This window comes from Spermophilus citellus, assembly GCF_964194105.1.
Source record: "Spermophilus citellus genome assembly, chromosome: 2".
In the NCBI taxonomy this organism is placed as follows: Eukaryota; Metazoa; Chordata; class Mammalia; order Rodentia; family Sciuridae; genus Spermophilus; species Spermophilus citellus.
The window spans coordinates 240633372-240705460 of NC_138183.1; the positions used below are offsets into that span (position 1 = coordinate 240633372).

A 72089-nucleotide genomic window follows, 5' to 3' on the forward strand; every position below is an offset into this window, starting at 1 on the left:
ATTATAATTTAGTTAAATTTCTATTTTGTGCTCACTTGTTTAAATGGAGATTTTTCCAGCCATAAAACATTAGAAAATCACAGGACCCAATTCATAAAACTAGGATTGCTTTTTCAACCTCAATTATTTAGTTTGGAACTTAATTTCTTCAATCCTTTGTGTTTTACATTTTTAACAATGGCCAATTCACAGCATTTATTGAGATGAGATATTTAATATTTTTAGTTGTAAATGAACTGTTAATTTTATTTATTTATTTATATTTGGTGTTGAGAATTGAACCCACTGTCTCACACATGCTAGGCAAGCACTCTACCACTGAGCCACCACCCCAGCACCTGTTAAGATTAAATTTTAATGACATTTATTCAGTAATGATAACATGCTCACTGAAGTTTGTTAATTGCTAATTTGAAATTACAATAATTTCTTTACTATTAATTGTAAGATCTAGTCTATCATAGAGATTTTATAACACATGAAACTGTATTAAAATAGATTAACTATCATAGGAATTCAAATATCAGAGTTCTTATAAAATCCTTTAAGGAGAAAGAGCACAACTTGAGGTTCATATCATCACCCACTTAATATTGAATTTTCATATTTCACCCAGGAATTTCTAGTTCACAACTCTTATATCCTTATACTGAAAACCTAAGATCAATATAGGGTAAGCAAAACTAAAAAGAGTAGAACATAAGATTTGTGATCCAGAATGGCTTTGGCAGTTAATAACTGTACTTTAACTCTGGGGAAATTCTTATTCCTAATAAGGCAGAGATCTGAGTGGGAGCAAATATTCCAGATGAAGGAAATAAAAACAAGTGTTCTGTTTGATACTTTCCTATATGAGTGTCCATTCTTGAGAGGGCATGGGGATATGTGAGGAGGGCAACAGATGCAGAGGAAACACTTTCTGATCACCAGAAACCCACCTTTTGGTTGGAGATAAAAGCATGTCCATGTATATACAAATAATAAAGTTTCACTGAAGTGGGAGCATCAATGAAATAAGAGCTAATTCATAGAAATTGTGACTATTATAGAAGAATAAACATGGTCTGGAAGAATCTGAAAATGTTGCATGGAAGGTCCCCCTTGTATATCTTTCTTTATTTTTTCTTATTATGGTCTACATTCCACATACCCGGACGAGACAGGTCCTAACACTAGATCTCAGTCTCTTCTCTGCTCCACACAGTCACATATTTGGGAAAAAAAAAAAACAGGAAGAAGTTGCCTTTTCCATCAAGTCTCTTTGCTTTATTCAAACTAGAACTTATTATGCCTCCATCACATCACCTCCTTAGTAAGTAATGCGTAAAAACAAAATTTTATCTTCATTTGGTGTTAATATTACATGAGCTAACACTTAGATATGATTTAGAGCTAGGTGCAGTATTCTACTCATCTAATCCCACCTTAGGCTCTAGAGTCTAAGGCAGGTGGATGGAGAGTTCAAAGCCAGACTCAGCAACTTAGGAAGGTCTTAAGATATTTAGTGAGATCCTGTCTCAAAAAAACAAACAAACAAACAAAAAAAAAAAACACCAAAAAACAGAAATTGGGCTAGAGATTGAGTTACATAGTAAAGCACTCTTGGGCTCAATAATCACCCCCCCCCAAAAAAAAAAAGATTTAGATAGATTCTAACACAAATCATGCTCCAATAAGTGAGTCCTATGATTAGAGCTATCTGGCCAGAAGACCCATCACCTTTACTGTATTTGAAGAAACTCCAGTGCGGCTCTACATGGTCTGCTCTCTTGGAAGCTAAAGATATTTTGTAATCTTATGAAAAAAGGAAAGTTCATCAGAAATATTCATAATAATTCCAAATGGCAATACAAGCTGTGCCTCACATATTGGATACTAGGGTACAGAATTCCAATCACCCATGAAGTCTGGAAAAAAGAAGATTTGGTTTCAAATTATTGTTTCTTAATTTAGTATTTTTTTCCTTTTAAATTGACACATAATAATAGTACAAATTTGTAGGGTACAGTGTGCTATTTCTATGCATACGTACATGATGAAATGATCAAATGAGTGCAATTGTATATCTGTCAGCTCAAACACTTGTCACTTTTTTGTGGTGAAAACATTGAAAACTGTTTCTTCTGGTCATTTAAAGTGTACAGTATATTATTGTTAACTATGTCCATCCTACTCTGCAATAGAACACCAAGTTATGGTGGTTTAAAAACAGATTTTCTGATCACAACCCACAGAGATTAATTATTTTTGAACATCTTATGAAATTAATTTTTACTTCAGGTTTTTATTTATTTTCTTATGCCATTGAGATCGGTAATTGTTTTAGGTAATGGGTCAATTTCCCAGGAGCATAATTTATAGTATAAAATATTTTATTGCATTCTATCCACATCTAACACCTTCAGTTCCAGGAAAGAAACATCTATATTATAGGTTTGCTCACTAACACTAGACTCTAGGTACTTGAAAATAAAAAGACATATGTTTTCTGAGCAAACAATAATAATCAAGGATATGTGTGACTCATATGTCTTTGATATAAAAAAGTTAATGAGAACATTTATCTCATGCCCTTACTTTTTAGATTTTTTTTCTTTTATTTAAGAGTCAGGAGAGAAACTAGAACCATTTCTTCTGCAACATGAAACATTAATGCATATAAAAATGCAAATTAAAAATGCTAGACTTTCTCTTTTTCTCTTTTTCCCCAACTTTTGCCTTAGCAGCATCCTGCATCAGATCTTTAAGCCAAAGATGAGCTCATGATTGCCACTGCCGTGCTAATTTTAAAGGTTGTGTTTATTGTTCCTGCTATCTGGTCATGAACTTCTTCTATTCAGGAGAAGATACTTCTGGATTTTCTAAGGATTTATCATAGATTAGTTTTCTATTACAAGAGAACATTGAGAATATAATTTTCAAAGAGGAATTTTAATTTAATTCAGGCCAATAGCTTCTTTTTTCTCTTTTTCTTTTTTTTTATTTTTTGTTAATAGTTAAGAAATAAGAAAACCATTACTTCGGGAGAATAATTTGTTTTCATTTCATCAAAATTGATTCCATACCCAGAGAAATCATCAAGCTACTTCTGGTCCAGACTGCCATTGCTCAATTTTGATTAAAATGGTTTAATGAAGTAAGTATCTATTCCTATAAGGTAAGAAGGAAGGCAGAGAATAAGATCATTCAACTTTCATAGGCCTCTTCATTAAGGGAAAGATCTGGATAGGAGTTTTCACTTAAATGAAATATATAATTTTCCCCCTTTATCCAAATAAGGGACCGAAGAAAGTTTTCACTTTTTTAATGTGGTTAAAATATTTTTATATTAGGATTATATCCAAATTAAGCTGAAGACACGTGGTGTATCTATGTGTATTCATAATTTTACACATATATTATTTACAACTAAAACTTCTCACCCTATATATTATTACTGGTGTCTGTTCTTTAAAATCAATCAGTTTAAAACATAATTTGAAAGTACATTTCTACCATAGATATGATGAATCATAGTTTAACAACTTCATTTTTTTTTTGGGGGGGGGGGGATAGGGCATACTAGGGATTGAATCTATGGACACTCGACCACTGAGACGTATCCCCAGCCCTATTTTTTATTTTATTTAGAGACAGGGTCTCACTGAGTTGCTTGGCACCTTGCTTTTGCTGAAGCTGGCCTTGATCTTTAGATGATCCTGTCTCAGCCCCCCTAGCTGCTGGGCTTATATGTGTGCACCACTGAATTTAGCAAACAACTCCATTTTTGAAGATTTTTTTTCCTTTATTTTATTTTTTATTGGTGCTGAGGATGGAAACGAGTGCCCCACATGAGCTAGGTGAGCACTCTACCTCTGAGCCACAGCCCCAGCCCAAGCCTCAAATCCATTTTTTACTATTGACAAAACAGTCACAAACAATAATGTACCATTGATCATAACTTTTCATCATTTTTCAGCATAATCATTTCTGAAAGTTTCACTAAAAATATCTAATTAAAAATCATTGACTTTTTATTGTTCAAAATGTTAGTATTTTCAATAAATGTTGACAATTTGTTAAAAATAAGTATACCAGCATTTCTTTTTTTCTGAGACATTATACGACTTCCTAATTATCATTACAACAAATTCAGAATTTTACTAGTTTGATAAATTAAAAACTCTTGAGTATGTGTATTAAGTGTGTGTATTAAGTGTATATATTAAGTCATGAACTACAAGTTTCAGAGAAAATGTTCACACACCACAATAGAATTTTATATAACTTGTATGGGCAAATTTACGTTACTGAAATATTTAACATGATTTAACATGAACATAACAAGAATTTTTGTACTCATTTTATAATTATTCACCATAATCTCTTAGAGAATCCTTGTAGTGTGAAAGCATATGTTTGAATCTATTTCAAAGTCTGCCAAACCACCAACTTCAGTGGATCATCTGAACTGCAATGGGTAGTTATTGACTGAGAATCATACAAGATTGTTGCTGATGCTTAAATTAGTTTTTACTAGTGAGATTTAGAGTGATGCATATTCCAGGTTATTCTTAAAATTATTGAACATTTTGAAAACATGAAAGTTATGCTTGTCTTGCAATCCATGATTATGTGTTTAATATTAATATGATATTCTCTTTTTGATCTCTTCCCCAAACTAGCTCAAAATTTTTCATGTTTTCCTTAGCTTGACTTTTGACAAATGACTGAGACAAACTGCACCGCTGTGACAGAATTCATTCTGCTGGGATTTTCAGATGTCCCCGAGCTGAGAGTCCTCCTCTTCCTGGTGTTCCTTCTCATCTATGGAGTCACAGTTTTGGCCAACCTGGGCATGGTGGCACTGATCCAGGTCAGCTCTCAGCTGCACACTCCCATGTACTTTTTCCTCAGCCACTTGTCCCTTGTGGACTTCTGCTACTCCTCAGTCATAGTGCCCAAAATGCTGGCCAACATCTTTACCAAGGACAAAGCCATTTCCTCCCGGGGCTGCATGGCGCAACTCTTTTTATTTTGTACTTATGCAATTACAGAGGTCTTCCTGCTGGCAGTGATGGCCTATGACCGCTTCGTGGCCATCTGCAACCCACTGCTGTATATGGTCATCATGTCCCAGAAGCTCTGTGCAGGGCTGGTCTCTGGCTGTTATCTGTTAGCATCAGTGTGTGCTCTGATTCACTTGTGCTTAACCCTTGAGATACCACTCTACAGTTCAAATGTGATCAATCACTTCTTCTGTGATCTACCTCCCCTCTTAAATCTTGCTTGTTCTGATGTCACTGTAAATGAGTTGCTGTTATTCATTTTGGTCAATTTCAATGAGGTCTTTACCATCACAATCATCCTCACCTCCTACGTGTTCATTCTCATCACCATCCTGAAGATGCGCTCTGCAGAGGGGAGGCGCAAAGCTTTTTCCACCTGTGCCTCCCACCTCACAGCCATTGTTGTCTTCCATGGAACAATCCTGTTCATTTATTGCCAGCCCAGTTCTGGCACTAGTCTGGATATTGACAAAGTGACCACAGTATTCTACACTGTGGTGATCCCCATGCTGAACCCGCTGATCTATAGCCTGAGGAACAAGGATGTGAAAGAAGCTCTCAGAAAAGTTGTGGATTCTAAAATATTATCATTTATATTAACATAATTTGGGTTAAAGGATGAAAATATGTACCATGATCATAATAATTTCACATGAATCTTAGGAGAAATGTTATATGTCATGTGCAAACACTATTTATAACCACTTATTTATAATTCATTCTATCTCTGTCCCTATGTGTTCTGTATCCTTTCTTATTCATCACTGTTAATCAGTTAATAATCACTATTACGGGTAGCTACATTTATGACATATTTCTACATTTATCATGTCTGAACTTCTTACATTCATGTACATATATAATGCACTAAGGATAAAATACTTTCACTTGTATGTAGATTCCTATGTGTTGTGATCTATGCATGTATATTTGGTCTTCATAAAATAATCTTTGTCATTTTTTGTATATCTAAGCAATATTTCTTGATTCTGCTTTTTCTCATGTAGAGCACTTCTTGTATTTATGAAATGTTAGAAAATCAGTAGACCGAGTTCTTAAAAGCTAGGATTGATGGTTCAACCCTGATTTTTTTTTAATTAGGAAAGTCTAACTTCACTTCTTCAATCCTTGGTTCTCTACATTTCAACAACCACTCATTGTTCTAACATCAAGGGATTTTACTGAACTTAAATTTTGAAAATATATATTCAGTGATATTAATATGCTCACAAGAAATAAACTTTGCTGGTCAGTAATTTGAAATAAAAATGTTTTTACTATTAATTATAAGATATATTCAACAACAGAGATTTTATAAGAGATGAAACTCCCTTAGAATAGATAAAATGTGGTACGGATTCAAATATCAAGGAGCTTATATAGATTTCTGTCAGGAGAAACAATAATTTGAGTCCATATTGATTCCATATTTTCATTAACTGTATACTGAATTTTCATATTTCACCCAAGACTTTCCAGTTCATGGCTATTATACCATAATACCAAGGGCAATATTGGTTAAGAAAAACCTAGAAGAATAGAAGATAAGCTTTGTGATTCAGAGTGGCTTTGGCAATTAATACATGTTCTTTAACTCTGGGCATATTCTTATTCCTAACAAGGCAGAGATCAGAGTGAGAGCAAATATTACAGATGAAGAGAATAAAGACAAGTGTTCCGCTTGATACTTTCCTATATACTGTCCATTCTTGAGAGAGCGTGGGATTATATGAGGAGGGCAGATGCAGGGGAAACCCTTTCTGGTCACCAGAAATCCACATTTTAATTGGAGAGAAAATTATGCCAATGTATATATGGATAACTAAATCTCACCAAGGTCCGAGTCATGGTTAAGTATGGACTAATTCACAGCAATTGTGACAATATGTGAATAAAGAATGTAGTCTTGAGGAATAATAAAATGTTGACTAATAAAACTTCTAGTTTTCCCACCTCTGTGATATTTTGACATATAAATAAAATAAATGGTACCCTAAAGACAGGTGAGATGTTGCATTAATGGTAGGTTCATGGATAGTTACTGATAATTACAGGAACTGAAATTTGTAAAGAAAATTCAGATGTACTAAGTTCACTAGAGCAGACATGGGGAGCCAGTATTAGGATCTTAAACATGCACTCAGATTCACAAACGGGAGAATAACTTCATCATGCATTCACTGATTTGTTTTGATTTAGTAGAAACATAATTACTTTTGGAACAAGTGATATAATCACATTGTCCATTTTCTCTTCTCAGCCATGTTTAAAAGAAGTATATACATCCAATGATTTTTATGTGTATCTATTAGTATATTGTAAAGAGTGATTTTAGTAACATCATCATAGGCATATAAGAAAATGAATGTATAAAGATAAAGGTAATAAAAGCAGAATCTAAATAAATACCATTGAAGATGGAGAAATGAATCAAGAATTTTGAATTTTGTAGATATGTGAGATTCAGGATGAATTGCTGAAAATAGTGTGCTAAATCAGAAGCAAAGAATAAATCATTATATGAATAATGAACAGCACATATTTTTATAGGATATTGGGATATTGTAATAACATTTAGACATCATGAAATACTTGTTCTAGCTAGATGTATCTCCTCCTGTGGAAAGAGATAAGTGAATTTCAAGCACTAGTAGTCTTATCCTCAATATATATGAAAAAGTTATGCATATGATATCTCTGGCAAGAACATAACAAAGTAAGTAATCATTAGGGACATAATAGTAGAATCTACCTGCTTCTCTTATGTGATTAGAGTAATAAAAGGGCATTTCAACTTTGCAAATAACAGGAACATAGCAGAAATTTAAGAGACAATTGTTGAACAAATAAAAAAACTATAATTTTTGCTATTCTTTGACACTTTAAAAAAAGTTGTGAGCTATGATAATAATCTTGAGCAGAGGGAGATGTCATTCAACTGAGTTAACTTTCATATAAAATGTTTCTAAAGCTGCTGTTGACTTCACTTACATTTCCCATAAAATAAGAATTACATCAGAAATGAGTATTTAATTTTAATTGCTGTTTTGAAGCCCCCAGAGAATAAGGCAACTGATTTTCTCTAGGACAAGATGCCAAAGGGAGATGGAGTAGAAATAAGGGTGCTGTGTCTCCCCAAATGAGCTCTCTGGAGGCCAGAGGGGCTGGTTTGCCACCAGCAGACATGTCTGCAGATCTGGGGAAGTGCAGATAATATTTTTCATGAAAGATTTCTAGCAGATGACCCAGGTTTGTCAGGTGTTCATGGGAAAAATAACTTTGAGGAAATTTTGTGCCGCTGCACATTTTATGCATGTGGATACTGAGGTAATAGGAAGTATGCTCTTTCTACAGAGCTTTGTTTAGAGGAACCTGCTTAGAAGTATCCTGGGAGAAGGAGAAGTTAGGGCCCTGCAAGTTTTCAGGAATATATATCTTCTTCTGTGTGGGATAATTTAAAGGAGTTTGCATGGGAAATAGGTATTTAAATAAAATTTATTTGAAAGGACTAAATGAATTTATAGAGAAATATGACAAAGACAACTTGATCTAAATAAGTTTGTAGAGCATGGACATAAAGTTGGTTCATGAGAGACAAAACAATAATAATAAAAAAAATATGAGAATGATTTTTAAATACCACATTACCCATATTTAAAGAAAATGCAAACTGTTTCATATGTAAAATAATATTATTTTATGGAAGAGGAATTGTGATATAGAAATTGTATATTAGTCTTAAGTAGCAATCAGAAGAAACACTAAAATCTATCCAAATCAAAAAAATAAAATAGTAGGTTTTTTTTTTTTTTTTAAACACAGGAGATTATGAATCCTCCCCCTACAAGTAGGTCTGGAGATATTTTTAATTTCCACAACTGGGTGGAGTCAGTGAGACCCTTCTAGTGAATGGAGGCCAGAGATTCTGCTGTACCTGGTACAATTCAAAAGGTAGCTTTCCATAATACAGAATAATCCAGCACAGAAGATAAATCCTGTTGAGGTTTAGAAACACTGAGATGAAGCAATCAGAAATACCTTCAAAAAGAATTGACTATACGAGCTCAGACATTTAGAGCTGAAGTATTTGGAACCCATTTCTTGATAGAAGAACCAAAGAAGTTCTTACCAGAAATGATAGTATGGGAATGGGTCTTTATTATAAGGAATTGAGGGTTACTAAAAGAAAGGTCTCAGATGAACTGGTTGTGTTAGTTGTCATAAAATTCTAAGTTGTTCTAAATATAGAATTGGTAGATTTAGCAGACAAAAATACAGTATGACAAATTGAATTTGAAATTCAGATAAACAAATATTTTCTTTAGTGTGCATATATACCATGCAATATTTGGGATGTTCAGAAAAAATTAATTATTTATCTTAGACTCAAATATAACTAGGGTTCTCTAATTTATCTGACAACAGTATCTGGGCATCAATGAGATAAATCCCTACAATCTCTCTGTATTAATAACCTCTTGTTCCTCTTCTCAATTCAGTGACAACATCTTAACATATTCTTCGATTTTTTGGGGGGGTGGCCAGGTAATAGAGGTACAGAATGAGTGTTTTAGATGACTTAATGGGATGAAGATGAGAGGAGCCTAGAAAAAGGAAATGTCTGTGCGTGTTTATGGGTTTTCATCATGCTTACTTCTAAATGGGAACTTTTCTGTGACTTCCATTCTGTATGTTTCACCTTAGCATCAACATTCAGAACATCTCTGAGACTCTTACAACTTTCATTCCAATTTTACATTCTGAAGATTCTCTAAAAGGTAATCAAAATAATTAGAGCAGGGGCTGGGGTTGTGGCTAAGTGATATAGAGTGCTTCCCTTGCATAAAAGACTGGGTTCAGTCCTCAGCACCACATAAAATAAATAAATAAAGGCATTGTGTTTATCTACAACTAAAAAAAAAAACTATTTTAAAAATAATTAGAGCAGCTTGGGAGGCTGAGACAGGAGGATCACAGGTTCAAAGCCAGCCTCAGCAAAAGCAAGGCTCTAAGCAACTCAGTGAAACCCTGACTCTATTAAAATAAAAAATAGGGCTGAGGATGTGGCTCAATGGTTGAGTGCCCCTGAGTTCAATCCCTGGTACCAAAAATAAAATTTAGAAAAGTGTGAAAATGTGATATTCAAAACTTAAAATGTTAAATTTTCTATCTCCGATGCAAAACAAAACTGTAGTGAAGACATTATTACTATTTGACAGGGAATTAAGAAAACTGGATTTTACTGGTGATCTAATATTGTTGAGCTTTTGGTCAAGTCATAGTGGTATTTGTATGTGGTGAGGGTGGGGTTAGTGTTAGGAATAAAAACCATGGCTTTGGGCATGCAAGGTTAGTGCTCTACCACTGAGTTACATCCCCGGCCCTTTATTTATTTATTTATGTATTTATGTATTTATGTATTTATTTATTTATTTATTTATTTATTTATTTATTTATTTATTATTGAGAAAGTGTCTATAAGTTACCAGAGCTAGGCTCAAAAGTCCATACTCCTATATCAATTAATTTGGCGTCTTCAAGCTTCCCTGTGCTTATCCTGGGAACAGAGCAGTTTAATAAATAATCTTTGATTTTTTTAAAAAAGGAAATTACTGACTCCTATGTCTCACATATTTAGTTAAGGGAGAATAATGATTAAAATGTTAAATTAATAATTAAAGCATGAATATAAATGGTAATTAGATGGACTATTCTTTTGGTGTATAATAAGCTAAGCAAAAATCATTATTAGATAAATTAGTTATAGAAGTTATTTTAAATACTTGCACTTTTCATTAGTAATCATAGGACCAACATATCAAATTATTCCATTTTGATATACATTGTTCTTGCAGAATTAATGAAGCTCAGCGATCTGAATATTGTAAATGCGGAATTGATCACATGTTTCTGTCCAAACTGCTTGAGTTAATAATGATTATCTTTGCATATTTTCAAATTCATTCTTAGTTATATATTATATGAGAATAATTAGTAGTACAGTTTTTAAGAAAGTAAAATTTACTCAAATCCCATTTCTGAAACTGCAGTTCTTTTTGTCTTGATACTGGATACTTTTAGGGGTCATAAAATATATTTATTTTGTTTCACCTTATATGCTGCTGAGGGGATGGTTAAGCATAATTTTGGTGTCAATCACTTTCCTTATTTTATTTCCAAGATGATTTTCAGATCTCAACAAAAGGAAACATGTTTCTGAAAGAGAGAAATCTAACCTCTGAGGCTACCTTCACGCTCTTGGGCTTCTCAGATTACCCGGAACTGCAGGTGCCCCTCTTCTTGGTATTTCTGGCGATCTGCACCTTCAGTGTGGTATGAAACCTTGGGATGATTGTGATCATCAGAATTAACCCCAAATTGCACACTCCCATGTATTTTCTCCTCAGCCACCTCTCATTTTCGGATTTCTGCTATTCTTCCATTATTGCTCCCAAGATGCTGGTGAATCTATTTGTACAAGACCGAACTATTTCATTTTCAGGCTGCATGGCACAGTTCTTTTTCTTTTGCACCTTTGTTGTTACTGAATTAATTCTATTTGCTGTGATGGCCTATGACCGCTTTGTGGCCATTTGTAACCCCCTGCTGTATACTGTGGTCATGTCCCAGAGACTCTGTGCCATGCTGGAGTTTGGATCCTATGCATGGGGAGTAGCATGTTCCTTGACCCTTATATGTTCTGCTTTAAAATTATATTTTCAGGGTTTCAACACAATCAATCACTTCTTCTGTGAGTTATCCTCCCTGATATCCCTCTCCTGCTCTGATTCTTACCTCAGTCAGTTGCTTCTTTTCACTGTTGCCACTTTTAATGAGATAAGCACACTTCTCATAATTCTTACCTCGTATCTGTTCATTATTGCCACTGCCCTGAAGATGTGATCAGCCAGTGGACATCCCAAAGTCTTCTCCATCTGTGCCTCTCACCTGACCGCCATCTCCATCTTCCATATCACCATCCTGTTCCTCTACTGTGTGCCCAACTCCAAGAACTCCAGGCACACGGTCAAAGTGGCCTCTGTGTTCTACACAGTGGTGATCCCCATGTTGAACCCCCTCATCTACAGTCTGAGAAATAAGGATGTCAAGGACACAGTCAATAAACTAATGCACACCAAACTTTCTCATATTGACTGTATGCATTAATATGCTTTTATATGGTTACTGCACAATAATTTTTGAATGAATTCTGTGTCAAGGTTTCTTTGTTTTGTTTTTTTTTTACTTAAAATCACTTTAGATTTCAAAAGGAAAAAAAGAAAACATTTACAATGGAAAACATTTTAATATGAACTTCAGATGAGAGAGAATATAATTGGATCAGCTTGTATAAGCCAGACAGAACTAATTGATCTTGACTCCTGTCTTTGTCTACAAAATTATATGGTGTAATTTAGTTCACAAGTTGATTATGTGTAGCAAAAGAAAATGTATGTGATGTATCTCCCATATTATTTATGTGTAGCACAGTATAATGTTGACATCCTTTCATCTCTGATAACTCATAGAGTTTAAGTGCTAAACTACTAATTGTTTTTGTAAGATTAGTGAAATAAAGAACAGGGAAAGATTGTTTAACCTTCCAAGGAAGTCAAAATCTAATCATGCTGATAAATATCATAAGGGGGTTTATGGTGATATCCTCTTCAAATCCACCTGCAAAAAGATGAGATTGTTTCATAGATTAATGTTTTTTACATTGGTCTTGAAAGATGGTCATTTTTTTAAGAGAAACAAAAACAGCAAGACAGAAATTTGATTCTGGAGTCAAGACTTATTCATCCACTGCTTTGGGAAGGAATAGTGTCTCATTCAGAAACAAGAAAAAATGTTTAGAAGGTGATTATAATTATGACATTGAAATAATATTTTAAGCTATTATTTTATGCCATATGTATACAAGATATATTATAAAGTACTCCAAGAAAGATAAAATTAAATAAGATGTGGGTGTTATTCTAAATTATTTCAGAAAAGGGTTTCACTGTGAAGGATAAAAAAACTCATAAGAGGTGTGTAAGTATTGCTGCTTAGAATGTGGGCCAACAGAAATGATGTGCTTGCTTTCAGTGTTTACACTTCTGTTCCATTACCAACTAATCAGGTTAAATATTCACAGGAAACCTTGAACAAAGGCATTTGATAACTGTCTTCATCAGCATTCTTTGGGCAGTCTACAAAAATGCTTCGGTGTAATTGTAAATATTGAAAGCCTTGGTTGGAGTTGGACTGTTCCATTAAGTTTGACTGCCACTTCTAATTATAGCCAAACAAAGAAATGAAGACCAAGCCTATTGTGTGTATCTGTGAATTTTACTTGTCTTATATAAAACATTCTCTTCTTCTGTTTTATATACTTTTTGTTTGGATGAAATTGTAAATAGGTCAGAAAATTAACAGAAAAAATTCTGGTTATTTTTAGGTCTCTAAAGTGAAAAATGAGCTTATATCCACCAAATGAAATAGAAATAATTTGCAATGGCTGTATAATTGTAGACATGATAAATTAAAAATCACATTTCTCTTAGTTAATATTGGATTATTAATGATATGCAGTAATTTTTATCTGTAAACAAGTGAACTGTTCTCCAGAATACATTGCTACTTTTATTTTTATTTATGTGTTTATTTTTGCAATGCTGCGGATCAATCCCAAAGTCTTGCATGCGGTAGGCAAGCACTCTATCACTGAGCTACACCTCTAACTCCACGGCAGATTTTCTGTTCATTATCTTCTCTGAAACAATGGTGGAAAAGTTTTAGAAATATTATGTTAGTTTTTCTTGAAACCAGTGAAGAATAATCCATTTCCAAAACCTTGTGTTTTTTTTTTTTTCCTTATATGACAAGGGGCAATTACGTTCTTTTGTGGTAAGATATACTATATCCTCAATCTTTATTATGAGGAAGTGGAAGTAAATATTGCTTAATGCTCTAATCAGTGATTTAAAATACTAGAGTCACAAAATCAAGACAAAATGGTGACTCAAAACAGAGGCAAAATACATTCAATTAATACTGAAGTAAAATTTGTGTTTGTTATTGTCTTTAAACTTAGGATTTCAATGTGTCTCTGGTAGCTCTGATATCTGTTACAAGAAGCCTGATTAACATGGACGTTATGTAATTTTGTACTCATTTGCCTCTTGAAATATTGGATTTTGAAAATATATATAATTGTTAGAATTTTTATTGAAGTTTTAAAATAAGTCATTATAAATTTAAATTGAAAACAAAGGATTAATAATTTATAGTGTATACCATAATTATCATATTACCATCATAATTAATCTGAAATGCTCAGATCATCAAATTTGTATTGTCCTGGAACTCACATTTAAATTGTACAACTTTTTTCAGAACTGTATCTCTTATCTATGAATATATTACTTTGCAACCTAAAATTGTCTATTAATTGACTTTTATTTCCTGAGGTAATAAAATTCCTTGACATTTACCTATGAATAATCAATATGTAAAATTACACTACTTGTAGACATAACTTATATTGCACATTTTTGTAAAGTATTCAGAGAAACTCTACAATGTTACTCAAATTACATCATTTAATTACATTTATTTAGAAGAATTATATTCTAAATTACTTTAACTAGTACAAGTATCCATAGTTGTTATTTTCATTGTTAAAACAACTGGGCTCTCAAAATTCTTAAATTACAACAAATATGAAAAGAGAAGTGTGTTTTTAATTTTTTTGAATAGCAATGTTTATGTTTTTTTAACATTACCTATGGAATGTGCCGAAATCCTGATGAGTGTCATCAATAGTTATTTTAATAATTGACTATGATTATATTCTTCTATCTTTGATGAAAATACATCTGAAAATTTTCATATTTTCAAATAGAATTATAGACAATTACTAGAAGAATTCAATTTCTCCATTTCTGAGTTTATTTTAGTATTCTATAGGATGATTTATTAATGAAAAACTGTGTTTAATTTTATTTAGTTGAATCTTTTTTTAACTCACGTTATCATAATTCTGTCTTCAGTTTAAGACTTAGCAGCTCAGATTTGTGTCAGTACTATGGCAAAAAAAAAATCTATTGTTCTTGAATTAGATATACTAAAAAAATAGGGCTGGAGATATAGGTCAGTTTGTAGAGTGCTTGCCTTGCATGTACAAGGCTCTGGGTTCAATCTCCAAAACCACACACACAAAAATAGATATACTAAAAAAATATAACTTTTTTACAATTTATCAGGCAGCTAAGGTCACCGAGAAGTCATATAACAAAGCTTTAATTAATAAGTAACAGCATTTCACAGCTGGTAGGGGACAATCCAGAGAGATCTTTTCTAAGAAAAGATACAAAGGAAAAAACCTAAACTTAAATTAGATGAGCCACCAAAATTGTTGGCAACAAAACCCCACCATAAATACAAAGAAAGACAAGAATAATTTGTAGCACATTGACATATGAGAAAAACTGAAGATGCAGAGAGACTAAAGAGGCAAACAAATGCAGGACATCATGGAGTGCAATTTATTAGGGGCTTAGAGAGAGAAGCAACATGTCTTTGGCAACAGAAAGACAGTAGTATCCCAGTAACTGTGCAGGAGAAAAGGGGTTAATATGCTAAAGTAAACAAGGAGACCTGAGGCCAATTGGAGTATATTTAAGCTCCCACCCAACAAAAAGCTATTAATAAATCAAGTATCAACTAAGAAATAGTCCAATAATCTGCCTCAGTAGCTAACATGAAATACTAGCTATCCTATAGGAATCTATTGGATCACCAAATAGGTAAGATACCACTTATCAAGATGGCTATTGTCATATGGGTGAGGATCCTTACATTCCACTTCTTATAATTTCTCTTAAAATCCTACAGTCCTCCTGGATACAATGTGCCCTGAGCCCCTAACATTTTGTTGGTGGTATTCTACAAAACCGTCCATCTATTCTGTTGACAGATTCAAAAGCAGCAGTTGAGGCACTTGCAGGAAAAGAAAGAACATTAAACAAATGAGGGTAACAATCAAAGTTTTTCTACCAAGAGATCCAGGATCAGACCAAGAAATCAGTCCTAAAGAAGATGCAGAGACAGAAATGGTGGTAATTTGGGCCTTTATGTCATATGAAGTTGGCATATTGTTGCTATAAGGGACTTATACACAACATTTTGTTTTGATAATAGCACTCCTTCCCCAAATTCTGTTAGTAAATCAAGGGTACTGTGATTTTGGAACACTGTTTCTTTATTTAAAAACCAGGATAAACAGTAAATGTATGTAGACATAGGTAAAAAAAAAAAAAAAAAAAAGAAAAAGAAAAATTAATGTAGACTAGCAATGGCTAATCTGCATCATCCAGCAACACAATAAATATAGTGGCATCATGATTAATAGAGAAAACTGCAAATGTTGATCAATGGGACAGTGTCCATTAACAATTCCTAAAACTAGGAATAAAACAGCATGCTACATTAAGAAGCTGACAACAGCACCCCAAACTTGCTTAGACCACTCAGGTATAAGCCTTGACCAGGGATGCAGAATCCAACAGATGAACATGGACTAATTCAGATGGGCCAGAAACACCTCACACTGGGACAAGTAATATCTAATCCATTGTGGAAGAACAGACTATTTGAGTTCTCACCTAACAGTCTCCTCCCCTGGGCTTAGCATAAAATTATCACTCTATGTATCTATCATCTTGGGAAGAATCTGGATGAATAGACTGGACACCTGTAGTATTTGTGGCAGGTACCAATGCCCCCCAGATACTCATGGTGGTGGAGGGGGGCATACCTGCCTTATGTATGTTAAAATTTTCTTTTTTGCTTTTTTTTTTTTTTTGGAGGAAAGGGAGGTTGGTACTGAGGATTCTTTACTGAGCCACATCCCCAACCTTTTTAAATTATTATTATTATTATTATTATTATTATTATTATTATTATTATTATTATTTTATTTTGATAGAGGGTCTCACTGAGTTGCTTAGGTCCTTGCTAAGTTGCTCAGACTGGTTTCAAATTTGTGATCTTCCTGACTCAGCCTCGTGAGTCACTGGGAATACAGCTATGTGCTACTATGTCTGGATGGGAAGGCAAAATTATCTGAGAACTTCAGACAACCAAGGTGCGTACCTACTAAGGCCCATATATGTAGCTAAGGCATATATTCTCCTGACTAATCTTGTTGTATGGAATTTATATTTCAAATATAAGTAATGTAATCATCATTCATTTGAGCCCAAACATGAACAACACATCTTGTAAAATGGGTGCCTCAGTTGTTATCCATGGGATGAGTATACACATGTATCACATTTAAATTCAAGACTTTGATTGTGGCAGTTTGGTTACCTTTCTATCTAGGAAAGGGTTTTATGAGGCCAGTACACACACACACACACACACACACACACACACACATACAAGTTATAGTGTACTGATGTCCTTTAATGTGAAACACCAGTGTAATATATCTGGAGTCCTATGCAGGTTGAACAGCTCTGTTTATTTTTTCTTGCATGTGGGTCAAGTGGTGGGGTGGTGGGATGAACACATCTAACATAAGGTCTCAATTGCCACTAAGTCACTATATTTCAGTTGTGGTGCTGCCTTCTCAGCTATGTTCCACTCTACATAAGTCACTCTTTCTTTGTGCCCACAAGGCCAGTTCAGTTACCTGGGTTACACCAGGACCTACACCTAGTGAAAATATTTGGCTCCATATTTCCAAGGGTAGAACACTTAACATGATGGGAACCAGATATGCTGTCAATTATGTCTCCCTGGTTCATGCAGCCATCCCACATATGTTGCCACACCATGACTCTACAGCGATATTTTCCCAGTATAAATCATTGTTCCATCTGTGATTGTGCCATGTACATTTTAAGGATTGGCACACCCCAAACAATCAAGGTTCATGGCTCTGAGTTTCTGTCAGTCATACTGCCCATAGGTCTGCCCATTCATTTCTCTGACTTTTCTCTGTCTGAAACCAGAAAGAATCTTGGTTGGGTTCTAATTCTGCTGCAATACAGACTCATGGGATCCACCTACTACACCCATCTGTATACCAAGCCCTTTTCAGTATGGGAGCTAACCCCTTCAGCACTTGTCACATCACAGGCATTGGTGCAATAGCCTGGGGGATGAGTTGATTGTTATAATTAACCAGACTCAACAAAGTCTGCCACTTGGAGGTTCATAAGTTGTTTAAATGCTTAGCTGTTGTAAACATGTGTCCTGTTGATTCAAGGTAGACGTCAGGGTTATGGAGGACTGAGGTGGTTAAAATAGATCATCTACCTGCCTTTGTAGAAGGGAGGCCAAGGTGCACTGTGGCTACCAGTGTCAGGGTCAGTGTTTTCACCAATATTAGGGCATTGTGCACTGCAAGGACTGTCACTCTAAAGGGGTTTCATATCAGCTTCCTTTCATAAGTGCAACAAAATGCATACATATAACTTTTGTCCTTGTGGCTCTTGTAAGACATTTGGCTTCAGATCACCTTTTATATTGGCATCTAGTTGCATTGGCATACCTGGTACACGGGTTCCTTAGGTTTATACTTTTGTTTTCAAGATTTTTTTTTTTTGCCTTTTTAAATTCTGGACAACAATCCAGGCCTATAAAACCCCCTATACTGAACTAATATATTGTATACAGTCATTGAGATAAATAGGGAATGAAAGTGTGCCAGTAATACAGAGCCCTAGGGATCCTTTGTTGCACGACTTACAGGAAAAAAAATCTGATTTTTTTAACAGTATCTCAGGCATTAAATTAGCTTTATCTGCCCAGATTACCCAAATAACATTACAATGGCATAACATCCTGAAATTTGAAAGGATAATGGTTCAACCTCTTCCCTCGACCTTGGTACAAATATGGTCTACTCTCTTCAGTAAGAGAGAATGATCTCAGAAAAATATCATCAATATAATGAAAGTAGACAAGATCAGTAGAAAACAACAGTGAGGGCAAGACTGTGGATTGAATTGAGGGACACTAACACAAAGCTGCATTCTCAACTCTTTTTATTTTGAGACAGTCTCTCTATGTCACCAAGCCTGGACTTGAACTTGCAATTCTCCTCCTTGAGTCTCCCAAATACAATTACAGACAGAGACCACTGAACCTGGCATTCAAAGTGAGGTCTTGAGCCAAGATACAATGTTATTCTCCATAGAAACAGAAAAAAAAATCATGAATTTATTTGGAAAAACAAGAGGTCTTGAATAGCCAAAGCAATCGTTAGTGAGAAAAGTGAAGCAGGAGGCATCTAAATACCAGGCCATAAGTTGTTCTAAAGAACTATAATAACAAAAGCATCATGGTATTGGTATCAAAGCAGACTTAAAGAACAATGGAATATAATAAAAATCACAGAGACAAACCCAAATAAATATAGTTATCTCATACTAGAAAAGAGCAGCACAAACATACATTGGACAAAAGATAGCCTCTTCAATAAATGGATCTGGGAAAACTGGAAATCCATATGTCGCAAATGAAATTTAATTTTGTTGTATTCTCTGGACAGTTTGGACTACCTAGTACACACTTCCCAACTAGGGCAAGGCATTGATAGGACCCCACTTTCCTTCTATCTTTAACACAACCTGTATCACTCTGATTTAAACCCAAATCTCCCACATATTTTTTTTTTCGATGTCTTTCCAAGCAAGATATCAATCCCAGGGATATTTTCTAGGATTTCCTAGGATTAACATATGAAAACATGATATGGTGACAAGGGTGCTTAATGCAGTGATATTTGCTTCAAAGTCAAGTATAGGGACAAAGCAAAGAAAAACTTCCTGGAGGAACTGATGGGAATCTGATTGTTGACAATTTTAGCACACATGTGCTTTTACTTATAAAGCAGTTTATACTTGTTTTTTTTTTTTAAACATCCCAACCTGTTTGGATTCTCCAATGATATAGACTCACATACCTCAAAACTTCTCTATAGTCAAACCCTTCATTAGAAAACTGTCCACTCCCCAACATGTTTTTGATCTAAGACTTCTTCCTGCACCCTGAATTTACCTATTCCCCTGTGGATTATATCTCATTGTATTTTTATATAATGTCTTGAGGTCATTGGGAATTTTTTTTCTGTTCTTATTTAATTAATGTCTGTTACTTCCACTAGAATATAAGAGTCACCTGTAAATAAACTAATGCATTTGCAGTAGAATGCAAAGTGCTTAAGTGTAAAAAAAGGCAATTATCAATAGCATTTTCTATATCTTTGTAAAATTGAATGAAAAATTGAATATATGAAATGTTGGAATGTAAAAGGCTCAGAAACATTGTCTACAAACATGGGACACCATTTAGTCATTCAAGAGAAATAATGAAACATGACACATGGACATCAGATACATGTTCTTATAATAATTCCTTAATACAAATGCACATTTTATTAAATTAAATGATGTAATATAATTTTGTTTCTTGCATATCATGAAATGAAATTTTGGAAAAACAATCACTCTAAATAAATATGCATATGTATAAATAGTAAATTTATTTAAAACCACCTTTTGCTTTTAAGTTTTTGCAGGGCCTCTTTCACATCCTTGTTGCATAAACTATAAATGATAGGGTTCAACATGGGAATGACAAGCGTGTAGAACAGTGAGCTCATTTTATCTTGATCTAAAGAGTAGGAAGAAATTGGCCAGAAATACATAAAGAGCATGGTGCCCTGGAAAACTGCAACTGCAGTTAAGTGGGAGGTGCAGGTGGAGAAAGCTTTGAGCCTCCCCTCAGCAGAGCGAATCTTTAAGACTGATGAGATGATGTAGCCATAAGATACCAGGACTCCAGAAATGGTACTCAGTTCAATGAATCCAAAAATTGTGAATAATACCAGCTCATTGACTTGTATATCAGAACAGGAAAGGAGGCAAAGTGGAGGTAAATCACAGAAGAAATGATTAATCTCCTTAGTCCCACAGAAACATAAGCGGAATGTTAATGTTGTGTGTATCAAAGCATCTGCCAGGCCTATGAGGTAAACCCCAGCCATGAACAGTGAACACACATTAGTGGACATGTCTACTGCATAGTGCAAGGGCCTGCTGATGGCTTTGTACCTATCAAAGGCCATCACTGCCAGCAGCAGACACTCAGAATATGCAAAAATACATAAGGTCAAGAACTGCACAGCACATGCAAAGAACGGAATTGATTTGTTCTTGGCAAATATGTCCACCAGCATCTTGGGCCCAACTGCTGTGGAATAGCAGAAGTCACAGAAAGAGAGGTGCCTGAGAAAAAAGTACATTGGTGTATGAAGCTGGGGGTCCACTCTTATTAAGAAGATTATCCCAAGGTTTGCCAGAAGATTAATGAGGTAAACCACGAGAAACATGATGAAAAAAAGGGCCACTTTGAGGTCAGCATTACTAGTAATTCCCAAGAAAATGAAGTCATTCAAGGATGAACAGTTTTTCTTGTCCATTCTTCTCTCTTGTCTAGACATTCAAAACATGATAAATATTTATTCACTTATTTTTTACCAGCACTATACAAATAGGAGAGAACACAATTTGTATCTGTAAACTTTTATCCTAAGGAAAAAAAAAAAAGACCTTTGTTCTACTCTACAAAAAGATATTGCATGCTTTTGACAGTAAGACATAAATAGATAGCAGAAGAGAAATTTTGTAATTCATTATGTATATGGCTTTCTACATCTTTAATATCTTTGAATCTTATTTTTATTTTTTTGTGAAATAAATTTGATACACTCAAATTTCAGTAAATCTTTAAAATAATACTTCATAAACATAATCTTAGATTTTCTATGAAGATTAGACATTGGTACAAAGAATTAAATATTTGTTATCTAGATGTAAAAGAAGTTGTAATTTTTACAAGATCAAATCTAGTGATTGGTTTTAAAGACCACTGTGTGAGTTGCAGAAACAATGAGTACTGCGCTTGGTCTATGTGCTCTTTAGTATTTGATGAGACACAATATAAGTGTTCTTTACTTTGATTTCCTAGGATTGACATAGGCTCACTACCCAATTTTAGATATGATTAAAAGAGAAAGGGGAATTCCTCTTGATCACTGGAAACATAATGCTCAAACAGAAATGATGGATGCCTCATAATTTAAAATGTAAACCTGCATTATGTCAGATTATAAAACACAAATTTATGTAAAAATTGAAAACAGGATGAGGGATGATTAATAGTTTGTATATACATAGAATTCTTAAAAATATATGTGCATTGATGAATATGTAATCTTTGTGCATTTGGGTATGATTCTTAATTGTACTAAGATAAGTGGACAGTGAAGAATGGATATATGTATATTTTGTATTTATATGCTTTCTTTCTACTGTAGGGCTTCTATGATCAATTAATTAAGTGATCAAACAGATTTTTAATAACCTTACACTCCTAAATGTTCCTACCCATTGATAAAATAAAGGTTTGCTTATCACCCTATGTACAAATAAAATAAATGTAATATTATTTTGTCAATGTTGTCAAGTTCACTTAGAGTTATCTAGTTCTAAGAATAGATTATTTTTAATCATTAGACTTCAGAATTCATGAAACTACATAAGTCATAAAGTGATTAATTTACAAAACTCTCATTTTTTTTCCAAAGAGGTCAAATTTTTAACCTACGGTTTTAAGTTTAGAAACTCAGGAGCTTACCTCAGATGAGCTGTTCTTTGATAATTGAGTATTGAGCAGATACCATTGTATTATAACAGGCAGCATTTAGGATTTAAAAACTCTGAAGCTATTTCCCTCGGGTTTTGAAAATATGCAACCATGTGATTACGTTTTTGGTTCTGTGTTGTCCCCTGTGAATACATGAACATCTTTAGTAAATGTTGAAATGAAATTTGAAAATAGTCACAGAAGGGTTTATGTCAGATGATAACTGCAAATGAATTTGTCCTTTGGAATATATAGAATGTGCATATTTTACATTATAAAATATAATCTGCATTATCCTTGTTCAGCTGAAGCAAGATCAGTAAAACTAATATCACTTTTTTTAATAATTTCCAGTTTCTTTCTGTTGTTCATCTTTTCTTTCATTTTTGCAGCACTGTCCTTTACCATCTGAATGCTTTTTATTGAGATATAATTCATATACTATACCATTCACACTTTAAAGCAAGCACATCTGTGAATTTAGCTATATTTGTAAGGCTGTGTACTCTTTACCTTCCACATGCAGAACATTTTTTTGTATCCCCCTGGAAAGGAAATACAATTACTGTTTTCTTTTGAGTAACAGCACAAATACCAAAGTTACTACTCAGTATCATTGGACTGTCCTTCCTAGGGGTTTTTAGAACTCTCCCACTTTGTTTAATGAGATTCTGGCAAAAGACTTGCGAGGATTACAGCTCGATCAAGGAACCCTTTGACGATATGTGGATGGCCTGCTTATAGCTAATCCAGACTATGAACATTGTCTTTCAAATACTATTACACTACAGAACCTATTAGTCTCATGTGGATATGAGGTGTCCACTAAAAATGCTCAAATTTGAACACTACAATTCACCTATCTGGCATTACCAAGTAGCCAAGAATCCTGAAGTTGATGTCAGATGGAAAATTGACTATAATGAATCTGAGAGAACCCCAGAACCAGAGGCAATTACATGGATCCTGGGAATGTCTGGATTCTGCCATATTTGGACCCCTAATTTTGGACTAATAGCAAATTCTGGTATGAGGATTGAAAGGGGAAGAATAGAACCTTTTCTGGACAGTAGAATGTCAAGCTGCTTTTGAAAAGTTAAAACACAGCCTTATAACAGCCCCTGCTCTGAGCCTACCTGACTTAAAAAAAGGAACTCATATTATGTGCACATGAGAAACAAGGCACTTGAAATTGGATATTCAATGGAAACTGCATGAATCCTGGAGAACCCAATCTACAGGAAAAACAGAAAAAAATAAACCACGCCTTTTAAAAAAAAGTGGCTAAATTATGCCAACCAACTCATCTGCAGTGGGGTATGGTGTTACCAATTGCTCTCCTCCAAATATGGGTGGTCTCAGTAGTGGGCTCAAATTAAACCCCTAAGAAATAGTGTATGGTAGATCCTTCCTGGCACCCCAGGGAAAAGGGAGAATACAAGTAACAATAAATGGTGGTGACTATATGGAGAAAAGGGCACACTCACACACTGCTGGTGGGACTGCTAATTGGTGGAACCACTCTGGAAAGCACTGTGGAGATTCTTCAAAAATCTAGAAATGAAATCACCATTTGACCTAGTTATACATTTCCTTGGTATATATCCAAAGCCATTAAAATCAGCATACTACAGAGATGCAGCCACATCAATGTTTACAGGAGCTCAACTCACAATAGCTAAGCTGGGGAGCCAATCAAGGTGCCGTTCAACAGATAAATGGATAAAAATATGTGGTATGTATATATATATATATATATGACTATTATTATTCAGCCATTACAGGAATGACTTTATGACAGTTGCCAGTACATGGATGGATCTGAAGTCTATCATGCTAAGTGAAATAAGCCAATCCCCCCAAAAACAAAGGTTGAATGTTTTTGCTGCTATGTGGTAGATAATCCACAACAAGTGGGGTTAGGGCATATTTAGAAGTTTTGTGGAAAAAAAAGAATGATGAGAGGGGATAGAATAAAGACAGTGGAATGATTCTCTGACATAATAATACTATGTACACATGTGTATACATCACAATCAATCCCACCATCATGTACATCCATAAGAATAGGATTCTAATTAGAATAAGATGCATTCCATACTTATATAATTATATCAGAATGGATTCTGCTGTTACATATAACTAAAAGGAGATAATAATAATAATAATGATAATAATAATAATAATAAATTTACTAATTAATTTTAAAAACAGCACAGGTATTACATCTCATTCCAAGTCCTCCAGAAAACACTGGTCCTTGTTGTTCTCTAACAGGGAGTCTGCGCTGTCAAATGTGCCTCATTTGTATATGACTTCTTTACTGCCATGTGACCCAACCTAAAAGGCAATGAGTTCCCTGCAGGGAACTCAGGAAATGTGTAACCTTCCCTAATTGCCAAGTCGATTTTTATTAACCCATATTTTTTTTTTCAAGCATTATTTTCTGTTCTTGCAAAGAAAATCTCCCTTATCACAGAGACGCATCACTCAGTCAGGTGGACTCTCATAGGAGGATGTCACATGTTTTTGCAGGGTCTAACAATTCTGCTGATGATTACTACTGGATGAGTAAGGTTTCCTGCGTGGTGGTTGTTCCAGGCGGAGCAGGCTGCTGTCTGAGTTTTTGTCTTCCATTGCAATCATTGTTGGAATGAAAAGTTTGGTTCATAAGACAGAATCTTCTCAGACCACAGTTCTCTCCTGCTACAAATTCCTTTTTTTTTTTTTTTTTTTTTTTGCATCTCTCTCAAGTCAGGAGATAGTCGCTCTCACTTATTATTTTATTGTTTCTCCTCCCAGCCTGACAAATACACAGGTGGTCATCTCCTACCCAGAATTCTGTTCTACTTTTCCTGTCAATTTGGAGGCCAGAAAGAAAATGGAACAATGCACCTCTCTTGTGGCTGAAATACCTCCTTCACCCATTTTATTTTGCCCTGTAGCCAGTTTTGTATCCGTAGCAAACTGTATAGCCTGCAACAATGGCTGTTCAATAATGACAGCAAATTACAGTCTTTACTTACTCCCAACCATGTCCCCTACAGGCGGTTGAAATGGGGTTCCCCTCAGTGAAATGGGCTGACTGCAAAAATAAAAGCTAAGAAAAGTAGAATGACAAAAAAAAAAAAAGACAAAGAAAATATTTTTTAAAGCAGGGGCGGGACAGGCTAGCTGATCCTATGGATGGAGCTTCCACACTAAAAAGAGGCAAAATGGAGCTCACACTTGCTTTATTTATATCAGGGAATACCAAAGGCCTTCCATAGAATATTCTTCACCAAAAAAGGTAATAGGTGGGCTGTTCAGTTCCTCAATGGGTTATGCCCATCTCAGGAGCTACTGTGAGGGATCTTCCTAGTAAAGTTCAGATAAAGTTCATGTTCACTGGGCAATCTATTGCATGGGGGAGCCACTGATAGTTGACAATGCCAAACCTAAAATATCCCTGGCTGACATATCAAGTGAAGGCCCTCATGTTATTCACGGGTGGATCCCTGCGTCTTACTACACTGGTGTCGACAAATTTCTGTCAACAGTTGCTCCAAACACAGCACCACTTGGAAAAGCATTTGGTCCTCACCCTCCACATACACATAAATAGATGCTTAGGATTTTCCCTACAGAATGTTTCTTCTCCTTCATCAACTTCCTGAGCTCCTGGCTGGATCATCAAGTATTTCAAAAATATGTGGTACATGAGAACCAGTCACAAAAGATGGAAGGTGCAGAGAGATTAATGAAAGAGGCAGTTAAACATGGAATCATCTAGTCCAATCCAATTCATTTGTTGATTATGGACAGAGCATATCTTGAGTGGCAGCAAGTCACTCTCCATGGCAGGACAAATTGGTTCATACACTAAAATAGACAAATGTGATCCACTGCCAACCAGAATGTAGCTGGAATTCTTCAAAACAAAATAAATATGTTAATATGTTAAATGTCTGTTAATAAAACTCTAACACTTCCACAGTGTTAATGAATGTTCTGCTATCTTAATCATTTTTCTTATCCTATACAGTTTGAAATGTATGCCAGGGTGAGATGGAAGTTCCAAGCAAGATGACTAAACCTGTGTCAAGGTGGATACCTACGTCTGAAGCAATCACAGTGTCAACCAAGCTGAAACCCAGCTCAATTCCCACACTTAACACTGAGCAAAAGAAAGGAGTAAATTACCAGGCAGAAATACCAAATACCTTAATATCTGCAAAATAATATCTATTTTTAAATTATTTTCATCCTTTCTTCTTTCCCTTCTATTTTTGCTTTTAATTTTATTTTCTTTTCTTTCTTTTTTTTTACCCTCTTGTTTGACCTACACATTTTTGCTCAAGAGGTCATAATTTACCATGCTCTGGGTTGATAAAAGCTTTCCTTATGAAAAAAAATAGGTGTTTTGAATAGAGGAACAAACTGTCTTCTTAGTTTTGTGTGCAACCTTTGGCAGATCAACTTCAGAAATATAATGTTTAGGAGTTGAAAATATCACAATATATTTATATGAAACAGCTTTTATACTATGCACACCTTGAAAACCACCCTCCACTCCTGACATGCAGTGATATACAAAGACAAGTGGAAAAGAAGCCTTACTTGCCTTTCTCAAGTGTGAAGGGCAGCACACCTAGCAGAGTTTACCAAGTGATTCCCTTGGATGCCTTCCAGTATTGGAGATTCCTTAGGTAAAACAATCCCTATATTGACTTTGGTCCTGTGCTTCCTTATATATAGCCACGAAGTACAAAATTAGAAGCCAGAATGGTAATACTTGTATCTCATGACTTAGAATAGCTTTAGACATATAAAGGGTACTGCAAAGTGTGATTTTTAATTAAAAATTTCTTAATGGTAGGTAAATTATCTTTATGATATTTCTAAGAAGTTTGGGGTGGCTTAAGTCACTCCACCCACTGGAAAGTAAGGGATTTGTATAATATTATGAGAAAGTGGATGTTTATAAGAAATATACATGTTAGCTCAGAATGAACACATATAATCTGATGTACATATTTGATATGAGGTTATAGAATTCCACAAAGAACCATGAATTCTGAAAGGAGGCATATTTGGTTTTAGAGAGTCATTTCTATACTTAGTATGGTTTGATAAAATACCCAGTCTATGCTGCCGCGATTAATTATATTTTCTAGATTATATCACATGCCTTTTGTGCTATTTGTATTTTGTTAAACCATAGGCATTAATAACAAGTTTACTTAAGGGATCCATTTCCCAGGAGTTCAAAGTATAGTGTAAATCTTTACCATCCTCAGTACCAGGGAGGAAATTCTGGTACCTCAAGCATGCTAGCTAAAACTTGATTCTGGTTATTTGAAAAAGGAAATTAGAATATTCTCTGATTAAAAAAAATAAATATGTCAAACTCATCTCTATTATGTGCATAGAAAGTTTATGAGAATGATTTTCCTGTGCAGGAAATTTATAGAATGTGTTTGCTATTTAGTTTTGAGAGGTAGTTGATGGGCAACTGTGTAACTTCAAGCATTGAAAGTATAAAAGATAGAGTAGTGAATGGAAGACTTTGTCTTACCTCTATGTCTCTCTCTGTGCCTCTCCTTTTAATTTACCTAAACAATTTCTAAGAATAATAATACTTCTAACAAAAGGATGACTTATCTTTTATTATTTTCTGCGTTAAGACTTCAGATGCATATTGCCTAGTTACTTCCAGATAAGTTTACATAAGAATTCACCTTTATGAGTCATCAGCAATATTGAACCTTAATTAATGAAATAACTGTCAATTTTATAAATAAAGTTCCTATGATTTTCAGGATTTCTTTTAACATTTATTCATTCTACATATTTCTGTACTTAAATGACCTATCTTCCTATAATCCCCCAAATTTTTAATGTTTTTAAATAGTAGCTGTAGAGTTACTCACTTAAGGTAAATTCATGTTATGAAAAATCAAACCAAGAAATAGTGTATATTACACAAGATCATGGTATCTGTGACTCTGTTTAGATGCAACTTACGAAGTATTACAGGGAACAGGGTTTAATTTCTATGTAGCTTTAAAATGAAACATGGAATCTATTTCAAAGTCCATGGAGTGACATAACTTAGCAGATAACCTGAACCTACTCTGGTAGAAAAAAGTGGAAATAAATATCAAGGGCTCCTGATGAATAAATTAATTTAGATCAGTAGTATGCATAGTATGCACTAAGATATTTAACTTTTAAATTGCTTGATAGTTATGTTTTGTTACCATCATAAATACTCTGAGATCAATGATATATATTTTTATTGATATTAAATTTTTCTGATGTTAATATAGACTTCTTTTCTTTTTTATTCTCTCTCCAGTAAGAAGTTCAAAAACAGAATATCCTCCCAACATGACTCAGGGAGCAATAGTGGGGAAAATTGCATCACCCTGACAGAATTTTTCTTTTGTACATGTGTGGTCCCTGAGCTCTTCCTCTTGGAGTTATGTCTTATGACAACTTCTTGGCCATCTTCAACTCTCTATATGGTTACCATGTCTCAGAAGCTTCATATGGAACTGGTTTCCAGTTGCTACCTCTGTGGTATGGTGTGTTCTCTGTTTCACTTGTGTTTAGCTCTTGAATTCCTATTCTACAAATCAAATGTGGTTGAGCATTTATTTTGTGCTCTACCACCTATTATTTCTCTTGCTTGCTCTGATGTGTCTGTTAATGAACTCATGGTATTAATTGTGCCCACTGTGAATGAGGTCATTACCATGGTGATAATCCTCAATTTTTCAACTTCCTGCAGGCAGGAACAATTCCTGGGACAGGGTACCTTAGAAACAGGTTGGAGCAGAAGCAGGTTATCTTGGGAAGGGTGGAGGAAGGAATCTTTAAGGATTTTCTTTCCTATGAAAAAGGCTGATTTATGTCTTAACATGGACCTACTCTATCTAATATTTATCATTGATTTCATTATGACCAGGAGGATAAGAAAGGAACCTTCCACACAATGTGAGAATGGGGAAGTAGAAAAAGAGAGTTAAGGCATATTATAAATGAAGGCCCTAAAGTTTTTCTGCCATTTTACCCCACCCCACCCCATCAGGTCCTATCTCATTCCTGTCAAGATCTTTCATCTAATCACATCTGCAAATAACCTTCCTTCAAACAAGGTAGCAATTTTAGGTTCCAGGATTATAACCTGATATCTCCCACAGTTGTCTTCAAGGTTAACATGCACTTCTTTTAAAGGATAAGTCATAATTTAATTTTCCTTTTTTCTACACTAATAATTAAATTGTTTTCTTATTCTATTAAGATTGCATTACTACTTCTTTTTGTCTCTTTTTGATGAGTCACTCATTTAAATGGAACATAGATCTTTGTTACTTTAATGAATTGGGAAGAGCACTTGACATGAGATTAAACACCTGTGGCTGGGGTTGTAGCTCAGTGGAAGAGTGCTTGCCTAGAATGTGTGAGGCACTGGGTTTGATTCTTAGGACCACATATAGATAAATGAATAAAATAAACATCCATCATCAACAACTAAAGAAAAAATATTAAAAACAAAACAAAACAAAAACCTGCATCCATGTTCTGACTCCTAATGAATGACTTAAGCAAGATGCTTAAACTCAACCTAAGTTTTCTCACATACAAACTGCAAATAAGCTGCTAGCTTTAGACAGCTAGTTTGGACTTAAATATAATAATAATAACAACAACAACAAAAATAATGCCTGCAAAGACATGGCTCAAAAAGTACACTCTAACTTATGATTCTTTATAATAAATATTTGAGGTTGAAGGTCATTTATTAGCTATTTAAAAGTTTTCAGTATCCCTGGAAAAGACAGCTACTCATTTTTTTCTTTTCTGCAAAAAAAATAATTTATTAAGGTAAAATTGACAATGAAATATTGTGTATCTTTAAGGTGTATAACTTGACAGTGTGATGTACATACAGAATGTTAAGTAATGACATACTGGATATAATCAATTACTTCACATATTTACCTTTTTTTCCTTTTTTTCTCTTTTCTCTTCTTTCTTTTTATCTAGTGAAACCACTGTGTGCCCATTAAGCAAATTCCAAGTATATAATGCAATGCTATTTACTATATGACTATGTTGTAGGTATACACATAGACAGAAAGGATGAGTTAGGTAATGAACCCAGCCTAATTCCATTTTAAGATTGGGAGCCATCTCGTCACAAGATCATGAAAAGTTCATTTCTATTTTACTATAAATATTAAGATTTCTATTTGGCCTAGTGTTTAAACTTGTTTGAAATTCCTGCCCATGCTCTGAACTCACCCATGCCTGGCTCTCCTTGACCAGATAGCAACTCTCTCTGAAACCTCAGCTGCATGACATAAATTCTGATGCTGGAATCTGAATGTATTCCTACCTTGAAATATTAAGCCATGTATAACTTACTGTCAGCTCTTTGTATTAGGCTTTCCAGAACCCTGTTAGCTGTAAGTTCTCAATACACCTGCCTTTGTAACTTTCTGTGCTATGAAAACCTCCCTCTGCTTAGACTCAGATGCTATCCTCTGGCCTGGATTTGGGTGAGGCAGTTGCTGATCAGCTCTCTTGTGTACACAATATAAGCTTGCTTTGATTTGGTTTACAATTGGAGTTGGTGGTCTTTTCTTTGTTTGCAAGGTTCAACATAGGCTCAGCTTATTATAAAAATTTAGCACCCGATTGATTTTCAAATGTTTAAAATGGGATAATATTTTATATATCTTTTGTGATACTTTGCATGTGAAGATTAATGAAAGAGAAAATTATTTCACATTTTCTCCTCCAAAGAGAGCAGCATTTTTCTCCCCTGATATTACTGACATTTTGGATCAGACCACTCCATGCGGTGGGAATTGGTCCTATGCTTTATGGGATCTTTAGCAGAATCTCTGGCTCCTACTCATCAGATGCCAGGGCACAGCAGCACACACATTTATGACAAGCAAGGAATCTCTGCAGACATTGCCACATCTCTTTTGCAGCACAAGTTCCCTGGCCCCAGTGGAGTGCCATTAGTCTAGAAAGCATCTGAGTGAGTCACAGAAAGCTCAGTGCTTGCCCTGGATGCCAATTCATGCCAATTTGATAATGAGGACACAGTTCTGAGAAAAAGGGAAAAGAAGTTTTATTGTTGCTAGCAAAAGAGAAACACAGGGGTCTGCTGTTCCAGGGAGAAAGAGGGGATTTTAAAGAAACTCTTCAAGGTTTCTTTTCCAGGTGTGCTCTGGTAGGGGGTCCCTGGGCACCCTGATCCTGTGTTATACATTCACTTCTTAGATCCTGTAGCAGATAGGTCTTTCCTGTAGTGGGTATGCTGAAGGAAAATTAATTAAGGGAAGAAAAGATAGCACTGTGTTCCTAATCTTCTTAGTGATATGTAGAGGGGGGAAGAGAGGGGAAAATGTCATTTTAAAAATAAGCCTCAAAGCAATGAGGGCTGTATTCAAAAGGTAAATGGACAACAGTATCAATAGGAAGAACATCACAGTCTCTTCAGAGAGAGCTTCAGCATTGAAATTTCCTGTGCTTAAGAAGCCTTGCAGCTACCCAGTCACTCTCATTTTAGCTGTTAGAATTTAGACACAAAAATTTGTCGATTCTATCTCCTAAATCTACAATGCTAGTATGAGACAAACATCATGGATTTTAGTGAAACTGGACTTTTGACATGAGACTAGACTCCATGCTTCACCAATTTCCTCTAGGTTCTTGTCTCATAAATTTTGAAGGATAATATTCATGGATAATCATGGAAGGGAAAAGTAAACAAAGCAGAATTTATTTAAGCAAGAAGAGATAAAACTCTGGCCATGCAGAAAGAAACCTGAGCAGTAAAAATCATTAGTATGTGTGACAGCTTATGAGTTTATATATGGTTCTAGCTAGAGCATAGAGCAAAATATGTATTGAACAGGCATTAGAAAGTTGAAAAACAATTAAAAATATTCTCTGAAATGCATGGATTTATTACAACAGATATATATTGATTCCTTTTAACCTGCCATTCAAACCATGGCCCTTGAGATTGGATCACACGGGTTAATATAAAAAAGTGCTCTGGGATTAATTAATGAACTCACTTTTTAAGAATGTGGGAATAAAGTTTCTAGTGTATTTTGGTGCAAGCAGCTTAAGCAGGTGATGATATGATTTGGGGGGGGTGGTCTTGGAGAATCCTCTACTAAGCTCTAAACAAGAATGAAGGCAGAGTCAGGAGTACTAACTCCTAGGCTGACTGGACAGAGATACATAAGCATGACCTGAGGCTAGAATCTTCAACTGGATTTTGACTAGCTAGGTGAACAGTCCTTTACCTGTAATCCCAGTGACCTGGGAGTCTGAGACAAGAGAATCATAAGTTCAAGACCAACCTATGCAACTTACTTACAGCTTGCATCAGTATTGGCTGGGGATGTCATTCAGAGGTAGAACACCTCTGGTTTTACTCCCTAGTACCACAACAAACAGACAGGAGTTACAGCTTGAAGACTATTTCATGATCTGATGCTATGAACAATATCATTTATCTGTCTTTTATCATCAGGAGGTTATTCCTTTATGGTTGACCTAGTATGAGCTTTAGCTTTTTTGTCACTATAAGAAAAAAGACCTGGCAACTACAATGTAGAGGAGGAAAAGTGTTTATTTTGTCTTGTGTTTTCAGAGGTCTCAGTCAAGAAAGATTTGACTCCATCGCTCTGGGCCTAAGTTGAGGGAGAGCATTAGGATGGAACATTATGGCAGAAGGCTGGGCAGAAGAAAGCAGCTCAGGACATGGCAAGTAGGAAGCAGAGAAAGCTCTCTTCTCACCGGCAACAACATACACACCCCAAAGCATACCTTCAGTGAACCATCTCCTCCAACCATAACCTACCTGCCTATATTGAATTCCAGTGAATCCTTGACAGTAGATTAATCCACTGTTTGCATTACAACTATCATAATCTAACTATTTCACCTCTGAATATACTTGCCTGCTGCAGTCTTGGTTGGGCACAGAATCACAAGCCACCACACACCTTGTAGATTCAAACAGCAATTCTTTATTCCCGAACTCACACCGGCCTCTACACACGTTCTGGGGAAATCCAAGTTCTGCCGCACACTTCACGTCCCAAAATACTTTCTCAATTCCACGAGAACTCAACTGGAACTCAGGCAGCAGTATACGCCCTATTCCCAGCAGCAATAACCTTAAACCTGGAACTTCCCTAAACCCAGATTGTCTTAAACCGGGAACACCTTAAACCCAAATTATCCTAAACCAGGATACTTCCTAAAACCTGCAGGATACACCCTGCAGGATACACCATGCAGCATCTCCCCCATTCTGATTAATTAAACAACAAGCAATGTGGCTTAAGGACTGTGCCTGGTAGGTTGTCCAATTCAATATATGCTGAGGGCCATTGCCAAGTAGGAATGACGCATCGAAATTTCCTTGCCAGCATACCCCATGTTGCTTAGAGGAAATTCGCTGTGACATTGCATGTGTATTTGAGAAAGGTGACCCTGCTCAAGGATGAGGGTGGATCCAGGTTCAGGGTGTATCCTGCAGGTTTTAGGAAGTATCCCGGTTTAAGACAATCTGGGTTTAGGGAAGTTCCAGGTTTAAGGTTATTGCTGCTATAGATTTGAGTCAAATCATCTTCTTTTTAGTCTGTAGAAATTGCTTTGGTTAGTCTCTCTGGAATCCAAATCGGCTGCTGTTCTCCCTGTGGAAACACAAACAGAACCCCGACTCCAGACAATCACTGGATCAGGACTTTTCCATTGTCCTGTTAGAATATCTTTCCAAAGTACCTTAGGCTTATGTACATTTTTTGGATATATATGTCTTTCCACAGCACTAAGTCCTGATGAATCCAAATTTAGAATGTTTAGAGTAAAAAGGGTTATTTTAAGTTTATATTTGGGGGATATACACCCCTTTAAGATCCTTTTAAATTTAAGTCTATCAAAAGCATTCTGCCTTAGTTTTTAGAATTACTTTAGTCCTTTTAATTTTTTTGATGTGGTTTTAAACTAATTTCCTTCTAGTTTAACGTTTTCTAAATTGGTTCTTGTCTATAAATTTTAACACCCTCATCTGAGACTTCTAATTTCTGTACCATCAGAAATTAAAGTTGATGGACTTTTTGAAAAAACTTACTAATAATCTTGTTGTTCTTTTATTTTATCCAATATTTGACTTTAAACTTCTCTCTTCTACCTTTTTCTATCTTGAATGTCTGTATCTAATAGTTATCTTAGCCTTTTGCATTTTCTATCTGAAATACCTTTATTTGACATTTTCAACCATTTTTTTAAATCTTGTTTCTATCTTCTAGTTTTTTTCTAAGGTTTTTATATTTACCCTTAGTTGCTTTTTTCTCTCCTAGTTTTCTTTTGTTTCCTATTTTGTGGGTTTAAAATTCTTGTTTTTCTACATCATTTTTATCTTCCTATATCTTTTTTATCTTTCTACATCTTCTCTCTTCTTTTTTTTTACCTTTCTGTACTTCTGTTTTTAAAGTTTTTCACTTCAAATTTTTAATTTTCTTGTCTAAATATCTTTTATCTTATTATCTTCCCATTTTCATGTTTTTTCCCTCCATCATGAAGGCATCTTAACCACCTTCAATTTAACCTTTTAAAGCCTTTTGCAACTTATTTAGACATTTTACAACTTTTTACTTTACCACACAAAGATTATCTCATCTAGAAACATTTCTTTTTCCTTTAACCTTTTATTATTAAAATATATTTCCACATCTTGAATCTTTTTATATCTCTTTTTAACCGTTAACCCTTTTTATAAATTCACATTCTGAATCAACCCTTATAAAATTTCTGATTTAGACAAATTACTCCACTTTAATAAGATGAAATAATTTCATGTTTTTTAAGGTACTATAATACTGTAATTGAAACCCAACTGAAACTTCTTATACTCTTTGTATATAAATTACACATGATAGAATCTTAACTCTTAGTAACCTTGTTTCAGCAAAGACACAGACCAAAGCAATATTAAACTTTTTTCTATTTACCAATTTATGAAAACACACATAATGTTTAAATATATTACCTTATGGAACTTAATAAGTAAAGAGTACTTGATTTTATATTTAGTGGTTGATATTTTAACACTTTAGCTTCGTAAATTAATCAGATGTCTGTAAAAACCAAGATCTTAGACAAATGTAGTAAACAGAACTAACCATCTCTTTCTTGTTGAAGGAAAATCCTTCTATAGGATACCATGATGGTCCCATTGATATACTTAATAACTCGTCTCTAAAAAGCCATGGGCTACATTTTTGTACTGTATCAACATATGCCCTTATTGTTCTTGGTCTCACTGGGCTGCCTCCTTCCTCTAACAATTTCTCTTCCTTGGAGGCGAACAACTTCAAACCTTGAGTCAACCATTTTCCCCAGTTTGCCTGAGAAAGTTCTATGAAAGGCAACTTGAAACAAAAACAAAATAAATCAAAACAAGAACACATTGTTTTTTGAAATGGTCACCCATTTTTTTGCTCTCCTTCAGGAGCAAGCAAATTCACTTACTCCCAAGCTTCAGACATTCCCTGTACAGGCCATCAAATGCCGCAGTCTTGGCTGGGCACAGAATCACGAGCCACCACACACCTTGTAGATTCAAACAGCAATTCTTTATTCCCGATCTCACACCGGCCTCTACACACGTTCTGGGGAAATCCAAGTTCTGCCGCACACTTCACGTCCCAAAATACTTTCTCAATTCCATGAGAACTCAACTGGAACTCAGGCAGCAGGATACACCCTGTTCCCAGCAGCAATAACCTTAAACCTGGAATTTCCCTAAACCCAGATTGTCTTAAACCAGGAAGGCCTTAAACCCAAATTATCCTAAACCAGGATACTTCCTAAAATATGCAGGATACACCCTAAACCTGGATCCACCCTCGTCCTTGAGCAGGGTCACCTTTCTCAAACACACATGCAATGTCACAGCGAATTTCCTCTAAGCAACATGGGGTGTGCTGGCAAGGAAATTTCGATGCGTCATTCCTACTTGGCAATGGCCTTCAACATCCTATCTCACACATTAACTTTAGAAGGAATTCTCATATCAAAACCAAAATGGTATCATAATAGAAACTCTATTGCATAATATCAGATATATCTCTATATAACTGACAGATTATATATATATATATATATACACTAAAGCCCTATTTAAGAGATTAAAAAAAATGAAGGTCTGATTATTGTCATAAAATTAATAAGTAATCACTGCATACAAACTAAAATCATATCTGTCTTCCTTCAAAATTCAAAGTCTTTCATTAAGGTCACTTTCTTCTTTATTCCTTTCTTAAACGAAAATCAGACTAAAAAAATAAAAAAGAAGCAACTATCTGGATTAAGGTTGTATAGAACAAGTACTTAAGAGACACAATAATATTATTCATTTATTTTCAGCTCTGTTAGTCATTAATGCAAGACAAATATCCTGTAAAAATTGCATATTTTTATAAATTGCTATATTACTATGATGTTTTGGGATAGATAATATTCAGTAAATCTTTTTTTTCTTTCCATATTTTTATTGGTTCATCATAGTTGTACATAATTATGGGCTTTGTTGTTACACATTAGTATATGTGTTGAGCTCCAACACAAAGAAAAGAACACCAACTCCAATTTTAAATCAAATTATAGCAAGCTTGTATTTGTGTACACAAAGAGCTGATCAGCAGTTGTCTCTCTCAAGAGGGGCTAGCGATCAGCATCCTAGCTCTCCAGGAAAGAGGCTTTATAGTGCAAAAAGTTGCAAAATGGGTGTTTCGAGAACTTATAGCTAACAGGATTTTGACAAGCATAATATAAAATCAGATAGTAGGTTAATGATCTACATGGCTCAACATTTCAAGTTGGGGAATAAATTCAGATCCCAACACCAGAATTTATGAGGCATGCTTGGGCTTTCAGTGATGGTTGTTATCTGGTCAGGGAAAGCCAGGCATGAATGAGTTCAAGGCACTAGCAGGCTTTCCAAGCAAGTTTAAAACATCTAAATATGGCCAGGCCACTTAGTAATCCTAGCATTTTACAGAAAACAGAAATGAGCTTTCTGTAATGTTTGACAAGATGGCTCCCAATCTTAAGAGAGAATTAGGCTGGGTTTATCTCATGGACCCAATATAATCACGTAATAGCACGCATAGCACTTCCCAGCACATCCCCCAGCACATTCAGTCCATTTTATAACTGAAAGTTTATTTTCCCATTCCCCTCACAACCTCTTATATGTAATTTTGTATAGCAATGAGGGTCTCCCTTCATTTCCATGCAATTTCCCTTTTCTCTCCCTTTCCCTCCCATCTCATGTCTCTGTTTAATGTTAATCTTTTCTTCCTACTCTTCCTCCCTGCTCTGTTCATAGTTGCTCTCATTATATCAAAGAAGACATTTGGTATTTGTTTTTTAGGGATTGGCTAGCTTCACTAAGCATAATCTGCTCTAGTGCCGTCCATTTCCCTGCAAATTCTATGATTTTGTCATTTTTTATTGCTGCATAGTACTCCATTGCTGTACAAAATTACATATAAGAGGTTGTGAGGGGAATGGGAAAATAAATAAGGAGAGAAATAAATTAATTACAGTAGATGGGGTAGAGAGAGAAGATGGGAGGGGAGTGGAGGGGGGATAGTAGGGGATAGGAAAGGTAGCAGAATACAACAATTACTAATAGGGCATTATGTAAAATTGTGGATGTGTAACCAACATGATTCTGCAATCTGCATTTGGGGTAAAATTGGAGGTTCATAACCCACTTCAATCTAATGTATGAAATATGATATGTCAAGAGCTTTGTAATGTTGTGAACAACCAATAAAAAAAATTAAAAAAAAATGATGAACTTTGTCTTGAAAATCTTAAAAAAAAAAACAAGTAGATACACGTTACTGACTTATCCTGTTAATGCTTAACAGTAACAGTTTTGCTCTTAAGCAAAAAATTCTATTTGAATTATTTCAAAATACTTTAGTAAATTGATCAAACAAATGTTGCCAAAAAGTCTTAAAAATACAAGTCTGAATCCAATTGGGGTGGATTAACCTATATACACATGTCATTTCCCTATTCTCAAATGGATAGACCTTCTCCCCCAGTCTTATTGCAAGATGGTCATGTCTGTGAGTCTTTTAGTAGTAGTAAGACATAAAATAAAAGGGTTGAAAAACAAACAAAAAAAAGAAAGTTTACATAAAATCAGGGAAGAGGACTTGAACGATAAACCCTGTATCACCCTCTATGCTCCTTTTATGACAACAAGGTAAAATAAGTTTAATGTTTTTGAGTGTAGAAAACCAGAACACTTAGCAGGAAGTTCAATGGCATTAATATATATATATATATATATATATATATATATATATATATATATATATATATATGTGTTTGTGTGTATGTGTGTGTGTTTTCCATTTGGTACTGGGAATTGAATTCAGAGGTGCTTTACTATTATGCTGCATACCTAGTCATATATACACACACACACACACACACACACACATACACTTTGGGACAAGATTTCACTAAGGTGCCAAGAATGTCTTCAAACTTGAAACTCTCCTATCTCATCCTCCTGAGTCTCTGAGATTATAAGCATGCACCACTTTTCCTGCTGGTAAAATATTATTATTGACAATTTTTAATGTCTCTTGGTGTTTCATTTTCATTTGTTGGACAATACCAAATCTACTTTTGTGGGAGATATTAGAGAAGCAAAGGTCTGTTCTATTTAATTGTCAATAACTTTCAACAGGTTTACTTAAGGACCTAAAGGAGAAGTTCTATTAATTCTCAGGTGCACATGTGAGAAAGATGGAATCATCCTCGGGTATGCTCTAGTGGCTCTCCTGATTTTCTCCTGAATTGCACCCTTGTCCCCAGGGATGCCTCATTCCCTCAGGCTACACTCTGCACATTTGGGCTCTAAACACCAACTTCATAAACAGAGCTACTCCTGAAGGCCATGAAACCCAGCCCCCAGCCCCATTAATATGACAGCAAAGGTTGGACTATGTTATGAAATATTGCATTATCTGAATTACTTCCCAAATGAATTTGTTTTTTTAAAAGAAAACATCTCTTTTTGAATATTTTTTTCAAGGGTCAAGAGACTTAAGGTAGAATTTAAAACATCAGAAACAAGTGAGAATGACACATAAAGAAAATAACCTGTACAAAAACAGCTTTCCTGGGGTCACTGTTGCCCTTAAATATAACTATGGGCACCCCACTCCTTCTAAGTAAGGTCCTTCCTTCAGAAGACAGCCATTATCACATATTCAAATTTGACCACATATCATATTTGACCACATGATTGTGGTCAAAAGGAAAACCAGTTTCACGGATCTCTGCTGCTCAAAGCCAGAAAAGCAGTGCCTGAGAATGCTAGCATTAATAAATGCAGATTTTTGTAAATATAAAGAATATTTATTTTATGAAATATTATGTGAAGGTTTTGTGCTTTATTAATTTCCCAAGTGTAGCTTCAATATGCTTTGTTTACAAAAACTGCTAGACATTTAGAAGGGATAATATAATCATAAAAATCTAACAATATATAGTGTTTGATTTCTGACAACCTTCCAGGACATGTGTACATAAAAAGTTTTAACTGTATATGTTTAAAAGTAATATATGTATTTTTTACAAATAGTGAAGAGAGCAAAGGGATATTCAGAAATGTAAACACTTCTGTATTTTAAAGCTGAACCAAAAAAAAAAAAACTCAGAACAGAACAAGCATTTCAGAGAATTGTTGTGGGCCCTAATTAAATTGGATAGACAAATTGAAATGCAACCCTTCATATTGTATTCTTTTGCATCTGTTTTCTTTAGCTTTCTTTTGAGATTCCTCTATATATTTGGTTATATATAGTAATAGATTATTTTCATTAATATGCAGCATTCTGATAAACAGAGATTTGTTTAAAAGAAGGCATAGCACTTTGGAGACATAAGTTATGTGTATATCCAGTTATAGGACATATTGCCAAAGAGTCTTTCAGTCAAAACCCAATTCTGACTCTTACTTGGAGTGTGTAAGATGGAAATTTATGACATATCCACACTAATATAAATTGATATAATAATAATGTCAACCATTTTTATTTTAGTCTTTCTTTAGATCATTTAACTGCATTTTTTATTGAACTGTACACTGACAGTTTTACAACCAATTCTGTGCTGTGTCTATTAAAATAAAATGGAGGATGGCAGGCCAGTTAAAAAGTCTGTGTTTAAAAGTATCTGGTCTTTTGCAACATAAGTCCTCTAGCTGACACCACTCTCAGTGCCATTTCAGACCAAATCAATCCAGAGAGAGAACAAAGGTTTTTTTTTTTTTATACAAAGATCAAGCCCTTCATTGTTTTATTTATTTAATACCTCCCATAGTGGGAATAGAAATACTTGATAGTGGAATCATAGGTATAATAATGCAGAATGTTACAATTGAAAAGACTTTCACAGATAATCTGCTCTTAGCTCTTTTACACAAGGGCAGTTATGTCAAGTGAGGAAGAGTGACTTCCTACATATTACTGTGGTGTTTATCCCCTAGCATCCTTCTGGAGAGAGAGATGTGCCAGGAGTTAAAGCTGCTGTCTCTGACATTAACACATGACTTCTCCTTTCCTTGGTTACTGATCATGATTACTGCAATTTTCTTACAAATATACTTATACAGCCAATCCCCGGTCGGTTCTCTGCTTTCACTAGGTTATACAGATATCAAACCTGCATAAATGTTTACACATCTCAGTCCATGAATCTTCAAATTTATATGGCTTGACACAGTGTTATGTTCAGGTATTGTCCTGTTAAGGCTGAAGAAAATAAATCAAGATAGAGAAACATTCTTGTAGTCTAAACTCCTGTAACAAAGTCATTGGCGATATCATATGTAACAATACAATTTTCCATTAGTTTTCCCTGATCTATGAGGAAGATGTGATGTGGAGGGATAGGCAGTGAAGGGACTGGTGGGGATTGAAGCGGACAGGCCAGAATGGTCAAAGACCTTTGACATACGTTTGCCTATCAGTGTAGAAACCCAAAATGGATGGATCACTCAAGACTATCTGCCAAAATTCTTACTGAAGTCACACATATTCTAAGCAATATTTAGAGTAAGTGTTTTTTTAAAATAGTAGTTTAACAAATTCACAGAGATGAAGACTATAACTTATAAACTGGTTTTCTTATACTTTTATACATGTATCTTTGAGCATAATATATACTCTTATGATTAGAATTTCCTTCTGTTTATATTATGCTTACTGCATATGATTAAACGAATAAATAAGCAGATTAAGTTGATCCTTCCATGATCTAAATGTAGTATGTCATATAGAGGAAAATTAAATGTGTTTACACATTTCAGTACACTTAAATTTATTTGAATTGTCACAGTGTTTCAAGTAGAGTTTTCTCCATGCTGCTATTCATAAGAGAGATGAACAAAAACATATGGGTAAACTGGGCATTTGTGGCACAGGCAGAATCCTTTAAGTCTGTGTTTGAAAAAGGAACACTCCCCCTGTTCTTCCCCATGTGTTTTATCTATAACTACACGTTGATATAAACTGTCAAAGGGTCCTACTGTTGCCACTTTGGAAAGCGTAGATGTCTCCTGTGCTTTATGTATATTTTGAGAGTTGTCATGCAGATATTTTATAATGACATCTAGAAAAGGATACAATGTTTAAAATCTTTAAACTTGTACAATTTTAATGGATAATTAAGAATTTCACAAAGTTGAACAATCCATCTAACAAATGGCCATGTTTGCATTTTCTCAACAATATTCTCTTCATGTTGGGATATCATAAACTTGAGCAGAGCCAGATGCAGCAGCTGAGCTATCTTCTAAGTATTTAGAAGAATGTTCTCTACTTAATTTACACACTTTTGTTTATTCACTAACTTAGAATACATAGATTTTTTTTGTTTTTGAAAACTATAAAATATTTATTCAAAATACATGGCATATCATCCATCAATTCACTATAATTTTATAACAAATGAGCCCTCAAATGTTAGTTCATGGAGAGATCTTTATTTCTTATTGTTTTTCCATTCTGTATCTCAGTCACAGTACTGTGAAAGAAAGAGAAATCTAAGACATGCTTCAGCAAAGAATACTCACACTCTTTCACTGAAGTTGAAGATTTAATAAACTGAGCAATGCGAAAAATAATTCCTTTAGGAGAGTAAGATATATGAATCACAAAGGTACCCTCTTAACCACAACTGAAAAAGGGAGGAATGCAAGAAGAGCTGAGTGGAAGTGACAGAGTTGAGAATTTCAGTACAAGGTTGACTTTATTGATGTCCTTCATTTACAATTTTTCTTCATTTTATTGTTAATTGACACAAACTTGACAAATTAAAAGGGTACATTTTGACATAAAGTCTTATATAAAAATTAATAATGAAACATTGAAAACATAACTCTAGTGAAATCATTGATAGAACATTGATAGATAATGGTCTTTCATAAAGTCAGTGTTAAACTTTATAAACAATAACATACAGAATTTCTTTTTAGCTATTCAGACTATAATCTTTGTAGTCCTAAATCATGTCAAAAGCTCCTTACTCTCAAAGGCATACACTTATCTTTATGCCTAATATTGTTTTCTTGGATAACTGAAATAGAATGTGGATTTACCTTGTATTTAGTATGTACTATTGTATAGATCATAAAATGTGAAACTAAAAAGAAGCATAGCCACTTACACTTTTAAAATCTTTATATAGTGGTCTGGGATCATGGGAATTTTTCTCAATAGACTGAACACGGGGAAATAAATCATCATTCTGAGATATAAAATATTTCTCTTACAGCATCTGAATTTTGCATTTATTATAATAGTAGGAGCCCAACCTGTGACAACTTAGAAATACCATATCTTCTTTATACTTAAAAGATTTTTACAAAAATAAAAATTGCATTATTTAAAAAGAGTCATATATACATTACATAATAACAAAAAGCAAGGTGATTATTATATCCACTATATCAAATAATGTGTTTATAATATGCATTATCTCAAAGACTTATGATTTCTTTATGACATAATATTCAGTCTCTTCTTCTACATGCATTATCATTGACTATTGTGATCCTACATTGAGTAGAATGTAAAAAACAGTAATAAGAAAGAAGCAAAGAAAAAAAAGGAAAAAAGAAACTTGAATAAAAAATTCTAGAGAAGATTGAATTGACAATTATTTAGAGAAGGCATACAAATTACCAAGTGTGTGAAAAAAATATATTCAACTTTTCTTTTCATTAGGGGTAAGCAAATTAAAATTACTTTGCTTCATGTTCCTTAAATGATGCACTTTATTTTATCTACAGTCATTTTCCTGTCGACTTCTAGATTTCTTTTTCTCATCTCCATCTGGAATCCTTTCTTCTCCCCACCACTCCACTGTATCTCTTTCTATTCATTCCTTAGATCTGAAACTCATCATCTCCATTCCAAGGAATCATTTCTTCACAGAAGTCTGGATTTAGACATTTGCTTTTAAATAGAATAGCTAACCATTTGACTTCTTGGCATGCTACAGTTCAATGTGAATAACTTGTAAGTTAAGTTAATTACTGTTTCTAATTTCCAATACAAAATATAGCTCATTTGCATAGAGATTATTTTGCCATGAAAATCAAGGCAAAAGGCTCACACTGAAAACTCAATAACTCTTAGAATAATTATCAATGCATAAATCTATGCAAAACGAATGACACTTTAGTACACTGAAACACAGACTGAAAAGTTTTCCAAATCTAAAGAGTATAATATTTAAGTTGAAGGCACATAATGAAGTATAGGATATTTAATTATCTAGAAACTATTGGCAGGTGAAAATTCAATAAAATTAATATTATAATAAGATATTAGTGATGACTTCACATGATATGTGTTTTGAAGAACATATGATTATAAATTTCTGTATAGTATGTATTTGTAGGATGTTTATTAAAAGAAAATTTTATTTTTCAGTTTTTTTATGCTCACTTTCACATCTTTGTTCCGTAGGCTATAAATCAGAGGATTCAGCATGGGAGTCACAAGGGTGTAGAACAGTGAGTTCATTTTGTCTTCATCTAGGGAGTAGGCAGAACTTGGTTGAAAATTCGTGAAAAGCATAGTGCCCTGGAAAATTACAACTACAGTTAAGTGGGAGGCACAGGTAGAGAAAGCTTTGAGCCTCCCTTCAGCAGAGCGGATCTTTAAGACTGATGAGATGATGTAGCCATAAGAGACAAGGACTCCACAAATGGTACTCAGTTCAATGAATCCAAAAATGGTGAATATCACTAACTCATTGACTTGTGTGTCAGAGCAAGACAGTAACAGGAGAGGCTGGACATCACAGAAGAAGTGATTAATCTCCTTAGACCCACAGAAACATAAGCGGAAGGTTAATGTTGTGTGTATCAAAGCATCTGCCAGGCCTATAAAGTAAACCCCAGCCATGAGTAGTGAACACACCTTAGTGGACATGTCTACTGCATAGTGCAGGGGGTTGCTGATGGCCTTATACCTATCAAAGGCCATCACTGCCAGAAGCACACACTCAGAATCTTCAAAGGTACAGTAGGTCAAGAATTGCAGAGCACAGCCCAGGAAAGAAATTGATTTGTTCTTGGAGAATATGTCAACCAGCATCTTGGGTCCTACTGCTGTGGAATAGCAGAGGTCACAGAAAGAGAGGTGGCTGAGGAAAAAGTACATTGGTGTGTGAAGCTGGGGGTCCACTCTAATTAAAATGATCATTCCAAGATTTGCAAGGAGAATAATGAGATAAACAACTAGAAATGCAGGGAATAGGATCACTTTCATCTGAGGGTTATTGGTGATTCCCAAAAGAGAAAAATAACTTAATGTTGAACAATTTCCACTGTCCATTCTTCTTCGTTCTTGTAATAATCTTTTATAAAAGTCAATAAGGGAATGATAAATTAGGGATTGCTTTTTATGCATACATGAAAATGTTATTATAAGGCATAACCTAATTTATTTTCGAACATTGTGTTCCTTGCCCTCAGAAAATAGCCTACACAAACACAAGTGTCACTGATAGGAAGCATTAACATATTAAAAAAAAACTTTAAAAGGGCTAACAGAAGAACTTGATTATCTTTGCTTCCAAATTTATATATAATTTCTGAGTCTTTGACTTTAGACTTAGCATAATGACTGGCAGTTGGCATACACTGGCATTTGCAATGTGTTGCTTCTATTAATATTTGAATAAAAGTAGAAGAAACTATGTACCACATTCCTTGAAGAATGATTTTGTAAATGAGAGGACTTCTAAAATATGAACAAGTGAAAGTTCTATAGCCCTTATTCAAATAACAAATGAAGTCAGTCAAACTCACACAGGTCTATCAGGAAAATCATCATTGGTCATTACGCTGAGGGTACTTACTTGAGAATGAAAGTATGAAACTAGTCACTTACACATCTTTCAAGACATGATTCCTCATTGAAAAATCAAGTCATATTTTTCTATTACTCTTAAGCATATCCACTCAGAGACTTACCCAAGGTGAGAAAGTCTGTCTGTACTTTTCTCTGATGCCTGAATGATAAGTGGATTACATTTTATTTTCACATAGTGACTGTAGGGAGTTAAATCTCCTAAGCCACTGCCATCACTTCTTTGTTTTATTCAAACATGATCAATTAGATTAATTACTACTTGCTATAACAGCTTATTACAAATACTCTTGTGTGAGTATTTTCTCCTGAGAATACCGAAACAAATTCAGCAAAGACTGAACTTTTAATTCTTTTCCCTTGTCACAAAATTACTGTGTCAGAAATGGACAAGGACTTATTTAACAGTCTCTTTCATGGCTCTCATAACCATAATGGCTGTTGGTAAAACCAGACATGTACTGAAACTGAAATGCATTCCCTACTTGGTGGCTTCTGGGTCCCTTTCATTGTCCGCTTGCTTCTTCATTTCTCAGACCACCTCCTGAACTACAGTTTAGACATATGGAGTCCACAGGCTCCTTCTTTCATTAATCATTGTCTGATTCCTCCTCATGTCCACACCAACTGCCCTCATTCCAATGCATGGTCTCCACTGCACACTGGTCCTTTCTCATGTTTGTATATCTCATTCCATTAGCACAGTCATTAGCACAGATATTTGCATGAGTAATGAATCAGTACATGTATGTTGTAAACATTTTAATGTTAGTCTCTAGATATTCAACAACCAGCAATGAGTATGTTTCAAGGTTTATTTCTGCTAACTTAGTTCACAGATACAATAATACTCTTTTTTAAATAATGCATGGTGGTATGATGTTTTCATAAAAAAAACACCAAGATTTATTATTTTTTCAAAATAAGTTTTGCATACTATTATTTAGTATACGTACTGACAGTATATTTTTTTGTGCACACTAATCTATCCTGTACAGCCACCAATTAATGTTCTCCCTCTTTCAATCTGTTTAACATCCTTGTCTTTAACTTCATTTGACTACTTCATATGTACAGGCTGCATGTAAGGCTATTCTCATTATTGTCAAATATTCCTTTATACAAATATACTATTTTTTTAAACACTGCATTCTTGGTAGGAATTGAATTGTTTTCTGTTTTACTATAACCATAAATGTTATTGTGAATATTCTCATGCATTTCTTTGGGTAGAGACATACATTTATTTATTTTTTTGTACAGAAATCAGAGGTATAAATGTGTGTTTATGTCTGTACAGAAAGATTTTACTCTCTCTCTCTCTCTCTCTCTCTCTCTCTCTCTCTCTCTCTCTCTGTGTCTCTCTCTTCCCATTAGACAGAGGAGTAGTGATGATGCCAAGTAGATAGTGTGAATTTCAGAAGGTCAAACACTTTGAAACATTGTCAGATTAACTGACTTCTTACTCAAATTCAGAATTTCATAGGCATGTAATATTAGTGGATATACAATTTTATTGGTGCTTTTGGTGGCTGGGGTAAGCATCCTCCAAGACCCATGTGCAAAGACTTGGTCTTCAGTCCATGGTGCTATTGGGAAGTACTGGATCCTTTAAGAGCTGGGGCCTACTTCCAGTAATATAAGAAGAGCAATTTATTGGGACATTGGAACCCTAGCTCTTCTTTTTTCTTGACTTTATGGCTTCTTATCTGCCATAAGGTGAGCAGATTCCTTTGACCCTCATTCCCACCACAAAATGTTGCTTCTCCACAGGCCCTAAACAAAGGGGCCAATTGACCATGGAATAAAAAAACCCAAACCATGAGCTAAAGTAAAATCTTCCCCATAATGTTAATTACCTCTGCTGTGTAATTACCATAACAAAAAGCTGAGTAAGCCAGCCATTTTCTGAAAATAAAGAATATCACATAATGAAATAGTTTTGCAATTATCAAGAAAAATTAAAACTTCAGTATAGAAATTTCTAGATCCTGTCTTTAGAGTTTCAGAGGAATAAGTAAAAATGAAGGGGAATTTGGTTTTCCATGAGTAAATTCCTTTTCTTGGGAATTCTCAAGAAACCTGGGATTAAAAAGACTCTATTTGGCACATTTCTCATTGTTGATTTCCTTTATCTTACTGCAAACCAAGTAATGGTAATTTTATTGGACTGGATTCTCAATTTCACACATTACTATGTTTTCTCAGTCACCTGTCCTCTCCTGATCTCAGACACTATACAACAATTGGAGCCAGGATACTGGTAGGCTAGATTGTCAAGGACTTGTCAACCCCCTTATTTTGATGTGCTCTGCAGTTCTTGATCTTTCTGTAAAACAATAAAGTGACTAATTTTTTTTCAATTTTTTTTTAAACACCACATGGGATTACATGGACTAGAATCATAATTCATAGTGACAGAATGTGGTATGTGGAAAGAACATTATAAATAATCTAGATTATCTTTCTTTTTGTAAAAGAAGATTGAAATAGATTATGTACTAGATTATGCCATATCTTTTGCATTCTTATATTTAACAGTTACTGCATTAAGGGTGAGCACAGAAAAAAATTATACCATTAACCCTGTCAACCCAATAACCAATACTGTACTTATTTCAACAATATTTGCCATCAGTCATTGATTGACATGAAAGAAGGATGTGCTTAAGAGAGATCAAGAAAAGAAGGGAAGAATGAGAACTGGACTAGACAGACTGTAATAGATCCATGCCTTTGATACCGTGTTCCACAGATAGTTAGAATCCCAAGTTTGAAAGTATTGGGCATTATTAACTTATGTAAATATGTGATTTCATGACTTCATGAACCATAACTCTACAGCATGTACAACCAGAAGAATGAGAAATTATACTCCTCTTTGTGTGATGTGTCAAAATGCATTCTACTCTCATGAGTAACTAATTAAAACAAATTAAAAAGAATAAAATGGATAAAAATGAGCCAATGTGAACCATCTGCTCAAACTTCTGTTTTGGTTATGAATTCAATAATAATAGTTTCACATAATACATGTTGAAACTCATCAATTTCAGGGAGGTGAATTTCAATATCAAACCAGTTTATGATACTTTTGGTCATCCTTTCATAAGTCTTTAATTTCTCTTATTTCACAGTCACTGTATCTAATGATAGGAGCCGATATGAAGCTTGAATTGATCTTTAAAGATGACAATTAAAGTGAATGTCTGAGAAAGAGATGGGTTAGTTGGATAGAAAAATTTTACCATCAGGTTACTGGCAAGCCACATTCATCCCTTTTGCCTAAATTTCAGAATATTTCAAATAATGTTTTCACCATCTTATTGTTCAACTTGAGCTGGTATAACCAAATACCATAGAACTGTTGTCCTGTAAACTACAAAAATTTATTTTTTAGAGTTCTAGAGAATAGAAGTCTGCTGAGAGCCATAGCGAAGTAGGAATGACGCATGGCAATTTCCTTGTCAGCCTACCCCATGTTGCTTAGAGGGAGGACTCTCCATTGTGGAAATGGGCTTGCCTTGGACCCAGGTCATTTGCAGTGACATTGCATGAATGTTTGAGAAAGGTGACCCTGCTCAAGGACCAGGGCGGATCTGGGTTTAGGGCAGTTCCAGGTTTAAGGTGGATCCTGCTGGGAATAGGGTGTATCCTACTGCCTCAGGCACCTGCTCCTTGAGTTCCCTTTGAGTTCTCGTGGGATTCAGAGAGTATTTTGGGATGCAGAGCCCGGTGGAGGTGTAGGATTTTCCCAGAACGTGCGTGTAGAGTGCCGGTGAGAGTTCAGGAATAAAGAGGTGCTGTTGGAATCTACGAGTTTTTGTGGTGGCTCAGTTATTTTGTGCCCAGCCAGACTGCAGCAGAAGTCTAAGATAGAAGTCTAAGATTCAGTGTCTGGGGACACCCCTTTTCTGTTCAGATATAACTGTTTTCTGTGTCTTCGCATGGCAGAATGGCCCAGGGAGATCTCCAGGCTTGTTTGATGAAGGCTCTACTCCCATTGTAGAGTACCCTGCACTCATGAATTTATCACCCCGGAGGGTGATAGTACCATCATTTGGGGATGTAGGGTCACAATGCATAGGTGAAATAAAAACAAAATACAATAACCATGTACAGAATGCACTATTTCAAAACATTAGGAGATAAATCACAAATTGTTATAGAGATGGAAACACATAGGCTTTTTTAATAAAGCAAGAATCATTCATAGATATTTTCCCTCATGATATCTTCTCCTGACTTGTGATTGTACTTACTATTCAGGCAGGCAGACTCTCATTAGTAAGATATTGCACAATTTTGCAGTGTCTAACAATTCTACAGATGATTGCTACTGAATGAGTAAGGTTTCTTGCATGGTGGTTGTTGCAGGCTGTGACCTCTCTTCTGTCTGAGCTTTTGTCTTCCATTACAACCACTGTTGAGCTGAAAAGTTTGGTTCATAAGACAGACAATATTCCCAGTCCACACTTTCCTGCTACTAAGAATTCCATTTCTTTCCATCTCACTCAGGTCACTAGACACTTGCTTTCACTTGTTACTTCTATCATTTTCCCTCCTAGCCTGACAAATCCATAGGTTAACATCTCCAAACCAGAATTCTGTTCTTTCAACTTGGAGGCCAGAAGGAATGTGGAACAATGTACATCTGTTTGTAGCTGTAATTTCTCCTCCATCCATTTTGTTCTTGCCTCTGTAATCAGTTTTGCATCAGTAATGAAATGTACAGACTTCAACAATGGCCATTCAATAATGGCAGCAAATTACAGCCCTTCCTTACCACATTAGTTTAGACAAATTTCTGTCAACAACGACAGAGTATCATCCCTGCTGCTCTCCAAACATAGAGTGTTCCTGTACTACTATGGCAGCCTTCCTGGATCAGACATTTAATTCTCCCACTCCACATATACATAAGTGGATGCTCAGGATTTCCCCTATGGAAGGTTCCTTCTCTTTCATCAGTTTTTTAAGCTCCGTGCTAGCTCATTCATTATTTCATAAAAATGAAATCTGGTGTGTAAGAACCAGCCATAAATGGTGGAAGGTGCAGAAAGATTGATGAAAGAGGCAGTTAAACATAAAATTGCACAGAGTCCAATCCAATTCATTAGGTACTTAAAGACAGAGCATGTCTTGGGTGGCAGAAGTCACTCTCCATGGTAGGACAAAAAGGTTCATATGCTAAACTAGACAAATGTGATCTACTGCCAACCAGAGTGTAGCTGGGCTTCCTCAAAAAAAAAATCAAAAATTACTATTAATATATTAAACATAAGTTAAGGAAAATCCAAGACTTCAGTGATTATCACTGAATGTTCTGCTGAATATCTCAATCATTTTTTATTGTTAAAATGCATGCCAGGGTTATCTGATGAACAAGTCAGCAGTTCCAAGCAAGATGCCTATACTCATGTCAAGTTGATACATACAACTGAGAGAATAACCATGTCAACTAAGAAGAGGCCCAGCTCAATCCTGATACTTAACACTGGGAAAAAGAAGGAATATATCATCAGACAGAAATAACAACTTAGTATCCCCCCAAAAATATCTATTCTTCCTTCTTTCTAGCCTTTCTTTCTTCTTTCCTTTCTTTCAGTTTTTCTTTTTTTAATTTTTTAATTTGTTTTAATTGGGCTCTCATTATGTTGTCAAGGTTAGTCTCAAACTGTTGGGCTCAAGAGACACACCCACCTCAGCATCCCAAGTAGATAGCGCATCAAGTACATACTTTTATATTGAGCTACCAGCATCTGTTCTTGATCAAAATTATAAGGTATACATGAAATTAAGAAATAATAATTTATTGTAAAAAAGTTAAAATGCTAGGAGCCACAAGCATATATACGATGTATGGCACCTTTGGTTGTAAAGTGACGCCAGCTAGCCACTGAGATGATTATGTTAAGATTTACATTCATATGCAAATTGGACTCCCGCTGTTCACCTTGGCCTGCTACCGGACTCATGTTACGGACTCATGTTACCAGACTCTTGGAGAGTTCCCATTGGTTGGGGAAGGATAGTAGGAGGAAATTCCGGGGGAGGTCCGGGGGACCCCGGGGTTCCGGTCGGCGCGCGGTTCCGGTCGGACACCCTCGTGGGAGGACCGGTTTTTGACTTGCTGGCGCTGAGAGTGTTAGCGGCTTTTTCAAAATAAAGTTTTGTTCCTGCTTGATTGGCTCGTGATTCTGTGCCCAGCCAAGACTGCGGCATTTGGCGGCCCGTACGGGGAACGCCTGAAGCTTAGAGGTGAGTAAATTGCTCGCCCCTGAGGGAAGGCGACAGGATGGATGACCTTCTCAGAAAACAATGTGTTCTTGTTTTGATTTATTTTGTTTTCATTTCGAGCTCCCTAGCCCTAGAATTTTCTCAGGCGAACTGGAAAAAATGGTTGGCTCAAGGTTTGAAGTTATTCAGCCCTGAGAAAGAGAAAATTGATACAACCATTGTCTGCTCCGTCTTTGTTTCATTCTGCTTCGGCTTTGTTTTATCCTACCTTATTGGGTTAGGTTATAGTAGATTAGAATCCAATAAAAAACAAACCGAAAAACTGTTAAGTAAATTGTTAGAGGTCCAGACTATGGTAGAAAAAACGCTAGGTCAAGCAAAAGAGAAGGTCTCTCAAGCTAGTCAGACAGAGGAGAATTTAAAGAAAGCAAGCTTAGAGGACAAGCAGCCATCAGGTGGAGAATTACAACAGGAGGTTGCTACCAACTCCGTTCTATCACCAGAGGGCGTAACTCAGCCAACAGCTCCATCTACCGCTGAGCGGCCCTCAACTACCGTAGTTGATGGACGGAATTCTGAGGCAGGACCCCAAAGATTAGCATGCCCTGTACTTGAGCAGGCAGGAGGGCAACGAATTCACCGTGCTTTAGATTTCAAAACAATAAAGCAATTAAAGGAGGCTGTAACGACCTATGGGCCGCAAGCTCCCTTCACAATAAGCATGGTTGAATCTGTTACCAACTTGGACATGACACCAGCAGATTGGGCTAACATGTGTCGATCTGTGCTAAACGGAGGACAATATTTGTTATGGAAGGTTGCCAATGAGGAATTTTGCATGGAGACAGCTAGGCGAAATGCAGAAGCTGGGTACCCTCAAAGAAATATGGACATGCTTTTGGGGAAGGGACCTTATGAGGGTCAAAGACAACAAATTGAATATGACCCTGGTGTGTACGCACAAATTGCTGTAGATGCAGTTAGGGCATGGAAAACTTTACAGGGGCATGGAGACTTACAAGGTCAATTATCTAAGGTAATACAAGGAACTAATGAACCTTATGCTGAATTTGTAGATAGACTTATTCAGTCAGCCTCTAGGATATTTGGAAATACAGAACAGGTAATGCCATTTATAAAACAACTGGCTTATGACCAAGCAAATCGTTGCTGCAGAGAGGTCATTAGACCATGGAGACATGAGGATTTAAACACATATATTAAATTATGTAGAGACATTAATGAACAGGGGCAAGTCTTAGCAGCAGTACAACAGGCTTTAGATGCCAGGCCAAGAACATGCTATAATTGTAATCAAACAGGACATTTTAAAAGGAGTTGCCCCATAAGAGGAGGGTTTAACAAAGCTGGATATCAAAGGAATAGAATACCAGGTATTTGCCCACGATGCCGTAGAGGGAGACATTGGGCTAATGAATGCCGTTCTCAAACCACCATAGAGGGTATTCCGTTATCAAAAAACGGACAAGGACCAAGTGTTTACCCACGATATCGTGGAGAAAGGTATCAAGCTCCATTGCCAAAAAACGGACTAGAGGGCCCAATGCCCCGGGGCCCCAAACCACAAATATATGGGGCAATGGAGGAACCCAACAGCCCCATCAAGGTAGTGCCCAGGACGCATTATCCATTAAATCCCTCATCAGACAAACTAGAGGGAGCGCAGGGCTGGACATCTGCGCCTCTGCCAGAGCAGTACTAACCCCAGAGATGGGAATTCAAATCATTCCCACAGGAGTAAAAGGACCTCTTCCCAAAGGAACAGTAGGCTTATTATTGGGACGCAGTTCTTCTACACTAAAAGGACTTATGATAAGTCCTGGGGTAATTGATCCCGATTATGAAGGTGAAATAAAAATTATAGCTAGTTCTCCAAGAGGTATATCAGTAATTTCACCAGGAGATAGAATAGCACAGTTATTAATAATACCCAGCCTGCATGATAAATTTTCCAGTTGTAATGTAGAAAGAGGTTCCAAGGGATTAGGCTCCACAGGTGTAGATTGGGCTATTCTTACATCTGCGACAGTGATTAACCAAGGTTTTTTTTTTTTCAGTATCTATTTTATTATTGCATTTTTCCACATCATAAAGTTCTATTTTATTTTTGAGCTCATACAAACCTAGGTTAATGTTTTTCTGATCAGTTTTATTTTTTGACTGTGTTTTATTTTTTATTTATTTATTTATTTATTTATTTATTTATTTTTTTTTTTTTGACTGTGGAGTTTTTAAACATTGCAATGGAGATTTCACCTAAGTATAGTTACAAGGCCTTTATTTACTATTGTCTTATGTGTTGTATGTTGTGTGCACACTTCTGTTTTGTGTTGTATGTCTGTATGTGTGTATGTCCATATTTCTTATATGAGGAGCGCTCATGAAAAAATGGATCCGAATTTTTTCTTTATTCACGTGATTTATATGGTTTAATTTAAATTAGGTGAACAGCTGTTTATGATTGTTGTTAAAGATGGTTAACAGATCTGTTTGTTTACTTTCACCATTCCTTTTCATTATATTTAATAATTCTGTTCAGGATAATGTCTCTTTAGCATCATTGCCAGAATTTCCATCTCCATCCCAATTCCGGTGAAGACTGAGATAAAACCAAACTACAGCTTCTATGATAGCTATCACAGTAAACTGTATAAACTGATGCATCAATGAATATAACTCAACAAGTAATGCTCAATCAAGGACTTGATTTACTTTGGGAGGAAATGGACATATTGATAGACTCCTCCAATTTGAACTGCTTGCAGAACTTGCCTGGACTATATATCAGTTGCATACATTGTAAAATATCATCTGGTGCACCGAATTGTGGTACTGCTGGCATATCTTTGCTGATGGTGTCACCAGTGATGCAATTTCCTTGCCAGCTCACCCCATGTTTATTGTGGTAATACTGGCATATCTTTGCTGATGGTGTCACCAGTGACGCAATTTTTCCAAGGAGCCATCAATTGGCTTGGTGTCGTGGCATTTCTGTATCCTCCTCCCTTCTACTAGTGATGGTCTAAAATTTGGGGGCCAACAGAGGTGAGGCAAAGAACCTCACCCCCCCACTGGCACCAAGGCAAAATTTGGGGGCCAACAGAGGTGAGGCAAGAACCTCACCCCCCCACTGGTGCATAGGCCTATCCACAAGCATGGCTGAATGCTGGACCGGTAGTCAGCGACGGGTTGCTCTGATTACAGTGGATTCAACCTAAGACAGGAAGCTGACGCCTAAAGGTCAGTTCTCCCATGACGGGTAAGAACCATATGTTAAATTGGACAACCTACCAGGCACGGTCCCTAGCCACATTGCTTGTTGCTTAATTAAACAGAAGGGGGCAGATGCTAGGAGCCACAAGCATATATACGATGTATGGCACCTTTGGTTGTAAAGTGACGCCAGCTAGCCACTGAGATGATTATGTTAAGATTTACATTCATATGCAAATTGGACTCCCGCTGTTCACCTTGGCCTGCTACCGGACTCATGTTACGGACTCATGTTACCAGACTCTTGGAGAGTTCCCATTGGTTGGGGAAGGATAGTAGGAGGAAATTCCGGGGGAGGTCCGGGGGACCCCGGGGTTCCGGTCGGCGCGCGGTTCCGGTCGGACACCCTCGTGGGAGGACCGGTTTTTGACTTGCTGGCGCTGAGAGTGTTAGCGGCTTTTTCAAAATAAAGTTTTGTTCCTGCTTGATTGGCTCGTGATTCTGTGCCCAGCCAAGACTGCGGCATTAAAAGACCCAGATTTACATACAACATAGATATTAGAGCTATATGACAAACAATCTAAAATAGTCATGATTTCTATATGCATTAATGAAACAGGTGGGCAATGAAACATGTATGCAGGCGTATATAGTGAATTTCAAAAAAGTCATGAAAACTATAGCTAGAAATTAAACTTAGGGGCTGGGCATGTGGCTCAAGCGGTAGCGCGCTCGCCTGGCATGCGTGCGGCCCGGGTTCGATCCTCAGCACCACATACCAACAAAGATGTTGTGTCCGCCGAGAACTAAAAAATAAATATTAAAAATTCTCTCTCTCTCTCTCTCTCTCCTCTCTCACTCTCTCTTTAAAAAAAAAAAAAGAAATTAAACTTAAAAAATAAGAAAAAATATATTAAAGAAGAACAATAGTAGGTCCAACATAACTGAGCAGAATTTTAATGAAATTAAAGGCATATCAACATAGTATACCCCAAATGAAAAAGAGTAAACACCACACCTGAAGACAGTGCAGTAAGTAACACCAAGAAATCAAAATAAATATAATTAGAAATAATGGGGTTTTCCTTCAAGATAAAGAGGTCAGGGCAGAGGAAATATATGTAGGAATGCGGCTATTTTTTTTCTGAAATTATTCAAAAACAAAAAGGAATAAAAAAAACAAAAGTCTCCAAAATTAACAATAACAGGTCAGAGACAAGCAGAAAGAAAACACACACACACACACACACACACACACACACACACACACATACACACACACACATATTCTCATCCAGGAAAAGTTTTTAAAAAGTAAAATAGAAAATATTAAAAGAAAGAATCATGACACAGATAGTAGGGCTTGTCGTTCTTAAAGCTATTGATGTTTTACATGAGACAGTTTTTCTTGGGGGCCACTACTTCCTGTAAATTGAATTAGAGGATGCTGAGCTGCACCCCTAGCTTCTGAACACTAGATGCCAGTAGTAAGAAATGTAAGAACTGGAAAAAGGTAAAAAAAATATTAGATGAGTTTATGGTATATACAAAGAAGGTGTAAAAATTAGCCATGATATAATATTTCAGGTTATCACCTGCACATTTTATTTTGGCCTTCAGAATTTTAGTCAAGGTGATAATTTACCCTACTCTGAGTTGATGTAAACTTTCCTTTTTTAAAATGTGAAAAGTAAAATAGGTGCTTGAGTAGAGAAACAAACTGTCTCCATAGTTTTGTGTGCAATCTTCGGCAGATCAACTTTAGAAATATACTGTACAGGAGTTGAGAATATCTCAATATATTTATCTGAAACAGCTTTTGCATCATGTACACCTTGAAAACCCAAATGGACATACAGTGATACACAAAGACAAGTAGAACCGGTGCCTTGCTTTCCCTTATCATGGGTGAAGGGCAGCACACCTAGCAGCATTCACTTGGATGCCTTCCAGCATTGGACAGCCACTAGGGAGAATGCAGTCTCTACACCGGCTCTGGTCCTGTGCTTTCTTCATGTACATCTATGAAGTGCAAAACCAGATACCAGAATGGTAATACTTGTATCTCCTGACTTAGAATAGCTTCAGATACATGGTGTGATTGTCAATTAGAATTTTCTTATTAAGAGGTTCATTATCTTTCTACTGTTTGAAGGAAATTTTGTATGACTTAAAGCACTCCACCCACTGGAAAGTATGGGATTTGTATAATATTATGAGAAAGTGGATGTTTATAAGAAATATATCTGTGCCTTCAGAATGGAAGCATAAACTCTAGTCATATATTTGATATGCAGTTATACAATTCCACATAGAACTATGAATTCTGAAAGGAGACATGTTTGGTATTAAACAGTTACATCTTCATTTAAAGTAGTTTAATGAAATACTCAGCCAATTCCACAGAGATTAATTATATTTCATAGCTTACATCACATGACTTTTATGCCATTTGTATTTTTTTAAACCGTAGGCATTAATAACTGTTTTACTTAAGAGACCCATTTACCAGGGGGTTAAGTATAGTATAAATCTCTAACCTTGTACTATCCACTTACCATCCTCAGTATCAAGGAAGAAAAGCTGGTACTTCAAGTGTGCTAGTCAAAACTAGATTCTGGTTATTTGAAGAAGGAAATTAGAATATTTTCTGATAAAAGATAACTTAAATATGTCAACCTCATCTCTCTTATATTTATAGACTGTTTATGTGAACTGTTTCTCTGTGCATTAATTTATACAATGTGTTTGGCTTTTATTTTTGAGAGGCAGTTGATGGGAATTATTTCCTGTGTAGCATCAAGCATTAAAAGTATAAAAGATAGAATAGGGAATGGTAGACTTTGTCTTATCTCTGTCTGTGTCTCTCTATGTGTCTCTCCTTTTAATAGACCTAAACAATTTCTAAGAATAATAGTACTTCTAAACAAAACAATGACTTATATTTTCTTATTTTCTGGATTAAGACTTCAGATGCATATTGCCTAGTTATTTCCAGGTAAGTTCACATAGGTATTCATCTTTAGGAGTCATCAGCAATATTGAACCTTAATTAATGAAATAATTGTGAATTTTGAAAGTAAAGTTCCTATGATTTTTCAGGGTTCCTTTTATTGTTTATTCATTCTACATTTCTGTACTTAAATGACCTATCTTCCTGTAATTCATCAATTTTGTCATGTTTTTATATAGTAGCTGTAAATCACCTCACTTAAAAAAGTAATGTTATGACAAATCAAACCAAAAAATAGTGTATGTTACACAAGGTCATGGTGTCTGTGATTCTGCTTAGATGCAACTAACCAAGTATTACAGGGAACAGGGTTTAATTTATATGTAGTTTTTTTTTAAAGAGAGAGTGAGAGGAGAAAGAGAGAGAGAGAGAGAGAGAGAGAGAGAGAGAGAGAGAGAGAGAGAATTTTTAATATTTATTTTTTAGTTCTCGGCGGACACAACATCTTTGTTGGTATGTGGTGCTGAGGATCGAACCCCGGGCCGCACGCATGCCAGGCGAGCGCGCTACCGCTAGAGCCACATCCCCAGCCCCTCTATGTAGTTTTAAGATGAAACATAAAACATAAAATTTTAAGATAAAACATGGAGTGATATAACTTAATAGATCACCTGAACCTACTTTGGTAGAAAAAGGTGGAAATAAATATCAATTGCTCCTGATGAATAAATTAATTTAAATCAATAATATTCACTAAGATGCTTAACTTTTAAACTGCTTAGTAGTTATGTTTTGTTATCTTCATAAATATTCTGATATCAATGATATATATATAATTTTATGATGTTAATATAGACTTTTTTTTCCTTTTTATTCTCTCTCCAGAAAAAAATACAAAACAGAATATCTTCCCAACCTGACTCAGGGAGCAATGGTGGGGAAAAACTGCACCACCATGACAGAATTCATTCTCCTTGGATTATCAGATGTCCCAGAGCTGAGAGTCCTTCTCCCCCTGATGTTCCTTCTCATCTATGGAGTCACCGTGTTGGCCAACCTGGGCATGATTGCTCTGATTCAGCTGAGCTCTGGACTTGACACGCCCATGTACTTTTTCCTCAGCCACTTATCCTTTGTAGATTTTTGTTATTCCACAACAATCGTGCCAAAGATGTTGGCCAATATCTTCCGAAAGGACAAAGCCATCTCTTTCCTAGGGTGCTTCGTGCAACTCTACTTCTTTTGTACATTTGTGGTCACTGAGGTCTTCCTCTTGGCAGTTATGGCTTATGACCGCTTTTTGGCCATCTGCAACCCTCTCCTTTATATGGTTACCATGTCTCAGAAGCTTCGTATGGGCCTTGTTTCCAGTTGCTACCTCTGTGGAATGGTATGTTCTCTGATTCACTTGTGTTTAGCTCTTGAAATCCCATCCTATACATCAAATGTAGTTGATCATTTCTTTTGTGATCTACCACCTATCCTTTCTCTTGCTTGCTCTGATGTGTCTGTTAATGAACTCATGTTATTAATTGTGCCCACTGTGAATGAGATCATTACCATCACCATCATCCTCACCTCCTACCTGTTCATTCTCATTACCATCCTGAAGATGCGCTCTGCAGAAGGGAGGCACAAAGCCTTTTCCACCTGTGCCTCCCACCTCACAGCCTTAGTTGTCTTTCATGGAACAATCCTGTTCATTTATTGCCAGCCCAGTCTAGGCCACAGTCGGGATGCTGACAAAGTGGCTACAGTGTTCTACACTGTGGTGATCCCCATGCTGAATCCCCTGATCTACAGCCTGAGGAACAAGGATGTGAAAGAAGCTCTCAGAAAGGTAATGGGATCTGGGCTGGGGTTATAGCTCAGTGGTGGAGTGCTTGCCTAGCATGTGTGAGGCACTGGGTTTGATTCTCAGTACCACACATAAGTAAGCAAAAATGAAGTTCTATCAACAACTAAAAATAATATTTTTTTTAAATGTGAGGGGATTCAATTACTTTTGAAGAATCATTTTCTTATTTAGATTTCAGGGTTGCATAAGGAAACCTCAAGAGGAGTTATGTGTGAATGAATGTGGGGAAATGTCAAACAGGGAAATATTTTAGGCACCAGGGGATTATATGTGTTTTCAGGTGGACCACTTGTCTGTATGTTAAGTCAAGTGCTATACTATTTAATTATTGTTTACCTGAATCTTCTACCTTCACTTCTCTTCTTCAATCTCCAACTGGTTTAAATGGGTTTGTAAGATACTATAATTATTCCCAATTTGGGGGTCTGAGATAGGTACAATGTTTTTCTAACAAAGTGCCTATAGAAATGTTTTTTCATCATCCTTGATGCATATAAACATTTTCACTAAATTTACTTCACTTTTACTAGAGGGAAAAATACATTTATTTAATCATCTATTTTTTTCATAATATGCTATTAGTTTCCACTGTGCTGTTATGTATTTCTGGATAATATTTTCAGTAATTTTTATTTTATTACTTTTTCTATGGAGAGATTTTAATTTTGGAACCTTTGTAAACTTTCTCATCTGCAAACTAGACATGAGATTCTCTACATTTATGACAAAATATTCATGAAAATTAAATATTCTCTTAAATTCTTACCATTATACATAATATAATATTAATAAACTAGTATATTATTATTGTATTTTATTGCTTCATTTTTATTTTCATGTTTAAATTTTATAATTATTCCTGATTAAACAATTTAGTTATGTGTTTGATGCCCTACTTTCTTAAGATCTCCACATCCATGTTAATGTTTTTATTATTTATATCTGCAGGAAATGATGCCTTTCATTCATTACCTTTTCTAAATATAAACACTATCTTAAGCCCATTTTGTTAATTTCCTATGTATTCTGAAAATAATGACCACAAACTTGATGGTTTAAACTGTGGATTTTTATTTTATAACAATTCTGGAAGTTAGAAATCTTAAATTTGTATTCTGTGCCAAAATCAAAGTGTATCAGGAAGTTCTAGAAGAGAATCTACACCTTGCTCTTTCAGCTTCTGGTGGCAGCAGACATTCCATGAGAGTTCATTCAACCATGCAGACACCTTCAAACCTCTCTCAGCTCCACCATCATTGTATCTTCTCCCGTGTGTGTGTATGTTTGTGTGTGTGTGTGTGTGTGTGTGTGTGTTGCTTCTCTCTTAACCGCAAGATTAAGATCGAGTGAGATTGCATTTACAGTACCCCCCGAAACCTGAAAGTAATCCAGGATAGACTCCCTTATAACAGAGATGGGAACATTTGAGAAAATGTTGTTGAATATGAAAACCAGGTCAAGTAAGCATGAATATATACACAAAGCTCTAATCTAGAAAAGAAAAAAAAAAAAGGAGATAAGGGGCTTCACTTCCAGATGAACCGGACAGCCCTTATTGAGAGAGTCATCAACATTGCCCACAAACCAAAAGATGGACTAGCCTTTTATTGAGTTGCTGGGTCAGGAAGAGTCTAGTATTTGTATGATAATTCCTTTAAGGAATTTCTTTCCTGCGGAAAAGACTCCTGGATATCTTAGCATGGTCCTGCTATATCTGATGTTTATGGTTATTTTCATTATGAACAGGGAGATAAGAAAAGAAAACTTCCACATAGTGTGAGTGGGGAAGTAGAAAAAGATGGTTAAAACAAATTATAAATGAAGGCCCAAGAGTTTGTCTGCCATTTTACCCCCTGATCAGTCCCAGTCTCATTCCTGTCAGGATCCTTCATCACTTCTGCAAATAACCTTTCTCCAAACAAGGTAGCATCAGCTGCACGACCAGCATGCTGGCTTCATACAAGAGGTTCATAGCATAGAAGTTAACTAGTGAGATCAAAATAAACACACAACTCAATTACCTTTTTCTTTGACCAGGTCTGAGATGGCCCTCCCTCTGGCTCCCGCCTCGAACCACCTGGTGGGGCAGCAAGGCTTACTCAGGACTAGCAAGAGAGAGAGGTAGGGCATGCCAGGGAGTGGCCTTTTATTGGGGAACAAGAAATTCAGGGGAAAATTCCATCCAATGAAGGTCGAGGGGGACAGCATTCCAAGGTCAGGGTCAGTGTTGGTCTCAGGGTCAATGGTCAGTCACACCCCCACAAGGACAGGTTCTCACACCTGGAGAGGGTGGGGATTAGTTCCCTCACAGAATGCCTCACACCCAATCAGGGAGGTGCCCAATCACGTGCGAGAATGGCTTCCCACAGTAACAATTATAGGTTCCAGGATTATATAACCTGATATCTCTGACAGTTGTCTTCAAGGTTAACATGTACATCTTTTAAAGGCTAAGTCATAATTAACTTTCCTTGTTTCTACACTAATACTTCATTTGTTTTCTTATTCTCTTAAGATTGCATTACTACTTCTTTTTGTCTCTATTTTCATGAGTCACTCATTTAAATGGAACATAGATCTTTGTTACTTTAGTGAATTGAGAGGATCGCTTGACATATAAGATCAAACACCTGTGACGATGTTCTGATTCCTAGTGAATGATTTTGAGCAAGATGCTTAAACTCAACCTAACTTCTCTCACATATAACCTGCAAATAAACTGGTAGCTTCAGACTGCTATTTTGGACTTAAATACTACAATAATAACAATGATAACGATTATAATGATAAGAATAATAATAGCAACCACAACATTGACAACAATAATGCCTGCAAAGAACTCGCCCCCAAAATGCACTCAAACTGATTCTTGACAAAAAAAAAAAAAATGTTTGAGTTTGAGGGTCATTTGTTATCTATTTAAAAATTTTTAGTATCCCTGCAAAAGACAGCTACATTTTTTTTTGGTTTGTTTTCTCTTTTCTGAAAAAAATTATTATCGAGATCGAGGTAAAATTGACAATTAAAGATTCTTTAAGGCATATAACTTGATAAAGTGATGTATACACAGAAAACAAAGTAATCCCTATAGTGGAGATAATTCATAATTCTTTACCTCACAGTTACCAATATTTTTCTTTTCCTTTTTTATTTTCCTTTTTCTCTTCTTTCTTTTTCTACAGTGAAAAGAGTACATGCACATTAAACAAATTCCAAATATACAATGCAATAGTATTTACTATATTATTGTGTCATATATAAATACACACTGATTGAAAGAATGACTTATGTTCTGCTTGTGATGGACAGTTAGCACTCAGTGGATTTTCAAATGTTTAAACTGGAATGAGATTTTATTTATCTCTTGTGAGACTTTGAATGTGACGACTAATGAAAGAGAAATTTCTTTCACAAAATTTTCTTCTCCAAAGAGAACAGTGATTCTCTATATCAATACTACTGACATTTTGGACCAGATCATTTCATGCTGTGGGAATTGGTCCTATGTTGGATGGGATGATTAGCAGAATCCCTGACCCCTATTCATCAGATGCAAGGACTTAGCAGCACACACATTTATGACAAGCAAGGAATCTTTGCAGACATTGCCACATTTTCTACAGCAGAAGTCCCCTTGCCCCAGTGGAGTGCCACTGGTCTAGAGAGTACATGAGTGTGTTACCAAAAGCTCAGTGCTTGTCCTGAATGCCTATTCATGCCAACTTAATAATGAAGACATGATTTTGAGAAAAAAAAAAGATTAAAAAAAAGTTTTATTGCTTTGCTAACAAAGGAAAAACATAGGGGACTCCCATACCAGAGGGTGAGATTCTGCCCATCAGGAGAAATAGGGGGATTTTAAAGAAAACTTTTCAAGGTTTGCATTCCAGGTGTGCTCTGGTAGGCGGTTCCTTGGCACCCAGATGGTGTGTTAGATATTCATTTCTTAGATGCTCTTGTGGTGTGAACTGATCAATATAATCAATAAGTCATAGACATAGGTTAAAGATTGTAGGAATTGGGCTGGGATTGTGGCTCAGCGGTACAGGGCTTGCTTAGCACAGGCGGGACCCAGGTTCAATTCTCAGCATCACATAAAAATAAAGGCATATGGGCTGGGGATGTGGCTCAAGCAGTAGCGTGGCATGTGTGCGGCCCGGGTTCGATCCTCAGCACCACATACCAACAAAGATGTTATGTCCGCCGAGAACTAAAAAATAAATATTAAAAAATTCTCTCTCTCTCTCTCTCTCTCTCTCTCTCTCTCCTCTCTCACTCTCTCTTTAAAGAAAAAAAAAGGCATTGTGTTGTGTCCATCTACAAGATAAAAAAAGATTCATATTCTCTCTCTCTCTCTCTCTCTCTCTCTCTCTCCTTTAAAAAAATCAAACCTATAAAAATTATAGGAATAAGATAAGATAGAATAGGATAATAAAAAGAATACTATGAGATGAATAATGTTAAACTGTCCTAATAATAAGTTAGAAATAAGCATAGAACATAAGTTCATCAGGAGTAAGCATAAGTAATAGCAGGATAATCATTTAACTGTAAGACATAGAATTTAAGCTACAGGAAATAAGATATAGCACAGTGTAAGGTGATAAGTATAAGTCAGTAGGCCAGTATAGTTATAAATATAGGCTGGTAGGTTAATATAGATATAGACAAGGTTAAATCAATGTAGTTGTGAACAATTGTAGTAGCTTGATCATGTAGACATAAGGCTTATAGATATCAGTAGTGAAATGATGAGTAATTGAGACAACTGCAGCATCAACTAAGTTATCACTACTGGGATAGCAGGAATGGAGTCACTGTGGGTATATGAAAAAAAGTGTGGCCATAGGGACTCCGTCTTAGCTGTTCTAGACTGCATCTTAGTTTTTTTCTGTTACTGCTTCTGTGAAGAAAGAACTGCATGACCCACTTCTGAGAAAGAGAAACGAAAGCTGTCTTCTTTTTTTTTTTTTTTTTTTTTTACATTTTTTTTATTGGTTGTTCACAACATTACAAAGCTCTTGACATATTATATTTCATACATTAGATTGACATGGGTTATGAACTCCCAATTTTACCCCAAATGCAGATTGCAGAATCACATCAGTTACACATCCACAATTTTACATAATGGCCTATTAGTAATTGTTGTATTCTGCTACCTTTCCTATCCCCTACTATCCCCCCCCTCCCCTCCCATCTTCTCTCTCTACCCCATCTACTGTAATTCATTTCTCTCCTTGTTTATTTTCCCATTCCCCTCACAACCTCTTATATGTAATTTTGTGTAGCAATGAGGGTCTCCCTTCATTTCCATGCAATTTCCCTTTTCTCTCCCTTTCCCTCCCATCCCATGTCTCTGTTTAATGTTAATCTTTTCTTCCTGCTCTTCCTCCCTGCTCTGTTCATAGTTGCTCTCATTATATCAAAGAAGACATTTGGTATTTGTTTTTTAGGGATTGGCTAGCTTCACTAAGCATTATCTGCTCTAGTGCCATCCATTTCCCTGCAAATTCTATGATTTTGTCATGTTTTAGTGCTGCGTAATATTCCACGGTGTATAGATGCCACATTTTTTTTATCCATTCATCTATTGAAGGGCATCTGGGTTGGTTCCACAGTCTAGCTATTGTGAATTGTGCTGCTATGAACATCGATGTGGCAGTATCCCTGTAGCATGCTCTTTTAAGGTCTTCAGGGAATAGTCCGAGAAGGGCAATAGCAGGGTCAAATGGTGGTTCCATTCCCAGCTTTCCCAGGAATCTCCAAACTGCTTTCCAAATTGGCCGCACCAATTTGCAGTCCCACCAGCAATGTACAAGTGTACCCTTTTCTCCACATCCTCGCCAGCACTTGTTGTTGTTTGACTTCATAGTGGCTGCCAATCTTACTGGAGTGAGATGGTATCTTAGGGTGGTTTTGATTTGCATTTCTCTGACTGCTAGAGATGATGAGCATTTTTTCATGTACTTGTTGATTGATTGTATATCCTCCTCTGAGAAGTGTCTGTTCAGGTCCTTGGCCCATTTGTTGATTGGGTTATTTGTTGTCTTATTGTCTAATTTTTTGAGTTCTTTGTATACTCTGGATATTAGGGCTCTATCTGAAGTGTGAGGCGTAAAAATTAGTTCCCAGGATGTAGGCTCCCTATTTACCTCTCTTATTGTTTCTTTTGCTGAAAAAAAACTTTTAAGTTTAATTAAGTCCCATTTGTTGATTCTAGTTGTTAACTCTTGTGCTATGGGTGTCCTATTAAGGAATTTGGAGCCCGACCCCACAATATGTAGATCGGAGCCAACTTTATCTTCTATCAGACGCAGAGTTTCTGATTTGATATCAAGCTCCTTGATCCATTTTGAGTTAACTTTTGTGCATGGCGAGAGAAAGGGATTCAGTTTCATTTTGTTGCATATGGATTTCCAGTTTTCCCAACACCATTTGTTGAAGATGCTATCCTTCCTCCATTGCATGCTTATAGCCCCTTTATCAAATATAAGATAGTTGTAACTTTGTGGGTTAGTCTCTGTGTCCTCTATTCTATACCATTGGTCCACCCGCCTGTTTTGGTACCAGTACCATGCTGTTTTTGTCACTATTGCTCTGTAATATAGTTTGAAATCTGGTATCGCTATACCGCCTGATTCACTCTTTCTGCTTAGAATTGCTTTTGCTATTCTGGGTCTTTTATTTTTCCATATGAATTTCATGATTGCTTTATCTATTTCTACAAGAAATGCCGTTGGGATTTTGATTGGCATTGCATTAAATCTATAGAGAACTTTTGGTAATATCGCCATTTTGATGATGTTTGTTCTGCCTATCCATGAACAGGGTATATTTTTCCATCTTCTAAGATCTTCTTCTACTTCTCTCTTTAGGGTTCTGTAGTTTTCATTGTATAAATCTTTCACCTCTTTTGTTAGGTTGATTCCCAAGTATCTTATTTTTTTTGAGGATATTGTGAATGGAGTGTTTTTCCTCATTTCCATTTCAGAAGTTTTGTTGCTGATATACAGAAATGCCTTTGATTTATGCGTGTTGATTTTATATCCTGCCACTTTGCTGAATTCATTTATTAGTTCTAGTAGTTTCTTTGTAGACCCTTTTGGGTCTTCTAGGTATAGAATCATGTCATCTGCAAATAGTGATAATTTAAGTTCTTCTTTTCCAATTTTTATGCCTTTAATTTCTTTCGTCTGTCTAATTGCTCTGGCCAGTGTTTCGAGAACTATATTGAATAGAAGTGGAGATAGAGGGCATCCCTGTCTTGTTCCGGATTTTAGAGGGAATGCCTTCAACTTTTGTCCATTCAGAATGATGCTAGCCTGAGGCTTAGCATAGATAGCTTTTACAATGTCAAGGTAAGTTCCTGTTATCCCTAGTTTTTCTAATGTTTTGAACATAAAGGCATGCTGTACTTTGTCGAATGCTTTCTCTGCATCTATCGAGATGATCATATGGTTCTTATCTTTAAGTCTATTGATGTGGTCAATAACATTTATTGATTTCCGTATGTTGAACCATCCTTGCATCCCAGGGATGAATCCTACTTGATCATGGTGCACTATTTTTTTGATGTGTTTTTGTATTCGATTCGCCAGAATTTTATTGAGGATTTTTGCATCTAGGTTCATTAGAGATATTGGTCTGTAGTTTTCTTTCTTTGAGGTGTCTTTGTCTGGTTTCGGGATCAGGGTGATGTTGGCCTCATAGAATGAATTTGGAAGAGCTCCCTCTTTTTCTATTTCCTGAAATAACTTGAATAGTATTGGTATTAATTCTTCTTTAAAGGTTTTGTAAAACTCCGCTGTATACCCATCCGGTCCTGGGCTTTTCTTGGTTGGTAGTCTTTTGATGGCTTCTTCAATTTCATCTATTGATATTGGTCTGTTCAGATTGTCTATATCCTCCTGACTCAGTCTGGGCAAATCATATGACTTAAGAAATTTATTGATGTCTTCACTATCCTCTATTTTATTGGAATATAGATTTTCAAAATAATTTCTAATTGTCTTCTGTATTTCTGTAGCATCTGTTGTGATATTGCCTTTTTCATCCCGTATGTTAGTAATTTGAGTTCTCTCTCTTCTTCTCTTCGTTAGCATGGCTAAAGGTCTGTCGATCTTATTTATTTTTTCGAAGAACCAACTTTTAGTTTTGTTAATTTTTTCAATAGTTTCTTTTGTTTCAATTTCATTAATTTCCGCTCTGATTTTAATTATTTCTTGCCTTCTGCTACATTTGCTGTTGTTTTGCTCTTCCTTTTCTAGGGCTTTGAGTTGGAGTGTGAGCTCATTTATTTGTTGGTTTCTTCTTTTTTTGAGGAATGACCACCAGGCGATGAACTTTCCTCTTAAAACTGCTTTCATTGTGTCCCATAGATTCCGATATGTTGTGTCTGTATTTTCGTTTATCTCTAAGAATTTTTTGATTTCCTCCTTTATGTCTTCTGTAACCCATTGATCATTCAGTAACATATTGTTCATTTTCCATGTGATGTAGGATTTTTCCTTCCTTCTTTTATCATTGATTTCCAGTTTCATTCCATTATGATCAGATAAAATGCATGGTATTATCCCCACCCCTTTATATTTACTGAGGTTTGCCCTATGGCATAATATATGGTCTATTTTTGAGAAGGATCCATGTGCTGCTGAGAAGAAAGTATATCCATTTGATGATGGTTGATATATTCTATATAAGTCAGTTAAGTCTAGGTTATTGATTGTGGTATTGAGTTCTATAGTTTCTTTATTTAACTTTTGTTTGGAGGATCTGTCCAATGGTGAGAGAGGTGTGTTGAAGTCTCCCATAATTATTGTGTTGTGGTCTATTTGATTCTTGAATTTGAGGAGAATTTGTTTTGTGAATGTCGCAGCACCATTGTTTGGTGCGTAAATATTGATAATTGTTATGTCTTGTTGGTGAATGGTTCCTTTTAACAGTATATAATGACCTTCTTTATCCCTTTTGATTAACTTAGTCTTGAAGTCGATTTTATTCGATATGAGGATGGCCACCCCTGCTTGCTTACGAGGACCATGTGCGTGGTATATTTTTTCCCATCCTTTCACCTTCAGCCTGTGTATGTCTTTTCCCATCAGATGTGTCTCCTGGAGGCAGCATATTGTTGGATTTGTTTTTTTAATCCATGATACCAGCCTATGTCGCTTTATTGGAGAGTTTAAGCCATTAACATTCAGAGTTACTATTGATATGTGGTTTGAACTTCCATCCATGTTTGATTGTTTATCCTTTTTTAAAAAAAAAAAAAATTTAGTTTGTCTCTCCATGATTGTCTTTCCCCTTGCCCTCTGTCTTTACTGCGGCACTTCCCACTGATGGTTTTGGTTATTGTTTTTCATTTCTTCCTCGTGTAGTGTTTTGCTCAAAATGCTTTGCAATGCTGGTTTTCTGGCTGCAAATTCTTTTAACTTTTGTTTATCATGAAAGATTTTTATTTCGTTGTCATACCTGAAGCTTAATTTTGCTGGATACAGGATTCTTGGTTGGCATCCATTGTCTTTCAGTGTTTGAAATACATTGTTCCATGACCTTCTTGCTTTCAGTGTCTGTGATGAAAAATCCGTGGTTAACCGTATTGGTTTACCCCTAAATGTAATCTGTCTCCTTTCTCTTGTAGCTTTTAATATTTTCTCTTTGTTCTGTATATTGGATATCTTCATAACAATGTGTCTTGGCGTTGGTCTACTGTGATTTTGTGTGCTCGGTGTCCTGTATGCATCTTCAATTTGTATATCTGTTTCCTTTTTTATTTCTGGAAAGTTTTCTGTAATTATTTCCTTCAGCAAGTTTCTCATTCCCTTGGTTTGAATCTCTGTACCTTCTTCTATCCCGATGACTCATAAGTTCGGTTTCTTAATGTTATCCCATAATTCTTGGATGTTTTTTCTCGTGATTTTTTACCAGCCTTTCTGAGTTGGCTAGACTCTTTTCAAGATGGTGTATTTTGTCTTCATTATCTGATGTTCTGGTTTCTACTTGCTCCACTCTGTTAGTGATACTCTCAATTGAGTTTTTAATTTGGTTTATCGTTTCCTTCATTTCTAGAATTATTGTTTGATTATTTTTTATAGTCTCTATCTCCTGATAAAGATACTTAACTTCTTCTTTTATCTGTTTGTGAAATGCATTCTCAATGTGTTCTTTCGCTGCTTGAATTTGCTGTCTTGTATCCTCTTTAAGGTTCCATTCCATCTGTCTTAGGTGTTCCTTGAGTTCTTTATATGACCATTATTCTGATGACTCTAGGTCCTCCTGAATATTTAGGCTGTCCTGCGTTGTTTGTACTCCTTTTCTTCCTTGTTTTTTGAAGCTGCTCATGTTGTTTCTTGTTCTGTTTGACTGCTGAGTTACTGTTTACTCCTATAAATTAGTTTGATGCTTGGGAGGAAAGGTATTTGAAGGGAAGGGAAGAAGTCTCTAAAGAGAATGAGAGTAGGCAGGTAGAATTCAAGAAAAAAGGGGGGATAAGAAAAATGAGAAGACTAAAGAAGAAAAAGAATAGGAACTAAAAAAGAAAAAGATTAAAAAAAATAATAATAATAATTAAAAAAATTTAAGTTAAAATTAGTAGAAAAAAAAATTTAAAAAAATATTTTGTAAAAAAAAAATTAATAAAACAACAAGAAAGAAAAAAAATGAAAAGGAAAGAAAAACCTAAATCAATCAAAAAAAAAAAAGGAGAAAAGAAAAAGAAAAAAAAAAAACCTAATAAATGCAGTCTTAGAGTTTGATTAACTTCTCTTCCAGTAGATGGCGCTGTGCCCACCAGGTCAAGTTTCTCCTGTCAATACGCGGGAACCAATCACTGTGCAGCAGCTCTTCCCAGACTGGGCGAGTCTCCAATCCTGAGTGTCTAGGGACTCCTCTTGTGCCTAGTCACTTCCCACTTTTTCTCTAGCCAGGCCCCTCTCACCACAATACTGGCTACACACCAAGTCTGCTGCTCCCGGGAGCCCTGTTTTCATGAACGACTGGGCACACTCTTCCAGTTTGCCATTCCCTCAGACCCTAAGCTTGTAGAGTTTGGGGCTGAGAATCCTCAGCGGCTTTTACTTGCCCTCTGGTATCCACTTCCCGTAGGTGGTGCAAGAGGCCTCAGCAGTCAGCCCTGGTGGGAGCGGTATTTCCGCTTGTGGGACCCGCACCACCTCTGATTCCCTCGGGCTGGCTGAAGCACTCACAGGAGAGCTGGGAGGTGCCCTTACGGGAGAGCTGGGAGGGGCTCTTAGAGTTTTCCCGATGTGTGGAGAGGCAAGGCTATGGGATCACACACCTGTTTCAACGCAGTTATCTCCTCCGCAGCAGTCTGATGACACGGTTTCCCTTTGCCGGGAGACTAATTCAACGGGTGGGTCCTTCTCTCCCAAGCCCCGTTTCAAACCTGTGGCCACTACTTATGAAGGCTCGGTAGGCATTTACCTTCGTAGGATGAGAAGGGCTGACCAGTTGTTTCAGCGGGATGAATTAATGCCGAGTCATAGCTGTTTGTCTGCGGGAAGCAGGTGACCGGG

General features: G+C 35.8%; 4 protein-coding genes across 4 annotated transcripts; 2 read left to right on the plus strand and 2 right to left on the minus strand.

Annotated features, from left to right (window-relative positions):
- Positions 1–4705: 4705 nt before the first annotated feature.
- LOC308641841 (olfactory receptor 5L1-like) lies at positions 4706–5653 on the plus strand (the record flags this gene model as incomplete). The annotated part of the gene is made up of 1 exon (XM_081280427.1): positions 4706–5653. One exon carries the CDS (start codon positions 4706–4708, stop codon positions 5651–5653), a length of 948 nt encoding a protein of 315 aa, XP_081136553.1.
- A 5605-nt stretch (positions 5654–11258) lies between these two features.
- On the plus strand, positions 11259–60561 carry LOC308641842 (uncharacterized protein; the record flags this gene model as incomplete). Its single annotated transcript, XM_081280428.1, is given in 7 exon segments — positions 11259–11384; positions 11388–11948; positions 11952–12204; positions 44858–44904; positions 50222–50335; positions 58708–58739; positions 59580–60561. Coding segments are annotated over 7 exon segments (2115 nt in total).
- On the minus strand, positions 20596–21531 carry LOC308638948 (olfactory receptor 5W2-like; the record flags this gene model as incomplete). Its single annotated transcript, XM_081276884.1, has 1 exon — positions 20596–21531. The coding sequence occupies one exon, from the start codon at positions 21529–21531 to the stop codon at positions 20596–20598; it is 936 nt and encodes a 311-aa protein (XP_081133010.1).
- Positions 44798–45730, minus strand: LOC308639027 (olfactory receptor 5W2-like; the record flags this gene model as incomplete). The annotated part of the gene is made up of 1 exon (XM_081276987.1): positions 44798–45730. One exon carries the CDS (start codon positions 45728–45730, stop codon positions 44798–44800), a length of 933 nt encoding a protein of 310 aa, XP_081133113.1.
- Positions 60562–72089: the final 11528 nt, after the last annotated feature.